The sequence below is a fragment of the Hetaerina americana genome, unplaced genomic scaffold (genome assembly GCF_022747635.1).
Source record: "Hetaerina americana unplaced genomic scaffold, ioHetAmer1.1.p SCAF_9, whole genome shotgun sequence".
Taxonomy (NCBI): domain Eukaryota; kingdom Metazoa; phylum Arthropoda; class Insecta; order Odonata; family Calopterygidae; genus Hetaerina; species Hetaerina americana.
Window position 1 is genome coordinate 56,958,014 of NW_027287538.1, and position 72,089 is coordinate 57,030,102.

Here is a 72,089-nt window from a genome sequence, read left to right on the forward strand (position 1 = left end):
CATGCAGAAATATTAGGTCATGCATTGATTTGAATATATATTGCCTATATTGTTTTTTGAGCAAATGTATTCGGATGCTTGTGTTAGAATTGGTTATGCTTTCATTTTCTGCGAGGAAAGAACGGGTACCTAAATCTGTCTGAAGAGATGTCTGTCTCTCTTATTGTTCCGTACACTGGAGGTAAAATGCCCTGATATTATTTAGCTTCATAATATTTACCCCCGCGTCATGGGAAAACTGAGGGTCTGGACTTATCTAATAGTCCAAGTCCTGCCCGCTCTCGTCGAGAATTAAGGGTCTTCCGACCATCGCAATTCTATCGCGAGATTAATCGTTAGAAATTATATATATAAATATATGTATATATATATATATATATATATATATATATATATATATATATATATATGTATATGTATATGTATATGTATATATATATATATATATATATATACATACACACACACGTATAACATAGTATGGAATTTCCACTAACAAAAGGGGCCTACTGATATCCTCCTCTACCATTAATTCTTCACAAATTTTTATCTTGTGGTTACTAAAAATTTAAATTTAAAAAATGGTGTCATGCAATGATTAAACTTTATCTAGATACTGAAAACATTCCAATTTTCCAAAAAATTGTTTCAGCACATTTACAAATGTGGCAATTTCTTTGCTGTAGAGGGATTTTTATTTAGATTAATCAAGAAAATGTGTTAACCTGTTTTTATTTAATACTATGGATCCATACATATATGTACTTCAGAAGTAATGCTGAAATATTTGGCCATTTACATTTAGCAGTGCCCAAAACCTTGAAAATGGAATATTAATCCTTGAAAATCAGGAATGAGAAACCATTTAAATGTTGGCGACCCAGAACTTCCTGTTATATTCTCCAATTTGGCAAATTGTTGTTCTTACATTTTCCATCTTGGTATGTCTTATGGTTATTTACACGTTAGACCTATAAGAGCAGGAGGACGTGTTACTCAAAGTTGAACTGAGTGATATGTACCTCAGAATGTTGCTTATCCATAACTTTACTAGAAATTTGGCCGGAAATAGCCACAAAAAATCCCTTTAATGATTAAGCCCAATATTGAACTATATTCTTGGTACTCGTGTATTTATTCCACATGCGCCGTTTTTCACAGTTATCGTCCGAAAAGAAAAGTTACTGATTAAGTATAACGACTTTGTGAATTAACTTGATTTCAAACTTGCCACAAAGTGTATTTGTATCTGTGAGAAAATCACAAATGCCAATATAATCGATGGGTCATGAAAGAGACCCGCCTCTTGACACTATAGACGATGTGAATGAAACTCAGAATGAAGGACATTCCTCGCACCATATAATAACACCGTAAGCAGATGGAGTTTGGACTCCGTTTCATCTTCCGGAAGAGGGAGATCAAAAGCACCGGTCCTTCAAAGACCAGCTGACATCTGAGCTGTCGCACTCCATGAAGGACAGTCCAAAAATATCATGTTATTGTTTACTCCATTGCTTCAGTTGGCTCTTAAGTGCTTATATATTGCACAAAAACATTTTCTGGTAAGATAAGCTAGGTTTCTGGAGTTTGTCATTCCACAACTTACTGAGTTTATTGATAAAGCATGGTAGCACTGCACCGGCACCATCACGATTTTGTCGCAAGTTATTTAGTCATTTTTGTAACAATGAAATGGCGATTAGAATGGAGGTGGAGATATTTTTTACATTTAAAAACCTCTTTTGTTTTAATCATCTTATTCGTACTTTTCCGAACCAGATGTCCAGATGTTCACACATATGACTGACTAAATTTCCAAAATATTAAGACAAGCTAAGATAACCTATCAATTTTCTTGTTTTCTAAAACCACATCCAGAAAGATATGGACCAAGGGTTAATAATTTGCAACAACGTATAAGAAATTGTGAGCTTAGCAAACATTATACTATAATACGTGATAGTTTTTCTCTTAGAGAGCACATAGACACCCTCCTGATGGTCTTAACCAAGGGATGTAAATTAACGAAGAAGAAAAGGTAGAATCCTTCTCTGCTCTGTTAATTTTCATTAAGTCAAGACGATTGTTCTGAGATAATAAAACATTTTACACCGATTGTTGCAACCATGATCTTCCATTATGGACCTGAAATATGATATAAGGAGCTACAAATCTTGATTTCAGCAGGAATATAGTCTGAAAGCTTTGTAAAATATATTGTATATCTCACTTCTTTTATAAGGTTATAAGGAGAGAGTCGGAAGTTATGAATCCCTAACTCTACATATCTATTGTAAAATTCATCTCTTTATTATTGTAAATATGTGTTGCCCAGTGAAAGAATTACTTGGAATTAACTAATTCATCACACTTCTTAGTTAAATATAATCATGGTTTCCGTTGCAATAACTTCAGTACATTCTTTTATTCTGAAATTATTTTTTTTACACATTCTCCCAAAACTAATTGTGATGACTTATTAAAATATGTCCGTAGCAAAGACTTCATTCAGTGAATTGTCGACTTTCATTTTAAATAATCTTGATATTTACCTTATGTTAAAAATCGCCATATGCGAGAATGAAATAAATCTTTTTCAATTGATAACTTGGGAGATTGAAATTTTATATGGTGTCCTTCCCTCCCCATTGACTAAAACTTTACGTGGTTGATGGGCATATGTGTTCTGATGATCCCTGTGCTGACGGCAATAATAATAAGTATTCCCAATAAGATCACTCATGCCAGATAGGTCAAAGGATAGGATACAGAGGAAAGGTAGTCCGCGGAGCGTCTGTTCCTTAGTGACACAAAGGCGTCAGACCCTAATGGGGATATTTAACGATGGTGTCACGTTTAAAGCACTTTTAAGGAAGGCAACGGAAAATACCTCGATTATTAATCACATGATTTTCATGATTGAAAATGAGTCCTAACAACAATAGGAATCGGCTCAAGCGGCCGTGGGACGTGCCCGGTAGCGGGGGGGGCAAGGAATCCATGGTCGTCATCTCACGGAATTCTAGCCAATCGAAAGCGGCAGTAGCAGCACAGAAGACAAAGAAAACGACCGCATTAGTTAGAATTGGAACTTGAAATATTTGGGTAATGATAAGGATAGTAAAATTGTAGAGAAACAATAGGCGGTAAAATAAAGCATAGATGTTTAAGGTTTGCGCGAGGAGATGGAAGGATAGCATGGATTACTAAAGTGACATTTATTGGGTAGTATACGAGTAAAACCCCTATCTGGGAGTGAGAAAGAAAAATCTTGGCAAACAATCACAGATAAGTCAGGGAATATATCAGTTTAAGCATAAAAATCCAAAAGATTATGTTGTAATAAAGGAATGTTATAGAGGACCCGTATGGAGAAGAAATCACACCAGTGGGATGAGACAATCAGAGAATATGACGCACGTACATGGGGATAGTTTAATTCCTAGTTTACTCGATGGTGAGGTAGAAAGGAAAAGAGGAAATTGAAATCAAATCAGACCTTGGGGGTAGAAATATTCCTACTTTAAACATTAGGAAAATATTTGAGGGAGAGCTCTCATGGACTAATTCGTGTTATTTCTTGAAAATAAATTGACTGGAAGACTTCGTCAGATCTCTGCTATTTCCCATCCCAAAACGTTTAAGGCTACATTATGTGAGGACTAAAAGCATAAGTTTGATTTTGCACGCAGCCAGAGTGGTTCTCAAGACCTCTCACAAGGAAATGGAGAGCAGGTAATTGAATACTTAAGAAATGATCAGTTTATTTTCAAAAAAGGGACATGCACGCGTGATGCCATTGCAGTAATGAGGTCCATAATAGATTGTAACAGATAATACAATCAGGATGTATATGTCTGTTTTGTTCATTTCGAAAAAGCGCTTTAAAGAGAAATTGGTTAGGAATAGTAAATTTATTGCAGAAAAAAGGAGTAGATTGGTGGAATATGAGTCTTATCCGCAACTTTTGCATGTTCAGTTACGAGTGGTGGATAGAGAGTCAGGAGGAAAGATGTTAGGAGGAGGAGTTAAACAGGAGTTCCCTTCGTCACCAGTTCTGTTCAAATTATATGTAAAGGAACTGGTTGAAGAGGCATGGGAAGAACTGGAGATAGGAGTGAGAGCCAGCGGAGAATTCATAAAAATGGTTAGGTTTGCTGATGATTTAAGCTTTAGTTTGCCAGTCAGACAAGGGGCGGCAAACATTACTGAGTGAATGGAAATTGATTGCGAAATGAATGGGATAGGAATAAGTGTAAACAAAGCAAAGGTTAAGTGTTTTTTGGGAAGAAGAAAGCTAAGCTTATTGCTAAAATAAGAGGACAAATGGAAAAGTTTACCAATTATGGAAGTATTTTGGACCAACGTGCTCAAAGTAATACAGACATAAGGAGACAAATTCCATTGCGCAAAAAAAACTTTCACAAAGAGAAGTGAGTTGAAGACAGGGACTTTGAGCAAGGATATTAAGAAAAAACTTGTACAAACCTTAGTATACAGCGCGGTTTTGCTTGGCGCGAAAACGTAGTCATTGATGCAGGATGGTAGGTATTGACTATAGATTTTTCAAATGTGGGTACGGAGAAAAACGGAGAAGATGGACCGAAACAGAAACAAACAAGGAAGTGCTAGGTTTGGTGATGGGAGTAGAGATGAGTGTTGGGGAAAATGAAAATGAGACTGAAAATGATGGATGCAGTGCGTTTTGATGGGCAATTTTATGTTGAAATTCCTGGCAGAGGGAAGACTGCTAGGGAAGCGAGGAAGCGGCAGACGTAGAAATGGGACGTCGGACGCAATTACGGCGGAGGAAGGAGTTATACGAAATTGAAGAGCGGTTTATTGTAGCGTATGATGCTGAGTTGTGCTCAATTAAGATACAAGAGAATTGTCGCAATACCATGTGGTAGCTTGTGTCCATCCAAAACCTACCGAAAACGGTACATAACCGATAATAATAATGGTGTTTTAACGCCATCCAGTCATGAAATGTGAAAAGTATCAAGTATTCTAAGTAAGCCGTTAGCACCCAAATATTTAAAATTATTTACGTTCATTAAATTGCAGAGTGAGGATAGGTACACGAAATGGGACATTCTTTGTTGCTTCGTGCGCGTCCCCACTGCGATGACGTAAAGTAGTTGATAGGAGAGGAAAGAGCGAGAGAGATAGAGAAAGATCACCCTTCTTTCCGGTTACAACTCAGCTTCGGTCACTTTTGCGCATTTACGACGCCCCTACTCTTGAATATATGAGTGTTTATTTACTCCTTCTCTGTTCTTGTTCTTTTCCCCCTCCATTCTTTGGAAAACCTCCGCGTTAGCTCACCCTCCGTCGCTCTACTAACAGCCTGGTCCGCGGACGCAAAAACGTCTAGCGCTAGGCCCTGCTGAAAGCCATTCGTTTACTCTGGTGTCCGCCTTCTCAGGTCGACCGTGGTGCCTGTTGGAGGGTGGGTTGGGGTCACAAACATGGACGCCTCTTTCCACTTGGACACACAAAATTGCCGCGAGGACGGCCGGCAAGACAAACTCGGTCTCCCTGCGCGTGTTATCTCTGCGCGAGCTACGGGTTGTCATATCGTCCTGTTCCATGTAATAATCTTGAAATTCTACATTTCCCTTCAGCTCCGTCCTCCTTGTCTTCATTCTAAGATACGAATGCTTTCCTGGGCATTAATTATTAGGTTGAAATCAATGGTGTTATTTTGGAAAACTTTTTTACCACCCTAAGGACAAATGGAGGTTTCTTAAAGCTATTATTGAGTTCAATGTAATGTTTTTATTGCAAATTTGGCAAATTGAATGTGTTCCGAGGAAATAGAACCAAGCGGAGATGGATGTATATTGATTACCATGCAAAAACTTTGTAGCCATACCTTATGCTACCTTGTGGTCATTTTCGTTGAACCAAGTGTATTTTCTGTTGATAAAACACTGCTTTATCCTTTGCGCACGTAGCCGGCTATTTCCTAACCATTAATATTAGTAATTTGAAAAGTGAGAAATATTATCCGTTACGTAAAATAAATGTTTAGCTAATATTCAAGATGATTTTATAAGAAAGTAATGTTATTAACATATAAGAAGTGAATTTACATTTCTTTATTCTTTAATATTCATTACCAATGAATCACATAAATTATAAATTCATAACTTTATCTGTAGATTCGAATATTACTTGGCTTAATTGTAAAATATATTTTTTTCTTGGAAGAAATGAGGATACCAACACTTAAATGTAAATAAATCATTCGAATGTTATACTGAATTATGTCTCTCTTACCTTGTGGCGGAGCATAATAGTCCAACGGACTGAATATCCTGAGAAATCTAAAATTGTAGACAACATCAGCAACAAGAATGCATGTTAACTATTAATTTATTGTATATGGTGAATGTTATTGCTTTGTGCATGATGTGTGAACGTCATTAAGGTCAGTAGTTATCACTGTCTTCGTTATATATTATTATCATGCTTATTATATTTTCTCCTTTAAGAAACGAGTGAGATCAGTATATCATTGTTTGTTTCGTAGATTTTGGGAAGGCGTTTGAGAGAGTAAACTTGGCTTTCTAAGGCTCGGAAAATTGTTTGTTGAAACAAGAGTGTTGATGCTGATTGGAGGGTTTCGATAGGTGAAGGTAGAGAAGGCTAGAAAAGGTAAAATGGACCGTTGGAAACTGATAAAACTAGCATGGTGGGAGGGAAGAGAGTGCTTTTTAGAGGAATTAAAACTTTTTACAAACTAGCTGGAGTTGACCTAGAAGTAGTTGACGCGGTAAAATACCGAGGCGTTGCTATAACTAACAACTCAACTTGGGGAACCCACATGCGTAAAATCTTCGGGCAGGCATATAAAAACCAGATATTTATCAGACGCATTGTTGGCAGGAGTGACTACAAGGTAATTGAACGTTGTAACCATGCTCTTGTATGGCCACACTTAGAATATGCATGTAGTGTTTGGGATCAAACATGAAAAGGCCTAATTATGGAAATAAAGAAGATTCAGCGCATGGCAGCCCATTGCGTTAAATACTATATTGATAAAACGAAAAGCATCGAAGAAATGCTTCTGTATTTGGGTTTGGAATCAGTAGAAGCAAGACGATTCAATGCTGAGCTGAACTTACTAAATAAATTCAGAGCCGTATTTTTTAGCGCCGTGGTCTCGAAAATTATTCGCACTCCAAAATACATTGGTCGCTTTGATCATGAATATAAAATTCGGGAAGTAGATGCCAAAAATAGTAGTATCAAAGGCTCTTCCTTCCCACGGATAATACGAAATATAGCAACTGAAAGGGTTAGAGATAGCAAAAATTCCACTTGCCGACCACAGCGTCTAAGGAATATTTATCTTTGGCCGAATGCCTCCACTTTCACCAATCTAGTGTATTTCGTCGTCAAACTCCTTTCCGCATGACAGCATTGAACTGCCACTTAATGGCTGTCGTACTCGGCATAATGCTGCCTGTCTTCCTTTGTTCTTTGAAAGCGACTCCCTCCATCCCTCTCCTCTCTGTGGGGAAGGGAACGTCGAACGCCGTCCGCAGCCTACAGCGGTGTGTCACATTACCTACCTGTGACTTTAAGGGTGGAGAACATGAATTGCATGTGAATGTGACAGCAGAATTTCACCTCTTACTTCTCAATTCTGCATGACCAGTCCCGTTATGGTAAAGACCTGTCATATCAATGGTTGTGGTTATTTTTTTATTCCCTCTTTTCGTCTAACAAATAACTAATTTATTTGGTGAATAAACCATTTTTTAAATTGAGTCTTCCTCCAGCATGTATAGAAATGTGCACGTTATTTGATAGATATATCCTAAATATATAAAAAATATTTTTCCTTTTTCCCTTCCTCTCCCTTATCACCTACCCTTCACCCTGGTGCTTCTACCCCCGCCAGGTACATTTTTGGTTGATCGTGGGGTATTTATGTCGATGTCGCGATTTCAAAGCTCACACGTTAGTAGTAGCAATCTCAGGTTATTTGCTGATGACATGGTGGTATACAGGGAAGTAAGGGGCCCATCAGATTGCGAGGTACTATCTAGAGACTTAGACATAATATCGGATTGCTGTAAGGAATGGGGATTAGTACCAACATAGGCAAATGCGCAGCTTTGAAATTTTATTATTATTACGAAATGGATTCAGTACTAACTACGGCTGATCAAGTTAAATATTTGGGGGTAGTTCTAACACCACGCCTTTCATGGGGAGCACATATTAGGACAATATTTCGATCTGCTTTGAAGACTCTCGGCTTTAAATAGCGGGTGGTGGGGAAATGCAATGAGAAAGTAAAAAATAGGTGTTATTTAACTCTAGCTAGTCCTCATTTGGAATATTTTGTAAATATTTGGGATCCTTGGGAGAAAATTTGGCAAAATGAATTAGATGGTGTCCAGGGAAAATCCGCCAAATTTGCAAAAAAGTGTGATGATAAATGTGGTGATATGATGCGAGTGTGGCAGGCCTTTTAGTGGAGTTAGGCTTGGACCCACTGGAGATGCAAAGAAAACAAGCGAGGCTGAGACTTTAAGAAAGATTCAGAACAAACGGGTTTAAAAATGGCACTAAAGGAATTAATAAACTTAAAAAAGTGCGTAGGGATACATTTTTGGAAAAAGAGCAATTCCCACCCGAACGCCTACTGCATTGGGAACACCGGGGAACACCGAAACGGAATGTTTAGACTCAATTAATTACCTAGGCATTGCCCTCACTCATGATCTCTCCCCTGGGTGAAGCACATACGGGAAATATGTGGACAAGCTAATAAAACATTAGGATTTATTAGAAGAGTACTAGTTAAATGTGATGAAAAGGTCAACTTTAAATTTTATCTGTCGTTGGTTAGGCCTCATTTAGATTATGCTACAAGTATATAGGATCCTCACGAAGTTGGATTAATTACCGAATTGGGTCGCATGCAGCGTAGAGGAGCTTGATTTGTAAAACGATGCAATAATAAACTAAGTAGCGAATCACGTAAGTGTAGCTGTATCGAAAATATTAGAACAGCTAGGCTGGGAATCACTCACGGGGTGGAGGTTAAATTAAAGATTGAGACTCTTATTGAAGCTCTTGCATGCATTGGATTTGCGTTTCTTTTTGCAGTGATGTCGAAAATATTTAATACCTCCATCGCACTATGGTACCAGAGATCGTGTCAATTAAATTAGAGAGATAAAGTATAGAACAATTAGATATGAGATGCCATTTTTTTCACAGACGATAAGAAATCAGATTAATTGTGTCCCCCCGCGGTAGGGTCATTTACGGGTAAAAATTAGTCCATTATATATTCACCCCCTGCCACACACCCTAGTGGTGGCCTGCAGGGTACATAAATAAATTTAAAAAAATTTGCCCAAGCTATTTAGGCAGGTTATACCACTAGGATATGATAAGGCAGGCAATATTCCAGTTCAAATAGATACAAATACTCGTTATTTCCCAGGACAATCAGAAATAATAATAGCAAGAAACCAAATTCACTATAGAAATACTAAACATATTTAACTTACAAGTCAGGACAAGATGAAACGCTTCGTATACATAAGGTACACCCATGGGTGCATGTGTATGTTAGTTGATAGCATATAATTTGCATGCATATACGTTTTAAAGGTGTTTGCATGACGCACGTACATAACGTACAATTGTACGTACAAGACGCATATGCAGTTGGACTTTCTAGGTGTAATTAGCATGAATTCGTTGGTTTTGAATGCAGTTTTATTCTCTATTACGGATGGTGGCCTAACACTCCCGCCACACGTCCTTGCGCGGCTTGGGCTAAAATGTAGTTCAATTCCAGCGAAAGAAAGTGAGTGGAATGAATGCGTAAATCCGGAGGAAGAAAACTCAAATTATATTCAAGTTTTCTTTCAGAAAATAATATGATACAGCAAAAATGGGGAATATAAGCATTTGGGAACATTTCGTTAATTATATTTCCAAAATGTACCACTTTACATTGAATTACACATTATAATGTTTGTGAATTGAGTTATATTGCATAAAAATCTTTCCCATTGTAGATAGAATGGGCTCTATGTTCCTATGAAAAAATATTTCGGAATGATTTCCCCTTCTCTCAATATTCTATGCGCTTACATTTCGAGTCACCCTCTAACGTCAAGATAATACAGTTGAAACATCAATTAAAATAATTTTGCACCATCATGATATGCATAAAGATTAACAATAATAATTAAAAAATTACAGAAAAAAATTTGCTGGTTGAAATTTTTAGAATATGGTGAGTAATACGAATATGTACCATTGTGTTTTCATCGCATGGTTGACGTATCAGTCTACAAATAAAAACAGTATAAAGATTGGATCGTCGACAACCCACACTTAATACTTTGGCAACCGTGAATTCTTTGCATTAATTTCCCTATTACAATGCGTCTTTTATTCAGTAACCTTGAAGGAAGAGTATACATTTTAACGGTTGAGTCATGACTAAATGCAGGGGTTCGAAAGAATTTTTATTAATGATGATTATAGTTTACAGTGGTATTTTAGTCGATTGAGATGTGTTATTATGACAAACTATGGTTATGGTTAATTAAACTTATGCTGATTTTTTTTGTATATCAATTATAAATCTTTTAAAAATAATATAAATCATGTTTGCCAATTTCGTAAATGTGGTTACGTCGAAGAAATATTTAAATTGCTAATTAATTTTATTGCTTCTGCTTATTATTTTTACACGCATATTAGCTATCAATGGATAGCTAATACGCGTGTAAATTTCGAGCTTTGTTGTCAACCATTTAAGTTAAGAGGCAACCTTGACACGCGCCGCCGCTTGTTTTGGCGCGTGTGTCGACATGCAGAGAGATCACTTTAAGGCACATGGTTGCCTTCGATCGCCCTACGCCTAAATGCCTCGCTGACCCAATCCCATTCTCACTTCATCTCTCTGGGTGAAGGGAAAGTGGGAGAAACGGGGATGGGAGGCTTCATCATCTTAAAGGTCGGTTGACGGGGATGAGGTACGAAAGCAGGGTCTCATTTATACATTGACTTTCAAATCACCCTCTCAACTCCTTTGAAGGCGTGGCGTGAAAGAGGAGGGAAAGGCGCTAATTAACAATGTCACACAGCTAACAAACATAAAGTGGTGATCACAGGTACGCATCCGTTCTCGCACGCTCACGTACAGCGACTCAGAGAGCAAAGGAAGAGGAGAAAGCCCCCCCCCCAGCGACCCCCAAGGGAATGAGAGACAATCAATTCATGGCCACCCTTGGCATCCCCTTCCCAGAAAACCCTTTCCCACCCGCATCAAGCCAAAGCCTTCCGCCCCTCCCCCTGTCCTTCCCTATTAAAAATCTTTGGGTCGGCGGAAAAAGAATGCCATTTCCACCCCGCCACACAAACTTCTCCTTCTCGTGTATTTTTTTCCGCTCCTTTTTCTCCTCTCTCTCTCTCTCTCTCTCTCTCTCTCTCTCTCTCTCTCTCTCTCTCTCTCTCTCCCACTCCATCGTCCTGGGCCCAAAACCTGACTCGTTCTCTTCGCCAAGACTTTATCATCCCACCCAACACAACTCCCCTCACACCAGAGTCATCCCTCTTCTTCCTCCTTTTTCAAAAATAATCCTTCCACCATGGGGATGAGGAAGGGGAGTTTAGGGTTTGGAGGGGAATAAAAAAAGGCTCGTGTTCACTCCGGCCCGAAAAACTCCCTTTTCACCCAATCCTCCTCTCCCACACTCGTCTTCATACCCCTCTCCCCAACGCTCTCACCAACGCCAAGGAGTCTGCTACAACACCGTCTTCATCCTCTCTCCCGGAGCCACTTCCATCTTTCATCTTCCCTTTCCTCCTCCGCCCCGCCTCTTCCAAGCCGCATCTCCCCCTACCCCGACTTCACCCTCCCCACACCCCAGGCAGCCCCGACGCCGTCCGCCCGCCCCGTCTCCCGCCAACACTTATAATCAAATCGCCCCGAACAAACTTAAAAACCTTCCTTCACTTTCTCTACCCCTCCACCGGATTTGGACCCCGAATCCCTTTCCCTTTTCTCCGAGGTTTTCCTCCGCCCCATTCCTTCCCCCGCCCCCCTCCCCTCTCATTCCCAAAATCCCCTTCTTTGCTGTTCATCTTCCGTCCCATCCCCTCGCTATCCCCTTCTCTTTTTTGTTTCCCTCGAAATTGTTACTTTTCTTACTTTCTACCTCTTGGCATCATTGAGGATTCAATTGTGGTTTTAGAAGGCACCGCGATGTGGGCGTATTTTTTTTTCTCCGTTTCGCGAAAGAAACCCCTTTAAAATATGGAATGGTATTTCGCGTAAGTTTGAAAAACGGATTTCATGAACAATTCACTGAAATTAATCATATCCTATCAAGCTTTATATGTTGATCTGTGCAAAAGAATCGTTGCAATAGAATGCTAGTTAATTGGTAATTAAAGTAATAAAAATTTGAACGCAGCTGCGTAATGATCTAGGTTAAGGTATTTGAGTGTTTCCATTATTCTATTTGGTATTTACTTTAGAAGAGTATAATATTTATTCATTATGAATAAAACAACGCGCATATTATTTTAAACCATTGTATAATTTAAATAGAAAATTGAAGCTTAGATCAGGTTATTCGACATATTAATTGCTAGATATCTTGCATTAAATTGAGTCTATATTGGTGAAAATAATTACTCTAATCTTTGTGGCATTTTGCATTTTATATTTAGTTAAATTTAATGATTTTCAGAAGAAATCAAAAGGAGGTAATATCTTTAATTCTTCTTTTTAAGTGAATTCTTATGTCTAAGAATCCACCACTATCACGACGCGCAAACTTTATGGTGTGAAATAGGAATCAAGCGACCGTATTACTTATGGCTAGAATTTCAATTCTCTCTTTCATTTTATGCAATTTCTTCAAAATTATCGATATCATTTGCATTAAACATAAGGTATTTTATATATAAATTCTTATAATAAGCCACAGTGTATATACCTTCAAATATTGAAGATGCACGATAAGGAAGAAAGTTAAGCAAATAAGGAAGTGGTGGAGAAAAATAGGCGTTGCATGGAATTAAAGCAGGAATGGAGTACGAAAAATTAAACAACCGTTTCTTTTTTTCCGTAGATATAAATTGGTGTTTTGTTAGTAGAGCTGGTAGAGTGAATAGTTTATATATTTGTTATATTACTGTGTAGCTCCATTTCAAGCAAACCCTGCCTTAAACGTTAGAATAGGAATAATAATTATGACAAACTATTTTTATTTCATTTTGCTCTATTTGACAGTTATGAAATATGCTTTTATCTGAATTTTTCTAGAAATAGATAGAAATGCATAGTATTCATGTCCATCAAGGTTGACCTAACCCCTTTATACGCATGTATTACCTGATTTGTAATTAATTTAATGCTATCCAAAGGTATTGGTTTATTTTAAATAGTACATTCGTATAAAATATGAACAAATGCGGTAGCATTTGTTAGGTAGGATTGCTTTAGATAGTTAGCACCTACGTAATCGGTGATTGGTTAGTGCAACGAGGGTTTCAACTAATGGGAGCAATTTAATCCGAGGAGGTGGGGGTGGCAGGATTTTAAAAGCCAGATACAAGCTAATTAGCTCTGAAGTCCTCGATTGGATTGGTGTTGCTTTTGGCGGGAGAAAGGTATTAATGGATACTTAGTAGCAATTGTCGATATTTTCGCTGTCGGTATCAGCATGTCTAGGAAGGGAGGTGGATGGGGAGGATGAGCTACCGGATTTTCTCTGAATATTGATTCTAATGTCGAGGGGCGTGATTCATTGACCGCTATTTAAGCTGGAATAGTGTACATTATTGAAGGTAGATGATATTTTAAGAAATGCAGGAAGGCGTCGGAAGGGACGGGAGAAATTTGAGCAGGTGTTGTTGCGGAAAGTAATATGTGACAAGGGTGGAGCAGGTTTTGCATTTAGCACAATTGCATGGATTTGGAGTGGTTTTGGGATTTTAAATGGATTTAGAAGGAGGCCCGATAGATTAAAGAATATTTTAAGGATTTGCTGAACGTTTAAATCTTACAGAGAGACATTTGGAAAGTGAATTAGTGGAAATTTTGTTGCTGAAGAGGATAGGATAAAGATCTTCAAGAAAAATTTTTAGGGATCGCACGGGAAGGAAGTAGGTTGTTCAAATGAACAGAGTGTCAGCATCCAGAGCTATGCATTTATCCCAGCATTTCTTGACTTTCGAAGGCCGTCATTTTAGGACTCAGCAGATTGCGTAGAAAACCATTGTTTCACCTCTTGAATGGCGTCTTTTGTGTCGCCCAATCTCCAGCCCCGCAATGGTTTTTGATTTAAAGATAATTTTTGAGTTAAAGATAAGGGAAAAGTCGCGTGGGGCTGGATCGGGAGAGTAGGGCGGTTATAGCAAATTTTCAAAGCCACATCGCTTTGATTCCTCACCTGCTATTCGAGATTAGTGAGCAGGTGCATTGCCGGCAAGAAGACTAATGGATTCGGCGAGCTTACAGTACCGTTTATTTTCTGAACAAATCGCAATTCGTTAAGCAATGTGCGCTGTTAGGCATCAGTGTTCTACAGATAGTCCGTTAAGATGACTCCACGACAGCCCAAAAAAAAAGGCAGCATAATCTTCCCTGCAGATTTCAGGGCCTTATTTTTCTTAGGAGAGGTTAGTCTTTGTGCTTCCGCTCTTTGTTTCTCTTTGGTCTCTGGATTGCATAAAAAGAGTCAATATTCATCCCTTGTTACCAGGTAACCAAAAGAAGCCTTACTCTAATAGATTCAGCATCTCCCTAGACAGGTCGCGCTGTGTTTACTTCTGAAAGGAGTCAGTAGTCGAGGATTCTAGCGTGCCGACACCTTGATGTGCGGGATTCTTCGTAGATAGCTTTCCCTACATTGCTGTAGCTAAGATAAGTCTCAATTATAATGAGTTGAATGATCGGTCTTCGGCCTAGCAGGATAAAAACTTCTTCACTGCGGCAGCATCCGTGAGTGACGGTCTTCCATTTCTTGAATTACCTTTCAGGGACAAGTGACCAGTCTCCTTATCCATTAATTCCTTTTCCACTACACAACTGTGTTATATAAGTGGCTGGCTTTAGTTTCCTTAACAGACTCATTTCATCGTGATTTAACACTGCAAGCCTTTATCTTCTCCATTTTGCGAGCTGCTTTAATCAATGACTCCTGAAACTAAATGTTAGTTCACCGATAAAATTTCGTCTTTAAAGAAATAGTCCGAAATTATTGAATTTTGCAAAAACTATTTAAAATGTACCAATCGCCTGTTCATCTGTTGGTACAAATTTAAACGTACGTTTGCAATTGATAAATTAGCTAGAGAAAAATGCGACAGGTTAATTGTCATTCCTTAGTTAAGTGATTGAATTGAAATCATAATTCCGATCAAACATGTGCTAAATTATTTTAAAATAATTATTCAAATGCTTTAACTGCAATGTTTTTCGATTCCATGTATTACAATTATAAAAACATTTAAAACGCTAAATTTACTTATCAAATTTGTCAAATATGTTGGTAACACAAATGAATGTATTCGCAACATATTCTATTTTTAAAAAGCATATAGTTGATGATCTTCTTACTCAGACTATTTTGCAATAATAGGATTTAAAAAATTTTATTTTGAGAGACTCAAAAACTGTATATTTCTTCATTAATTTAGTTAGTCCAGTGATTTTTAACTACTTTTTCCAAGGAAATTTAATAGATAATGATTATAATTTAAAGTTTTGGATTGTTGTAACAACTGTTAGAGATAAAGATAATACCCGTACTAAGAATTAGTTAGCTGATACTATTGTGGTAGCCTGGAGTTTTTCGCAAAATATTATTTTGTTAATTTTCGTACTGCCTTCTCAGTGCAATGAAAATGTTTCCCCTTTACATTTCACCGAGAGGGGTGAATTTATTGCTTTCCAAGGGACCTCGAAATAAATATTTATTTCTAGCCCAGCGCTTCATTATGTAAATTTGATTGATGCTTAATAGTGAAAAGTATAAAACCAATAAAATCCAAAATATCGAGAAAAGCTTTGAATTTTGCGATTAAATTCCTCCTGATTTTATTATTCAACTAGAAAAAACAAAATACCACCATTCAATTGTGGTTAATGTGCAAAGTACAAACATATAAATAATTTAGTCAGTTTTCTCGCCCGGAATAACCCTCAGTGTTTCCTTTAACATTTTTGGTGGCTTATTTAATGGCTTTGTAAGAGTATCTTTTTAAAATAATGCAAGGCTTTCTATGCCGATGTTTTCCTCTGCCTCTTATAGTAATGCATAATTTTAGAATTATTTTTCATATTGTTTTTGAATTCTCAATCTCGTGATATGTTACGAGATATTTTTATTGAGCAATATATTAAATATTTTCTGTGGAATGATGTCTATTCGTATCGGGTTATTGAAAGTGACTGTCAAAACTTTGTGATGCTTCAAAGTTGCTCGTAGCATCTTTTTCGAAATTTTTCTCTTCTACGTTGCACACAGTCACAATTCGGCAATCACATACACTTCGCGAGAACTCAATTCACCTACAAGCAGCTAATTCTTTGAGTGACCTAATAATATATTATTGCTGTCAAACCTTTTCGCCACATTTTCTTAATATTCTTTTTATAAATCCTTTTTTCTGTTGACTGGACCGCGTGTATCCCAGATATATTTATTTTATGAAATAATCAATCATAAAATATTATGTATACTTGAGATTTTGGTATTTTTACGAAATAATCATTCAAAGAATATTAACTCTTTTCCCAAAAATTTATTACAACACAGTTCTTAAGCTATAACTCCACTTTTCAAGTGTCGCATCAGCATTTTATTTGGCCAACGCTACTCGAGAATACAACTCTATTTTGTGCCACGAATACTGTAAAGCACTTATGTGAAAATACGTCAGCAATGTTTAAGATGAAATACGGCGTTAAAATCATTTCTGTATGTTTGAAATAACAGAGAACTTTTGAAATTTCCCTTGAAAATATGTGACGTGGCTCTATTATTGCGGAAAGCAACTATGACTCTTCCTGCTATTTGATCACTGAAAATTGTCTATAGAGCATTGCATATAAAATTGTTACTTTTTTATGAGAGCCATGATTAGACATAGATTACCTTAATCTTTTTGAAGGTATGCGAAAGTCGTTTTAACTGCAAAAATCATTTTTACCGGGTCGTTTTGTCACTTTGTCCATTGAAAAATATGCTTAGATAATTTAACAACCACATCTTGGTCATTTTCCAGCGTTTTCTACTTAGTTTACCATAACGTCTTAAAATCACTTCCAGAATCAGCAATAATTCATGCGCCATTTTCTTACATCACTAAACTCTTAAGGCTAAACGAAATTTTAATGGCATGCTTGGGAAACGGCTAGGTAAATTATCGATAATATTCTATAAGTCCTGGATGAAGAGTTAGAAAAACGGAGTCTGACGTATTTTCCTCTGCTATATAATCTGCTGTTTTGTAACCACGTTGAATCAAAATGATAAAACGATAATAAGTTTGAACTTTGTCTATTTTTTAATCTAGAAATATTTGTACACTTTCAAAATGATTTGCTTGGCAGCGACATGAGATTTTCTTTAATCTAATCATTGCGCTAATATTCGGTCTAACTTGACATATCCTTTCCTGTCCAAAAGGTATCCGAATTAGAGTGCAGTATAACGAAGGCAATTTGAAAAGTTCTTGGACTTGAATAGAACTTAACGACTATCCTCAGTTACATGTTTTTATTGTTCAATGTAGCCTCCTTATACAGTAATGCACTTTGACCAGCGATGTTCCAATGCTTTGACCCCATCTCCAAAATTAGATTTCTTCAGGGCTTCAAAATACCGGACTACTTAATCGGTGACTAGCTCTTTGTTTAAAATGAATCTTCATCCATCGAGAAATATTTTGAGCTTAGAGAAGAGATGGAAATCTAATGGAGCAAAATCAGGCATGAAGGGCTAGTGTGGCAATAATTTCTATCTCAGTACACGCGTTTTTGCCATGGCGAAGACACTTATTTGGGCGTGCATTGTCTTGATGAAACATGACTTTCTTCCTTGCTAAGCCTTGCCTTTTTTCCGGTACCTTTTGTCATGGTTGGTCTAGGAGGTTAGCATAGTATTTTCCAGTCATTTTTTGATCAGAGAGAAGATAATCTTTCACTAAATCCCTTTCATATCCCAGAAAACTAAAGCCATCACCTTTCGGTGGACCGTATTGATTTAGCTTGCTTTGGGGGTGGTGAGTTTTTACGTTTTTTTTACTTCTTTGACTGCTATTTTTTTTGGGGTATAGTAGTGGACCCAAGTTTAATTTGTGAACAAAAACTGGCCCAGAAAATCTTGTTGATTGCTCTTAAAACGGGTAAAACATTGTTTGGATATTTCCATTCTGATGCTTTTTACATCCTTCATCAAGTGTCGCGGCTCCCATTCAGCAAGATAATTTTCTAATATCCAATTTTACTGTTTTATTATGATATGCCCGTTCAGTTGTAATCCCTACAGCTTCAGCATTTTCTGGTAATTTCATTCGGCGATCCTCCATGATCATTCTATGCACTTTTGCAATAATTTCTTGTGTAGTGGCACATTTTGGCCGACCACTACGCGGATCATCATCGAAGCTGTGCCGACCAAACTTTGACTAGTTTCTTCACTTGGAAAATTTTAATATGAAGAAGCACAGTCCTCCAAAATGCTCTGAAAGCCGTCATGCATTTCCTTTGATTTCATACCTTTCTTCACAAAGTATTTAATCAATGCTCAAATTGCAATTTGTTCAATCTTCACGAATCACGATATGGGACCACAACATGATGTAGTCCATGGCGTAGCTAACTTTCCTCACCACTGACGCGTTGCGTCTTTGCTCATAAACTTTACCTAAAACTACGTGGGAAACTCTTTACGCTAGCGCTGATATCTGGTGGTGATTCTTAGAACCTTTCTAACTACCCCCGTATGTTTCTTGTTCCCATTTATAAATGTTCCTGATATAAACTCGTTGACTGCCGCGTGGATGACTTTAAGGAAATTATTTGATGCAGTTTGAGCATTTACGTGTTGTTGTTTACTAGCTGTTAACATTCAAATATTAAGTCTGAAACTCTCGTTCTAAATCAAAGTATCTTCCTTGCTAAACAAGTGAGATATTTTATTTTGGTATATTTAAAGATACTTTAGAAAAGTTAAGCGCTCACTACTACCGGCCGAATAATTCCTTGAATAGTTTCTATATTCAGCTCAATTACATGTATTCAGTGCATTACATGCGCTATGCCTAGAATAATGTCTTACATCGTGGTAAGCAGACTATGATATTAGATGTTCAACGTAATATTATGCAAATGATATTTCAGAGATATTTTTTCTTATTTTAAATTTTAAAACTGTAATAATTTCATTCAAAAATGTTGAATGAGGAATTTTGATTATTACTGCATAACGAAGGTTTTCTTGAGAAGAGAAGTTTTACATACTATATGTGCGTTTTGTTAATATTTTTTAATAAACTCCAGTATTTAATAAATAATTAGATGCGTTGCTCGTATATTTTACTATGAAAAACTCTTCTAAAATTTCATCTAAAATTACATTCACTCTTATCTCAAATCTGTCTTAAAATATATGGAACAGGTTACCCGCGATTTCACTTGCTCAGTCATTTCCATAAACAAAGAATTTTGACTATGTTTTCTTCCAACGATATCAGCGGATAACCAACATTAAGTCTACTAATAAGTATTTCGCGATCTTTTCTTCTGAAGATGATGTGAAATTCAACTATTTTATATATGAAACTTCATCAGTCATTTGTTCCTAGAGGTAAGGATAACAAGTCTTCGGAACGTAAGGAATAACTGATCGTAGCACTTTTCCACTTGATAAGATTTTTTATTTTACGACCAGGTTTCGTTATATTACATCATCATCAAGTGATATATCCGATGATGATGTAATACGTTGAAACCAAGGCGCAAAATAAAAAAAAAATATCAAGTGGAAAAGTGCTACGAACAGTTATTTATTAAGTTCGACTTCAACCACATCACGCCTGAAGCTACTCAATTTGTTATTCTGAACGTGCTGCACTTACTTGTTTTCGTAGTTTAATATTTATTTAAACATGTATTGTTTTAAACAATAACACTAAATAAATTTGCTTCCGAAGAATTACTATTATTATCAATGTTATAAAGTTATAGCATCGAAGAATTTGCATTCCGTTACGAAAGAATATTGAATCAACGAGGATATTGACGGTCTGTTAATTGGCTTACCTTCTGATTGGGACTTATTCTAAAAATAGTTAATGTTATTGAATATTACAATAGTTGAGAGTTTTCCTTCGCGACTATATTGCTGGGTAAAGGTCAACAAAGGGGGCCCCGATATCCGTGCATTATTGGCGGGTTCTCTGATTTATGTCTTCCACCTGGCTCCATTAGGATCGAATAACTCCAGGTGGAGTTATTCGATCGATCCTTGGAACAGGATTGCAAATCTTCAGCGTCACTTTGACCTCTTGTTGCCACCCACCCGTTCCACTGTGTATTTCGATTCCCTGAAGGAAAGGAGAAATTCTCCGGATCCATGGCCTATTCTATGGTTGATGCTCGACTAATCCTGGAAGAGATCCTGTCTTCAGACACCGCACGGACCGCAGTCACCACCTGAGAATGCTACGATTCCCAATGCACAGGGTCGTCAAGCTCTGGTTCACACCCTCAGGGTCTGACCTATCCCAAAGCTAAATCATCCCTAGCATGATATCACTCCTGCCTAGTACTAACACCTCTCCTTCCCAATGTGAGGGTTCATTCTCTACGGTGCATTCAAGGATATGAGGTAGTGGATATATGTAGATACCTCTGAGCTATAGTCTGATTGTCCTGTTTATCTTTAATCTGTTAATTAGATTTATATTTACATCTACCACCCCAAGCCACAAAATTCCACCTATAGATACTGCAAGGGATAAACTTTCTACCTTGCTCTTTTCGAATTGGGACCAACACCTCAAAATACTGAACCCAGGGCAATTTTTCGACTACCTTGCCTCTCAGGCGTGATGTCGGTTTCAGATTGTTATATAAGTTACTCAAGATAAACCATCATGTAGGAATAAGTTAAAATAAGTGTTTGCACGCCTTCATTAAGCATCCAAAATATATTTCACCCGAAAGGACAATGAAACTTTACGCTTACAATGTAATGGAATTCAATTATATACGTTTTAAAAAACTATATAGATTTAACTAAAGTTCATAATAAGGGAGGAAATGTATAGATTGTAGCTTCGCAAGTTGTGATTAATAAAATTACAAAATGCATACCCTTTATGTATAAAGGCACTCCTAATTCTCAATAAGCTGAAGATGTTTGATTTTAAGGTCTCTGTTGGGGATGAATTTGTGTGGAGTTATTATAATTCAATGATAACGAGAAATTGAACAATCTCTGAAAGTAAATAAGCGCTTCGGGGCATTATATTTACAGATTATCATGCTTCAGTTAATCAGTCAGTCAGAGAATTGCATTCGTTACCGAGTGCATTAAAACACAGACAAATGTGGCAAATCGTCTACTATTTCAATAGACAAATAGTGGTTTTTATTAACTTAATTACCTGCATTGAATAAGGTAAAATATGGATTTTATTTGGAGTTGTTGATTTAATATAATTGTGAATTCCAATTCTGTGCTAACAGGGTCGAGCCGGAAATGCAATTCTGGAAATCTTATATTAAAATGCGGTGTAAATAATTACCGTCGATTGACATTACATTGACAAGTGAGGGAAATTGGTTGTCTCCTGACACAAATAAGGAACATTTTTGGCTCTATTTGTGCGTTACAGCATTATTAATGAGAAATGTTCTATCATTATGAGCGCAACGAATTATTTTAAAATGGTAGTTAAAGTTCAGAGCAAATCGTAAGTTTCCCTTAATATCTTTTCACGTAGATACACCTGTCTAACGGCCGTACAGGCGAGGTTGCGGCTTTCAGCAACGTATGCTGAGGTAACGATAATGTTTTCACTGTATCGTTTCAATTTGTGTATCCTTTACTATTTTCGTTAGGAGTAAATAATATTCCCCCCTTAATGGCTTTGTTATATTTTCTTTTCTCTTAGGCAGTCGTTACATCACTTTGCAGCTACCACCTTCCACAAAAAAGTGCATTAGCTTACCATTCAAAATGTTTTCGAGAATCCTCTTTCAGAATAGTTGTATAAACGCCTCAAGGGAACTGAAGTAAACTCTCAGCAGAGATAAAACAATGAAAATAGGGTAATTTATTAGCATTTTGACCCAAAGGATCTGATTTTATAAAGTGGAGATTTACAAGCAACACTAATAAACCCTGCACATCGGGCAATTATACACTGTGTAAGAATCTTTGAATTCAATTCTGTCAAACAATTGGTAAGCAGTTGACAAGACAGTATGCATACTCCGGTTAACAGTTGTTTTTTTAATTCTTTACACAATATGATCACCATAATAATATTTTGAATTGGCAAGGTGCAATAATATGTGACACGACTTTGCCAATCGCTACCGAAGATAGCATATTCTTTCCGAATTGGAAAAGAAACAATCCACTGAAAACAATAGCTTGAACCAATGATCTTCTTTTGTTAGTTCAAATCTATATATATATATATATATATATATATATATATATATATATATATATATATATATATATATATATATATATATATATAAGTTGAAAATCAATAGCTAAGTCTGATGATTTTCCGTGTTATTAAAGTGTTCTTCCATATAGGTTTCATCTTGTTGTTACCGTTTCTTGCCTGTTTATTTGGACCTCATGACGATAATTCCAACTGCGCGAAAACCTTTCCGTTAGGATTGTGAAATAAAGGGCAAGAAAATCCAGATGATTGGTAACTTGAACAACAGCACACCACTATGGCTCTCAAAAGAAATCCCACTAGCCTGAATTTGGAGATTTTCGTAATGTCAGTGGCATTTTTCGCGCTTGATATACCATATTTGAAAATAACTCCTATATGTATTTATCAAATGTAATTTATCTGAATCATCATAATAAAATACAGTATCGTGATTTATGATGATTGAGATAAATTATCTCAATCATCATAAATCACGATAAAAAACAAATTCGCACTTTTCACAGGTTTATTCCACAATTCGTGTACCTAGAGATGTTTCTGTGAATCGAAACGCTTTGCACGTTACCAATAAATCTGTGGAAAATTGCATATTTGTTTTTTCTCATAATGACAAACCACCACTATATCTCGTCTGAATCTGTTGAATCAATTCATGAATACAATAATCCAATTTTTTGCAAGAATTTAATAGCGTGATAACATTTTAATCTTTTTAATATGAAAAACTGCTTTCATTGGTTGTGTGCTCCGGGGTACAACTAATTCGCTTCCTTTCCTCACCCTCCATATTTGGACCGATAAAGAAAAAAATTGGGTTAGTAGATGGTGAGAATTCCTGCAGTATGTATGAAATGTAGGGAAAATCTTCTCTAATTCTTAATTACAAAATAAAATTCTTGTCGATCTCTTTCTCAAAAATAAACAGAAAATACACGAAAGGGAAAAGATATTCCGAATATTATTGAAACTGAATGAATAGATTGTGAAAGAGGAGTCCTTTTCTTGTTTCAATGGTGGGAGAAAAAGGGAGCATGAGGATTACATAGGTGGAGAGTAATGGATTAAGGCACCCGCGAGTGGAAGAAAGGAGACGCCGAGAAGTGAAGAAAGAGATAGCCGTATGTCGGCGCCGAAACTTAGATGAAGTGGATAGGAGGGCAAATGGTTGACGTACAAAAGACCGAGGATAATAAACTAAAAAAAGATTTGCAGGGGGAGAAAGCAGGGTGGGAGAAAACGGAGAAGAGGCAAAAGGTATTGGAGAGGAGAGTGAAGGAACAAAGACGGAAGAAAAGTATGGGTGGGAGAGAGAGAGAGAGACCGAGAAAATGAGATAGAGACCCGGTCTGCGGAGAGAGAAGACTTCTTGGAATTGATGCTTTCAAAAAGGAGGGGTGCCCGTTCATTTGACTTTGATGAGGGAACAGCGAAGGGCCTGGCTGGGGGGGGGGGGGTGGATTGGAGAGGTTACTGCTGGATATAGTAGGGGAGGTTTGATGTGGGCTTCACAGGAATGAGCCAACTGACTCCATAGGGCGGGTAAAGGGGCGCAGTTGGGGCGGGCGGGGGTAACTGAAGGACCCTCTGACGCAACCCCCTTTTCCTCCTCCAAGAGATTATCACCAGGGAGATGGAAAGTTGGCCAACTCGAACCGTTTCTCATTCCCTGTCCGGCCGGTTTTTTTTTTCGCCTCACCCCCGTAAAAACCCATTTCTCCCCACTTCTCTCGTGCCATATCCATTCTCTTCTTTCCGGTCTCTGTCTTTCACTTTCTTTTTAGCAATTCGGTATATTTCTCGTTTTATTCTCCACTTTTTCCAATAGTTCTTGGTAGCATTTTCATTAGATCCTTTCATAGCGTTTTAGTGATTGTTCATTTTGCCATGCATCTTAATGACAACTGCTTCATTTATCGATTTGTTTAAAGTTTACTCAACAGTTCACCTAAGAAGATACGATCTTTCCCTTTTCTATTTAATAGCATTTCAACCTTATGATTCCTTTAGGTCCCTCATGGAAACCAATTTGTTAATTCTTTTAATATGCTCATTCTGATATTCTGATTCTCCTTCTCTACAGACTACAACAAGATGCGGTCGGGGATATTTTGTGTTCTTTTGAAACCTAGAGCTGTGACTGTGGGAGAAATGATAATTATTTCTAAAAGGATCAACTATGCCATTAAGGTCCCAACTTAAACACGATACCCCCGCGTACAGCGGTTGGGGAGATACCTCCTCCTCAGGATAAGGATGGTAATATGACTGAAAAAGAAGGTAGGAAGAAAGGTAGTAAACATAGAGCAAGCAATTAATTATTTTTGTTGCTAGGTTACTACTGAATATTATTCGTCAAAGTTAAAGCTGAAAAAAAGAACTTTCTCATGCTTTGGAAAATCACGTGACGGCAACAAGCTATTTTAAGGAGAAAAGAGTACGCAGCGCATGCGATGATAAGAGTAAACAATAACTGGTTTCCAGGAAGGTGACATTTAAATTTGACGAATTCCAGTATTCAAATGAGAATTGGAGCGCGACGATGAGGAGTAGTAGTAGTTTTAAGGGGAGGCGACCGACAGCTAAGGTCATTTGCGCCATAGGGGATGGACAGGAAAGGATGAAGGGTGGAGAGAAACCCGGCGTCGGCATTAGCCTGCTCTTTACGAAAGGCGCCAAGGGGTCCGCAGTTTAACGTCCCATCCGACGGACGGCGTACTCACTCAAAGTGCCCTCCACAAAGCACCTCAAGTAGGGATCGAGATACCTCTGAAAAATATTCAACACCGCCGGGATTTGAACCCGCGCCCTCAGGGTGGGAAGCCAGTACGTTAGCCCCCGCACCATCTCGATCCCCGCGACGATGAGGAGTGGATTGGTAGTGACCTAAGGGTTTAGGATTTTGGAACAAGATTTAGGTTCAATCATAACGAACATCTCGTTTTAGCAAAACAACCCGTGTACGTTTGTATAAAAAATTCATCGGAAATACAAGAAATTTGAGTTTAGTTCATAGAAGTTTGAGAAACTATTTATTGGTGAGTTAAATGTTCTGGAGCTAGGAGGAATTATTGAATTAAGGATTATTTCAGTTTCCAATTAGCCTATATAGATACATATAGTATCACAATTCAGTACCAATGCAGAGTAACGTCAGATTCAAGAAGATAAAAGAAAGAAGAGAGTGAAGGAAATGGAAGAAGAAGCATTAAACAGGAATGAAAATAATTGAAAACCAGCAAAGGAGAGAAAATTATCGGTAGGAAAGCTAGACTCATGAAAGTACATGAACATAGCAAAAAAGGTAACAAAAGATGCAAGTTTAGAGTCCAGGAAGTGGTAAAAGTGGAAAGCACAAGATATTATTAATTATGGAAAAAATGATTAGAATGATGGATGAAAGAAGGATGTAAATAAATGCAAACTAAGAATGAGTGAAAAGATACTAAGAGAGAAAAATAACTGGAATGGGAAAAAAATGCAAAAAAGAGATAATGTTGGAAGCATTGCGATGAACAGAAATGTTTCCACAGGAGTGTAATGCGTGGGTGGTAAAGGATGATAAACGGCCTACCAGGAGGTAGAAAGGAAAAATTCATCTAAACAATCGAGTTTAAGTCAGGAACATTAATAATTGAACTAGGAAAGTTTCAAGACAGACGAAAGGAATATATAGAGAAACTGTTTAGTAAACACATAGGCAAGTCGGCTTGGACAGAAAGAGAATACAACGTAAAAGAGGATAGCTTAGGTCCAGGCTTATTCAATGGCAAGGAAAAGGTATTTTGAATCAGATAACGAACGCCTTAGAGTTTGATAATATTCCCTTAGAACTACCTTAAAGTGTGGGAAACCGTATGAGGTAGAGTTTACAAATAATAAATGGTAGCATTTATGATGGAAGACAATGGCCGGTAGATTTGGTCAGATCAGTGTTCCTATTCCAAATAAGTGAAAAGCAACCATATACGCGGCTTATGATAAAGAACAATAGGGTTGATTTTAAAGTTGTTCACTGGATCATCATCAAGAAGATGGAGAGCGGGGCAATTTATTACTTTGGAATTGATCGGTTTGGGTTCAGGGAGAGTATGAGCACGCGTAATGTCATAGCAGTAATGAGGTTACGTATACAAAGAAACATGCGTAGAATAAAGTCAGGATGCACTGGATAAAAATTCTAAAAGTAAAATGGGTTAGATCTGATTTAGATGTATTTTTCTGGAATTTTTTAGATTGGAAAAACCATTTATTAGTGAAACAATTTCATGTTTTTCTCACAGATAGCTGCACAAGTTTCACTTGGGATAAAAATTCCAATTATTCACTTTGACGAGATCCCATACTGATGCTGCTTGAGCTGCCCTGATAGCTATCCGCTCCCCCGGTGGTCTTTCTCTGTTCCCCTTTCCCTTCCACTTACACAGACACACAAACATCTTCTACTCCAAAAACCGGAGAAGAAGAAATGACCATGTTACAATCATACGTAAGAAATGCTACGCACCTTTCTTTGTCTAAATTTATCGGCTGAACAACTTCGATGATGAGGTAAAGTTCACGAAGTGCCATATTTTTTTATTCCTTTTATAATTTTAGATTTGAAGTCGATTATATACGCAGGAACGGACAAGAATTTGGTATCACTTATAATCTTTGTTGATAGTTTATATAAAGCACGATTCTTAGCCGCATCAATAGTGAATGTCTGAGCTGGCAAAAAAATTGGATATCTTATCAACCGAAACAATGGAATCTAGATTAACTACTAAAATTTGATTTAATACTTTCACTCTCATCAACAACTTCTTTTAAACTTATCCTGTAAATATATTTATGCCTACATTGTCGTGACCATTTATTTTCTCAAATGTATATAACATGAGCATTGCAATTTAAAAGAATACACGGTTTATTTGCCATTGTTTTATCAATTACAAATTTTACAGCTATAAACCATTGTAAATGTAAAAAGTACGAGTAAAAATTTCAGGTATTTTTTTACGGTACAATGGTTTAATATCATCCAAAAATTAGTCTTTTACTAATTACTACAATTACATTTATCAACCGGTGAGTATAGGTGTTTGATGATCTAGGTCATGGATGGCGAAACTTTTGGTTATTGAGTGCCAACGTTTATGTATGTAATAAGAGAACACTCCTGACTTCATGGGAAAACTCAAGTAGTCACCATATAATTTTCCGTAGCACCCTCCCACTTAAGCTAGCCAAAATAGTTGCTCTGCGTGACTCTTTGGGCACTCGTGCCATAGGTTCGCTTAACCCGGTCTAGGGACTTAGTAGATTCAGTACCTATTTCCGCAAAACGCGAGATTACTGCAACCCCCTCCGGTTAGTTGATAATCTATATTTTTGCCACCTATTCTTTACGGCACATAAATTTTATTATTAACGACCTTCAGATATCTTCCAGCGAAGAAGATCCTTCTTTGTACCTCCAGCGAAGAAGAATCTCGAGAACCGATTTCGCCAAATATTAAAAAAAAAGAATTTTTAACAATAAATAAACACTAGAGCCATGAAGTATTTTGACCAATTATTCATTTCGTGAAGGTTTCCGAAAACTGAAAAGAAAAAAAAATTAGGGAGGGCACAAGCATTTTTACCTTATCTTTATTTTTACCTTTACGTGGCTGACCTAACATAGAGAGCACACGATGCGGCTTAGCTCCCCCTTTTTCAATTACATCAAACATTCCCCATACCCACCCTTTCTCTTCAACTTTATTGTTCCCTCAAACCCTTTTCCCATCGTCCGGTCCCCCTTACCTCACTCCACCACACCTCCCCCCTCTGCAGCCGGGCGCTCCCGAATTCATTCTTATCTCCGTCCCCCTTTCGCTGCCTTCATCCACTCCTCCTCATGCCTTCCCCCTTCTGCTCCATATCTCTCTCCCATCCCCTGAAGAATCACCCGAAAAGCAAACAAAGTTTTTCTCCCTCCTCTGTCTACCTCCCCCACCTCCCCTCGTCAAGAGCATCTTCTTCAAACTCTGTGGATTGGTCCCCCAACAATCTCCTAAGCCCCCGCCCCTTTCATCTCGCCTCCCTGCCTCGGCAAAAAAGTTCCGCATTATCATTCCTCGGGCGACATCTCGGGCAGTGGTCAGCATTAATAGGGACAACTACTCTAACTCCCATATTAATTGTGTCACGCAGAGAATAATATTAATATTGGTATGACACTTAATAAAGCATAAGGATATAAACTTCACTTTCGCTTTAAACGATAGCCTTTTTCTCCAAAATTCTCGAATAATTGATGAACAATTTATTTCCTCTATTTGTCGCAAAATAGTAAGGACTCTACTTACGTAAACGCTCGTCTTGGAGAATCAAGAATCATATCTCAGGCAGCGAGGTTTATATTTACATTATACTTGATAAGAATACTGCATTTATCATTTTATGGAAAATTTCTTGGTCTTAAGTATTTCCCTGCGGTAAGAACATTAGCACGTAATTAATGAACACGAGCATACTGTATGAGTGCAATAGCAAATAGGGGAGCACAAATATGGGACGCTGTGCCTTTGCGGCTCCCTCTTCAGTTCCTGATTTTTAAGTTTTGCTATTTCATTAAACTCTATGATAACTATCTACTCACTCTCGTCTTAGTCTGTTAGTTCTTATCTCTTACATTTGTCTTTAATTAGTCAAGTGATATTTCTATTACATATTCCGTTATTTATCACCGTCAACTCTTCATTAATCATCAATCCAGAATTTTTACACCTATTGCCAGAGTATTTACTTATTGGATAAATCTACAGTTTATTTTTCTGTCCCTTTCTATTCTCTTGGTTCGAAGGCATTATTACGGATCTCACGTTTCCATTCATCAAATCTAATTTGGGTAAGGTTACTCACCAATTTAACACGTAGAAAATCAACTGGAGGCAATTGTATCTAAACAGTTTTTGGAAGATAGGTACATCATCGCATTATACTGCGATTACCAAGTGGTATGGCTTTTTGGTAGGTCAAAGTATTGGTATATTTTTCCCATCGCATTGGTTAGGCAGTGAATCAATCAATAATTCAATCAAATATCCAGCAGATGGTTGTAGATATTTGATCTATAGGTTATCTAGATCACTATCAGTGGTTTCTGGTAAAACTACCTCCTGTTATCAATAATGATGCGTATCTTTCTTATAGGAACCATATACCCTGCTACTTTTTCCCACTAAAAATATAATTTTTTTGTTGAAATAATGAAGTAAGTGTTCGATTGTGGTACCTCATCTCATGAGTTTGTATTGCTTCCACTACCTTTTCTACTGCAATATCAATGGTTATATTCATTTCGGTCCTAAACTGATCAGACACACGAAGCCGTAAAAGTCACCCAATCTAAAGACGCGCCTAATATATCAAATAATCTACACTTAAAACTTCATGATACTCTTCCATCAGCTACAAAGGTGTATAACAGGTCATGCAGGATACTGTCTTATATAATTTAAATTAAAGATAATTGCTAGTTTTCATAATATGGATTCGGAAGTGAGCCGTATTCTAAACCTGTTTTTAACTTTCAAAAATATGGCATTGCTTTTATTTCATTCAATTTTCCTCATTATCCATAAGAGTTTTTGGGCTGCATCTGTACTACTTCCTAATTTGATTTATTACAAGTTGAAGGTTAAAAATAATGCAAAGTTAATTCTCATAATAAAAGGTATGCCATTAATCGACTCTCGTTCGCTTTTTTTCTTTATTCATGTATCCCATCTCTTTTTCCCTAAAATGTTATTCCATGTTTCCTCATATTGAATTGTTATCTCCATCCCTTTCACTAATCCAAAATCATCAATAGTACAATTACTTTGACTAATCCAGAATCATATTAATTTTTGGAACCATATAACAGTGAATATTATTATCCGTAGGAGCATATTAGCTATCAATTATGGCATGGAAAAAAATATTCTCTCTTGCCTACCTGGAAACTGTACCCTAAATGGAAGTAACATGTTATATTTCACTTGATGCTCCCGATGTTACATATTTTAGCAAGTATTTTTTATGTCTTCTTATTTAAATATAATGTTGACAGCCTGCACATTTGGGGTTAATTTGTTATAAATTGGTAAAAATGTTTTAAACTTTCATCAATTTTTTAGTTAATTTTTGTAGCTATTTATTTAATCCAGTTCAATGAGTTTCATTGAAAGGGTCCGTTTTCCATTGTTTTGTGCTGTTTATTTCTGGTAAATATTTCAACGCAAGTCAGTAATGAGAACATTGCTTTTAGAAAAATGGAATCTGATGGTCACATTATTGCAGTGATCTCAACTGAGCATGGTTAAAGAAATTATTATACTCACCGTAAATCAAAACCCTATGTGCTAAAATATGTACGAACTCGTATATTTATTTGCATGATTTTTAAGGTATAATATGACAAGACCATGCGCCGCACTTTTGGAGGGAGGGAGGAATTCCTTTTACGAGAACTTTAAGGGCCTGCAAACGAAAACGCCATTCAGCATCAAACGGTCTCATTGAAGTACGAGTGGCTATATGCCTAGTGATCACGAAATCACGCCTTTAGAACATGCAAAGGGAAAAATTACGCTGTGTATCATAAAAACGAACTGAAAGCATTACTCAGCCCCAAACAATAGAATGGAAGAGCAAGAAGGGATTGTGTTGGGGGAGGTACTACAATGCCTCACCTGTGTGGAACGCCGCCGTTCTTGCTGTAATTCATTCCAGTGATGATCCGGAAGCAGGGGCAATTCAGGCAAAGAGTAGGCAGTCCTTCGGGGATTCATTTTGTATACGGACCGGTTTCGGAAACGAGTTAAAAAAAACAAGAAACAAGAGAGCAATGTCTCCACCACGCCATAGATTAGCATTTCGTGCACATCTCTGAAAAAATAATATTTATCACGTATCGCTACCGTTTCCTTCGCGAGTCACGACTATGTTCTCTTGTACAACGCCGCCGTGCGTCCGAGTAATGATCCCTCCGCGAAACGGACAGAGCAACGGAGATCTTTTTTAATTCCTTCAATTTGCATCAGAGTCACATTATCTGTCGCGGAACCCCTCACGTTTTGGACCTGTGATACACCTGCATGTACATATTTCTAAATGCAATCCCTATCCCTCCGTCATTCCATTCTTTTCCTCTCACAATCCTCGACGGAAGCAGTGTCAGCATTCGCCACGGAGGATGAGGATGGCGGTACGTCATGCGTGCTAATGGTAGGCTAGTCCGTCTCTCGTTGGAACCATAATAAAAAAAATAGAATAAATCGTATAAACTCGAGGATGCCCGAGAGAACGGAGAGGATTTTGCTGCAATAATCCTAGCTCGTCCGTAAGGAGGGAAGGAGGCAGAAATTTCACTTGCTATTCATTTCATAGGTCGCGTGACTTTTACATCACCACCGTAATTTTTATGATTTATTCTTGGGCTCCTTATTAGGTGCAGTCACTTATTATTCCAGCGCTTCTACTAAAATATTGCAAAATAAAATGAGCTGCATAAAACTTCACCTCATTTTATCTAGATAAGGATTGAATTGTGCCTGAGTCGGTGCCATTATTCGATTTCAGTAAAATCCTATCGAATTCATGAACTGGAAAACTCGAATTAAATCCCTCTATGGACCTATTAAAGCTCAAAATCTAGGCTGAGAGACGTGACTGCCTGTTAACTTCTTATAAATGATGGGAATGTCGCGAAGGTGAAATATATTCTTTGCAGTGTCTATAGTTTCAAGCTAAGTGCAGATTTTGTAGCTTATACTGCAGTTCTGCCATTTAAAATTAAAATAATTATTTTGAGCAGGCATTATAAGAGAAAAATAATGATTCACGTCCAAATAGCATGATCGAAGTCGGATCAGTAAAAAAAATTCATTTTCGGAATGCTTGAGAAGCGCGCGGTATTTCTCGATAGTCTCTCATAAAGTTTAGAAAATTTATTCTTAAAAATCGGGAGAGGAGATTTTAGACTCAAACGAGTGAACGACTCATACTTTTAAAAATATTTTGTTCGTTTTTCCGGATTCATTACGAATATGCTAAATAATATGTCCTAAATTTCGACACGCCGACCGCGTATTTTAATGAAGGATTCAGGTATAAGTGACACATAAAATTATTAAAAGGTAATCCACCGGTTAAAGTAGGTTTTGGATGTATACATAATACTAAGTAATTTTCTTGCCTCTCCTAACAAAATATAACCCAACATCCTACAGTACAACATACCCCTCTTGATCTCCGTATATTACTGTCCTTCTAAAAAAAGAAAAAAAATTAAAACAAAATATTACACTGGTACATTCTTTATGCTTTCCAAATTACACTACCAAAGCCAATTTAGCAATATATCTAATTCATAGAATCCAAATTCTATAAAAATCACATTGAGTACACAGACATATATAAAATGATAAATTAAATGAAAGTATAGAACTCGGATGCAGGTTATTTATTCTTTAAAATATCATACTTTGTCGTACATTTATATTAAACTTGTTTTAATTTTCCCTAATGAAACAAAAGAAACAGTTTTAAAGGACTACAAATTGAAAGAAATAAGTTCATCTAAAATTCTCGCTGCAGCAGAGAACTGATGTATTAATAGGAGAACCAACTGGCAACTTATGTAATTGGCTCAGTTAGAGGACTTAGTCAGCAAGCCAGCTCAGAGGACTTAGAAGGAATAAGTTAAGAGCTAGGAGAGCGTTGATCTACTATTAACTGTTGGCACAGAGGGGTCTACAATTTAATTTTTCATCAGTCGGACGAGGTATAATATTTATTATAATAGGCCAGGACATTTATGTCTCTAAAAAGCGATGCATTCCGAGACATGAGTAAGCTGCAAGATCGGTCTCTATAAAAATTGATAATTCCCATACCCTGAAAAAATTATTTAAATAACTGAAAAATATAATTAATGTGCGGTGACTGGTTTTTTCTTGGAAGATAAAGTTAAGAATTTTGCGATTCAATTTCCATCAAAAATTTTCCTTGAATAGTGCACTACCAAATAATAATAAAACTTTGAAACACAAATGGCAAATTCATTCAAATGCCTCCATAAAAAAATATTATCAATTAAGTTTAAGATGTAGTCCTGCACTTCATCATTTACTGGCCGAGCTTAAAACTACTTTCATTAGGCAATTAGATCGCTGAGAGAATTCTTTTTATTTTAAATGTCAAGGAAATTTAGTAAAATATTTTAAATTCTGATAAATACTCTTCCCGTTCCATCTCTTGGCAAGCCCTTGCCTCCGGGTAATATCAACATTATTTTACTACTTCAGTGGTTAATTTTCATTTACTTTGAAATTATTGCTGTTTTCTTTCAGCTAAAGAAAGGTGTTTGCTAATTCGATTATTGCCAATGTTCATTTCTAACTCAAAACTCTGAATTTTTTTTCATCTCTCACATCTCAGTAGGCATGCGTATCAATTGTAATGTAACAGCTCACTTTATTATCAGTTATTTTTATACTATCAATTGGGCATCATGTGAAGGACCATGGGGATCAAAATTATTCGGAAGGGGAAGAAATGTAGTCCTAGGGATAAAAAGAAAATTTAGTTGTATTATAGTGAAAAATTCAGTGATAAAAAAATCAATGAATTCAGAAAAAATGTTCGATACTTTTAATGTACTATACTACCAAGTCGTTTAATTTCATTTTTCATCCTAACTCATCAAAACGTTTAGTATTTGGCATGGAAAATCTCAGTTTGTCAGAAAAATATCGTTACTGCCGCTGAAATATAACTTTATAAAAGTGGTGTTTGGATAATACTGCAATGCTCTCTAATTTTCAGAAAAAAGTATAGATGGTGACGAGTAACCAAATGTCTAAAATTATCTGTCATTATTACCCTCCCGACTCCTGCAACAACGAGAGTGGCCGTTTATACTTGCTCCACTGGTGTAGGAATGAGAGGGAGAATTGTCGAAGAAAACGGCGCAATGAAAGTCGGTCGAGTGTACGACGAAAATTCAGAGTTGAGCGCTTTTCGGTAGATGAATGTGGCATAAGGGCCCGCGCGGACAAACGGAGGAGGCAATCCAGTCAACGGGGGGAAGAGTTGGGAAGGGAAGTCTGAGGAGTCGGATAGGCGTGGTGGTAAGGGGCCGTGGATGGAGTGAGGAGTCAAAGAGGGTTGGTGGGGCAAACGGTGGTGGGCTGGACGTTATCTGGGTCTTCGGGCAGCGCAGAGGGCGGGCGTCATCTTCCTGGACCGGGTCCAGCATTAATGGCCGGCCCGTTGGAATCGGTCTGGAAGCAGGAAGAGGAAGGGGGAGTCATTGCAGGAAAGAGAGTCATGGGTTGGGGAGGGCGAGGCAAGAAGACGAGGCCCGGGGCAGCAACGACCCCGGACATCCCGTCCCGTTCCCAGCTTAATACCTTTTTAAAAAAATTTGCAGAGGGTTGAAGGGCTGCGGATGAGAGGGAGTTTTAGGGAATGGAATCCTCGGGAGGAGAGAGAGGTGGAATGGGGTGGGAAAGGCGAGAGAGAAAGAGAGATAGAAACGGTTCGTTTTATTAATGGGGCGTGCGTGATTGCGTGAGTGATGCTCCCTTGCGGTTGCGGGTGCAATCCGGCGAAGTGGAAGGCGTGGATAATAAGAACGGACGCCCTTAATAATTACAGAGTCTTCGCAGACGACTGAATCTGGGCGGAAAGTCTCCCTCGCCCACACCCCATTCCCTTGATGAAGCAGGACCGATGCCCAATTTTCCCACCGATCTCAATTAAAAATGCATAGGAAAAGGTGTATAATATTCTTGAGCAGGCTACGTCCATTTTTGAAAAGTTAGCGTTACATTACATTTAGTAAGTCACTATCGCTCCCACTCCCTAACCTTATCACATATAATATTCTAAAGGAATTAATAAAATTTAAACGCATAAGATTCCGGACATTAGATCAAAACCGTAATTTTCCTTTACCTTTTTAAAAGGCGGCTGGAAATCAGGACATTGAATAATTATCATTCAATTTTTGCAATTTTTCGTCTTTTTCCAGATTTTAAAAATTTCCATCTGCCTTCCTCTAGGATGTCAAAACCCCAATTTTCCCTACCTTTATTTTGCAGAATACCGTATTTTATTAGTGCATGTGTCATGTGCCTCTCTCCAATCAGGAAAATATTCAAAGTAGTTATATTACTGCTTTTATTTTAAAATAAGTGCGTCATGATTATGATAACTACACGTATATACGTGCCTTCAATATTCTTTTCATCCCTAGGACTACATATCTTCCTCTTCCAAATAATTTTGATCCTAATTGTCCTTCACATGCTGTCTAATTGATAGTACAAAAATAACTGATAATAAAGTGGGCTATTCCATTACAATTGATACGTATGCTTGCTGAGATGTGCGAGATAAATGCGTGTACAGAAATTTCCTGTTATTTGAGTTAGAGTTATATTGAATATTAGCAATAATCAAATTGGCAAAAACCTTTCTATAGCAGAAACGATTACAAAGCTCCAATCATTTGATAGGAAATAAAGATTAACTATTGAAGTAGTGAAACAAAGGTAATGTTACCCGGGGAAAAGGGCTTTTCAAGAGATGGCACGGGAAGAATATTAAAGAGAATTTAAAATATTTCACTAAGTACACGACTTTCACTGAATAAAATGTAAGTTTACGTGGATGAAAAATAATACTAAGCGACTTACGAATGGAATGTAAGTTCTGTATTCATTGACTAATTTTTGCATTGAATATTTTTAGTCCATTATTAGGTTTCAGTCTATGAGCTGTGATCCCTAATAGTTCAACTTCATGCTGTGTATAATGCAGTATGTTCTTTCAGTCGGTCACGAGACCAAATGTAAGCTAGTTTATCATTGGCTGAAACTAATCTAGATGTTGACCCATTCCCCAACTAAATATATTCCATTATAATGAAATGGTCCAATAGGTGGAACGACAAGCCGCAGACCGAATGAACAGAGATCGATTCCGGGTGACACATCTGGGCACTTTCAGCTTCACCCAAGCTGTGTGCAATATTTTGGTAACAGGGCTTCCTGTTAAACCCCAGGGAATGAAATTTTGGACGTAGACGGGGTTTCAGGTGTAGCAGTTGCGCCCCCTTAATTTACTAAGTAATTGAAACTATTTACCAAAAAAAAATGAAAAGTATACAGAGAAACTTTACTTAGGTCATTATTGGTTTCGGAATCCCTTAAATATGACAATAAAATCCAACCAAATGCATGGCTAGTTGTACAGGGTAGCTCGGTTCGGGAACTTTCTAATAGTTTTCTCTTAAGTGCTCGAACCTGCAGTGCCTGTCTAGAAATGACTGGAAGTTTTACATAAGCAAAATGTTATCAAGCCCCAGTCGATGATATAGTTCAGTATATTCAAGTTTATGATTTGACTATCGTTCGATTCATATTCAAGGTTACTTCAACATATTCAGCCAACCTAGGATGAACCAATTGTTTCAAAATGATTTTCAGAAAATATTTCAAAAGTGAACCCATTTATATTTTAAAGCTTTCCTGAGAGTAAAAATATCCATGGGCTTTTTTTTATTTTCCTAACTTTTAAAAGTCAGCCAAGTTAATTAAAATATTTTAGCAAAATATCTTGGGGAGTGGGTCAGTCTCGAGTATTCATGTTTCAAAACATTATGTTGAAACTTTCAAGAGATGTTAAAATAATTAATATTTATGGTGCGGGCTGCATATTTTTACTTAACTTATTATTTATTTACATTTTTTTGGCAGAAAGGAAAGGGCATTGTACTAGAGCGATAAACGTAAGACCTAAGAGAAGAAGACTAAAACCTCTACCGAACTTTTCCCTGTTGAGCCTCAACCAGGGCTTTCTTTTGCTTACACGTGTAGCGAGTCGGCGGTGTTTCTAGTTTAGGAATGCTAAGAGAAAGATCTGAGTCAATGATTGTATTCTCAGATAACAGTGGCAGAAAAAATAAGTTATTGAGACATTGTAGGGCTGCACCTGACCCCTATGACATCGCTAAATATACGTTCCGTCAAATAATAATATTAACTACATTTTGGATGTGTAATGGGTCCCCTTCAGTACCGTATTCGTAAGATTCGACCCATATGCAGTTCTATGAATTTGTTAACACTCTGCTAATTGCGTCCTGGACACGTTCATTGTGAGACATTTCACGCATTACAACATAAACACATTTCAAGGAATATTTCAAAGATAGCTGGCCACTAGTACAAAGCTGGATTTAGTATTTCCAAAGACTTACCAGAAGAGGTGCATTTCGATGTTCAGATGGTATCCCGTTACGGGAATGTATTATTCAGAGTGCCCTCCAAAAGTAATGTAATTGTTTCTTTTGGAGTAATCAATTGAACAGATTTGAACAAACACAAAATTCGTCAAAGTACTATCCTTGGGCCTCTACAAACTTTCTCCAGCGACTCTGCCATGACCGGTACGCGCCCTGAAAGGCTCTCCGGGGACATCTCGCCAGGTCTTCTCCATGGCTGATTGGATCTCTTCCATGGACGAAAAACTGGTTCCTTTCAGGGCTGCCTTAATCCAAATAAACAAAAAGAAGTCTGCTGCGGCGACTTCAGGACTATAGGGGATTGAGGCAGCGTTGGCACCTGGTGTTTGGCCAGGAACTCAAAGACTAGTAGCGCGTTGTCGTGATGGAGTCGCCAGGTAGCGGATATCTTTTCTCGTGCTTGGCGCAGACTTTCCTCATCGCTAAATATTCGGTAACAGTGCGAAACACAATAGTAGTCGACCAGTTCAGTTCGTTGTGAACCCATCTTGATGTTCAATTGACAGATTGGCAGTTGGTCAGAGTCCAACAATAGTCGAACACGAGCCACATTGATGTCGGTTTTGCTGATTGACGGCCACCCAGAGCGTTGTTCGTCATGAACCTCATCCTGGTCCTCCTTAAAGACCTTTAAACACCTCGAAACTTGTTTGTAGGACTGAGCAGAGTCCCCGTAAGCCTCACGAGTAATTTTATTTGTCTCCTAGAGATATTTTTCAGTTTAGCACAAAACTTAACAATCGCGTAACTTTGCTCGCTCGTCAATTTTTTCGTGATACAGTCAGCGCGCAGAGATTTACAATGACTGGCGTCCCGCCACTTGTAGAGCTTGGAGAGCACTGATACCGGTTTCGCGGCAAAGCTAAACGTCCCCCCAACTACTCCAGGTGGTTTGATCCCACTCTGACTAATAGGAGCGGCGCGGAAAATTAATTGCATTAATTTCGGAACGCACCCTGTAAAGGAACAAAAGCATATTGCTCTTTACAATAAGTTGCTCATTGGCTTGCACTTCTTTCATGTTAGGAAAATGGGGAGGATGTCGTGGGTTTTGGTGGAAACCTTTAAGGTTGTAACGCCATATATAAATATTTATGGAAAGAGGATTTGACCGAGTGGAATCTGTGGGCTTTGTCACAATATTATTTTGATAAATATCTGTAAACTACCCTGCAAACCACCACTAGTGTGTATGGCAGGGAGTGAATACACAAAACACTAATTTTCACCCGAATATGACTCCTACCGCTATCGCACAATTTTATTCTGGATGATGGGGGTTTCACAATCGCCGGCAGGGAGGTTGGTTTACAAGCATTAGTAAAGGAATAATGTTCTAGCCGATGCCTATTGCTAGATACTCAAAAGGTATCCGTTTTAGTTCCTCGTAGGAAGTTGCTCCAAAAGTTAGAAAGCTACGGGCCTAATAAGTATGAGATAGACTGGATTAATCGATTTCTAACAAGCCGCGAACGGTGTCCTTATAGGTATATCATGTGAGTCACTAAGCATCTCATTGGGTGTCTCACATAGTTCCTCTTATGCGTTAATTTTATCACTTCTCATTTTTCTAGTAAACCTCCTCTCTTTGCTGGCGTTAGAATGATATAAAATGTGCAGTCATGCTATCAGGGGTCATTATCAAAGGGCCAAAATGCGACACAAAACTGGTCCCATGTATGGGAAATGGAATAAAAGCTGAATAAATGTGTTTCAATGAATTCTCGGAGGACGATTATTTCACCCAAGAACATTTACTCAACACAGGACACAAAAGCAAAAAACGTAGAATCTGTTAAATACTTGGGTACTACGATATCTAAGGACGTATCCTGGGGAAAAACTATTCGTGAAATTAACGGGTGAGCAAATTAAAACTGAGGAGATTACACATGGATACCTAGGACAGGTAATTATAGAGCAAAAGAGCGCCAATACTTCACATTAGTTAGGCTTCACCTAGCGTGTTCTTCGAGTGTTTGGGATCCTCACGAAGCAGGCTTAGTTTTGGAGCTAGATACCGGTATAGGTAAGGATATGGCAACACGACGAATAGATACTCTAGCTACCTTACGCTGCCAACAAAGCTTAATTAATCATTTATGTATCTCTGATACACAAGTGTTTTATTGCTTACATTAAATGCTCCGGAGTCTGAAATCATGTATAAGCCCAAATGATCGGAGACTCTATATATATATATATATATATATATATATATATATATATATATATATATATATATATATATATAATATACTTGGGAGGAAATTGACAAAAGATGCCTTCCCACCAGCCCACCAAATTACTGGATTAAAAACCTTACAGATTTTAAGTAAAATAGTTATAGAATAATGAAGGCTATTTTTGAAAAGAAATTACGGCAAGAGCGAAGGAAATAAATTTTTAAGGAGATGCCCAATAATGGATGATATTTTAAATTGGAAAACATGAACACATAAGGAATTAATGTAACGTTACAAATATTTATTTTTTTAATCACCAAATGCTTCAAAAATATCATTACCATAACAGGAAAATTATCACAATAGAAAACATCTTAATACATCTATTTTATCCAAATAAATGATTTAGAGGCAGCTACGTTTAAATGCAAAAACACTTTGAAATATTGTTTATGTTTATATGATAATGAGGTGCTGATGGAATAACAATTGTCGAGGAAGAAAAATGAAACGCAGGTAAAGGAACAATATTTCCACACATTCCCATGAAAAAACCCGAGGGAGGACATTGCAAATAATAAATAAGAATTTAAAAAATCATATTCTGTGAAAAACTGTAGGTCTTCAGTAAATGAAAGTTGACATGACGAAAAATATTTTTTCTGGAGATAATGGAAGATATCTAAATGTATAGGAAATGATATTAAATATGTTTGAGAATTTCAATATTTGGGAATAATATAATCAAGGAGGTTAAAAAATTACAGGGATACAATATATTCGTATAGAATGAATATCTACAGCAAGAAAGTTTCATAAAAAGTATTTTTAGCCTAAACTTTTAACAAATAATAACAAACAGAGTTTTTGAGCAACAAGTTATCGTAGTATAATATAAACGAGGACGTACCTGTATGTTTCGAGAATATGATAGCTAAAAAAACTAGGAAGAGATTACAAGCGGGATGATCCAATTTAAACGACGAACGTGTGAGATCTATACTCTTAAATATGCAAGAAACGAAGAATTTTAGAAAAACAATTAAAATCGAAAGGAAAACAAACCGAATCGATTACAAAAATGTTAATGAAATACAGACAGAAATTTAATAGCATGTGCGTGTTTTAGCATATGCATGCGCTTGTGTCTACGCATATTTAAAAATTCATATTGATGCAATGTAGTACTATAAATTATTGCATGCACTGCTGGTGCCCTAATACTCTTCACAGCACCTCCTAGCGGGAAATAGTGGGGTAGTGCGTGGGTGTTGAACATGAACTTATTGAAGGAACACGCCTGGCCCAAAAGCAACTGGGACTGGAAAATAACGAAACAATAAGAGACAAAGTAGATGAAGAAAAAGTTTATTTTAGATTCATGATAATGGCTGGGAATCAAAATTTTTACTTGCGTTTATGAAATGAAAGACGACAGTCAAGTTGTTAAATATCACCAGTTCAAGAAATATAGTACTTACATGATTTGAATTCACGTTTTGTAACTCTCATTCTGAGAAAATGTTAGCTTGCCTAAGTCATCCAGGTATTCGATTAGAGTCATTATATGACGTTACCTACTAATTCAAATTTCACGCCTTGGTCTTTAAATTCGTGGATGAACAATTTATTTCATTTTCAATGCCCTTATTTACATTTTCACTGCCCAGGAGAAATCGGCTTTAAGAAGTTTTATCAATACGTTCTGACTTGATGCACAAGACTTGATATTCAGTGTTGCATGCGAATGAATTTATTTATAATTGCAGCTATTCAAGTTATCTATCATTTTTCCTATTAAATTTCCTATGAAAATATTGATTCTCAAAACCTTGGGTAACTTTCATGTTTTTCTCTGATGCGGGTAATTAAATTAATGTTTTTTTTTAATTCTACTATGTCAATTGGGAATATGTAAAATATTCTGTAATGTGATAATTTGAAAAAATTTTCAAGATTTTCGTGAAACTTGGTCCTAAGAAACATTGTTTCCTTTAACTCTCGGAAATATAATTTTAATACAAACCACAGTTCAACACTTCAGAATCATCGCAGAAAATGACACAATAGAAACAACATTGTATGGGTCTTGTAGGTAGTGGCCACAAAAAAAGCAAAAGGAGTATTAAAGTGAAAGATACGTATACCGAAACTACTTCGACAATGACAGAAAACGGAATGCATGGTACAATTGATGAGAATATATTCCGGATAACAAGGTATTTCTCATATTTCTGCTTTTCTAGCGATAGACATATAATGGATAATGCATGATGTGAATTATTCTAATAGGCATATAATATCATTAATTGTGTTTACATGTATATAAAAATATTGAAATAATAGGAACACATATTGATAATAAATGTGTACTTTAATGCTTAAGTCGAGATCTAGTTTTGGAGCTTAGCTTAAGATCCACTGACAACATATTTTTGCCTTTCAATGTCACTTTTAATTGCATATTTATTCTTCTAAAATTAGTTAGTATTGGCCACTGCTTCATGGAAAAAAAATCCTTAACTCCTGTTACTGCTTGACCTGAGGTAAAAATCAACCTATTTGACTGGTGGACACTTCTATATATGTGCACCACTTTCCAAAGCTAGGCTGTTACTTTAAGAGTGGTTAGCATTTCAAGATTGCAATAAGAAGAAGAAATAAAATTGTGATTTTTCTAACTAAAAAATTGTGGCCGTGATAAAATTTCAGCATTCGGAGTCATCTTAAAAGTACATCGAATATACTTGCAAAAAGAGATGAGTTCTTCAAAAAAAAATGAATCCAATAAAATTTTAACAAGCAAAAACCATGTATACTCATATCATAAAAAGTAAAAGTACTTAATAAAGTTTTTGCAATGTCCACCACATTTCATAGAGTAAAGAAATTTAGCAATGGGACAGTAATGATTGGGAAGGAGATACCGTCTCCATTCAATGTTTTCGTCTCGTCGGACCGGTTGCCAACTGTATAAATCCCTCCCTTCGCCGAGGCGTTAGGGAAGAGGTTTGGATCGGGGCCCCGGGCAGCAGAGGCGGGCCACACTCCGGGGAGACCGCATACAGCTTCCACATATCTTCCATCAACTCAAAGGGGCGCGGAGATGGGGTGAGGAGGGCTCCCTCCCAAAGCTTCCCTCCTTCCACTCTCCCATTCTCTATCAACCAACCCCTCGCACCCTACTAGCAGCCCCCGTTAACCCGAAGGCTTCCCTTTCCCAACGAGGGGGTGAGAGGAGGTGACGCGAAGTCCACCTGACCACGACCGCAAGAACCCTTCTCCACCTCCCTTCCCAACCCTCCCTTTTCGTTCAGCCAACCCACGATGAAGAACGCCCCGAGCGGACTCACCCAGGCTAGGCCGACGCACAGCCCACGCGGATAACCCCGGACCATGTCAACCCCCTGCGCCCACACCGGCCGCTTTTCACCCACACCCCTCCCCAGCTCCGCCCGCAGAGTTGCACTCGGACCACTCGGGCCACCGTCCTCTGTTCTCTCCTCCCTGCCGTCCCGCCAACACCCTCCCGACACTTTATATCGCCTGCCCCCTTCGGACCCGTGCTCTTCTGGATGACCTTCCCAACTTGCCTAGTTCACGCATTCTGACTTCAACGATGTACCTAAATCAAACTGATAAAAATTTAATAATTTAACGTGTAATTTGTACAGTTGCACGTTTAACTGCAATAATAGATACGAATGTTTTTATGAAATGGAGAGGATTTAGATCATTTCCCATTCCATTTTTTGGGTAGAGTATCCCTGTAAAGTATGATACAGGGTTGAATAAATGAAGAAAATATGAAATATCAATTATATCGCTCGATATTCTGCTCAGCAGATAATTACTTCGCAGGTACGTTCTAGGTAATAGGTACGTACACATATATTAAATTATCTTCAGATTTGTTACCCTTTAGTTTTCATCAGGCTTCAAATACTCGTATGCAGACTGACACACTTCGGAATTTACTTTAACCATGCTAAAAATACTTTATACTTTTCGACAGATTTATATTAAAGGCACCGGAAAGTACAGTCTCTTCAGTATACGTAATTAATACTTCCACGAAGTGAATCCTGAAACAGTTCAATAATTTCGTTTAAATTTAAATAATCACTTACTGTGCTACCAGTGATTTACTATCCCTTGAGATACCAGGGATAAAAGAAGGATCTGATAAAATGGGACAAGGATACAAGGACAAAGGAACGACCTTCCTTCGATCACCTAAACGCCTACCAGATTTATTAAATGCTATGTTACTTCTATGTGACATCCAATATTACCAGTATAACTGTCGTTTGCAAGAATATTATAAGAAATAACATAAAGAGTGATATCAATGTGCATTCCTCTTCTTCCGAAATATACTCGTCCAACTGCACGATTAAATGCTTTGATTATTCATGATTATCCGAGTTGTTCGAGTCCTGGAGAAAGCAGATATTATTCAGTCGTATCCCGATCTCTACTTGAGGTGCCTTGTGAAGAGCACTTAAATGAGTATGCCGCCCATCGTATTGGACGTCAAACTGCGGACCCTTTGGCGCCTTTCGATAGGAGCAGGCTGAAGCCGACGCCGGGTTTCTCTCAACACTTCCTCCCTTCCCATCCATATGTAATGGCGCAAATGACCTCGGCTGTCGGTTGCCTCCCCTAAATCTTCTTCATTTCACATACTTCCATTATCCGAGCAGTGCCTGCCTCTTATCTTGCTTTGATAACATCAAAGCAGCGGTAAGAAAAACACAAGCGCTCGAGAGACATAGAAATAATTTTGTGGATTCAGGCGAGATGTTGTGGAAGGTGAACATGATCGATTCGTAGCAAATTATAATGCACTATTTCACTGTTAATATAGTATATTTCGACTAAGGTTAAACGAAGTAACGTAACGCGATTATTATTATCTTAAAATCAGGCGTAGGATTATTTAGATATTGTTAGTGGCTCGGAACTGTGCTTTTATTAATAGCCACAAGTAATTCCCATGAATAAATTGCGGGTAACTTTCACGAATTATATAGATACGCCTGAAATCTCTCGCATTTAATAATGTTTAACACATTTTTTGGATTCAAAAGGCCCCCGGGAGTATGCTATTTTCTCTTAGCAAATGGTGAACAAACCAAATTGAGGTACCTTGACAGATCCCATTGCAATATGGTTACGCTCAGCCGGGAGTAACATTGTAAACCTATCCTTGTGTGCTGTTGACGCTTATCGAATTTTTAAAATGGACTTCAATAAACTGTGGTCGATATCCTTTGGGGGTAAAAATTTTTCCTTAGGCATAGGCGTCTTCTTTAGGTGTGTACGTTTTCTCCACATATACCTTATAAATATATTTATTTTATACACAAAGAATGGATCATATAATTTTGCCTGTATACGACCCTTCCACTCCTACCCCGGCAACCGCTATCCATCCTTCGGCAAAACCCACAGCTACCGCCCCTTCGTGTCATTTCCTCAGCCTCGGCAATTTCTCTCCTTTCCATTCCATTTCTCCGCACCTCAATATCCCACTTGCCATCATACCCTACTCCATTTCGCCTCTCCAAACTATTTCATTGCGTTCCTGCTAACCGTGACATCCTTCAAGAAATTCCTCAAAGACTTCAAGCCATCTATACTCTGTTCCAAATTTGAAGTATGTATTTGTGAGATCAGTTTTTCAACAACGTATAATCTCTTCAATAAACCGGCTGGTTCCGTAATTTTATTTTTTATGTATCATAATTCAAATATTTCACCGTAAATGATTCTTACACCAGATTTGTCAGGTAATTTTACAATTAAGAATTGCAGTTAAAATTATTTCCATTATCAAAGCCATCAGTTCTCGTTATGCAATTCATGCAAATTTCAAATTCAACAAACCTAAAAATCCCAACGAATACGTCTTTAATTGAAAAGTCATTTCCCAAAGTATACCATATTATATTTATTAGACGACCAAATTATTTTCTGCTGATATGAACGAACCCTAAAAAATTTACTAGGAAAAATTCTTCGTTCATGGCAGCATTAAAAACTGTGTTACTATTCGAATTAATTGAAAAGTAAACGTACCATATTTCAATGACGTTGAGGCAACCATTAAAATAATTACGTTTATTTGCTTTTACGTGCTCTTTGTGTATGCCGATATTTCGAAGATCCTCAAAATGAAAATATGCATTTCAAAAACTCGTTATTTTCCAAAAATAATTTGAACATTTATGCCTTCACATCTATGTACTGCCTCTGGTGCTCAATATAATAATTATTCCAGAATGAAATAATTTGATTCATTACGATGATAAATGGTCTTTAGTAAACGAAATTAACTCTCTGTGTAGACGCACTTGAGGATCCTACTTTTTGAGGAAATTTTTGTTCATATTTGTGAAAATTTGGAAAATGATAATCACTTTAGAAAAACCGACGCACCCCAGCTGATAATACAATAAAATGTTTCAACCAGCCGGATTCATATGTAAGTGTTTTGTAGCTGATAATATTTACCTTCCTCGGATCTGACTTAGAAAACCTCCGCTTTTTGATAATTTCTTACATTTTTCTTCTCTGTTGCCTCCGTTTTTCCCCTTCTGCAAACCTCTTCATCTACTACTTCTTTCCTCTTCTGAAAATACCGAAATTTCCAGGAATTCCACCACTGACGTCTTTCCATCTCCTCCCCGCAGACGTTGGAATTGAAGCGTTTTATGGCTTTAGGCCTTTTCCCACCAAAAACTGGTGGAAAAGGAAGGCCCTCGTCGTCCAATGTGGATATAGAAAGTGTGGTTCGCGAGGGACAAGAGGTTTAAGAGGGATAGCAGACGGGAAGGAAGGGGAGTGAGTGGGCCCGTGTGAACTTGTGTGCTTACATGTGTTTGTGACTGCGTGTGTCTGAATGTGAGCGTGGTTTGGACCGCGCCAGGATATTGGGAGGATCCTCCATGCGGTAGAATAGTCGGAGGGAAAGGGTAAAGCGGGAGGTGAGGCGACGGATGGCGGGTCAATTGATGAGTCCAGGGGGGCGAATCCGTAGACGGAGGAGGGGAGATTTATTATTGTGAGGACGATCACTGCTTTGCGGCCAAAATTCACTGAATAGGATTTATGCTCGTTCATAGTCTGGGGGTCATGAGTAACTTGGCATCGGCCCTGCGGAATTGATAGCAAACGGAAATTTGCAAGTTGTGCCAGTTCAATGCGTGGAAACGAGGAAAAGGTTTTTCGCATGAAATATGTTTGATTGCGACTTTATTGACAAAGAAACGCTGAAGTAATGTCAATGTTACCATAATTTAAACGAATGGTGGTTTTAACCTATGAGTTAATGTCAGTAATTTTATTTTCGTGCCTTCACTTTCACACTACAAAACGTTACTCTTTCTTATTTATCGTATTAATTCAATGAATTGGATCCACCTCAATCTGACGTTACAAGAATATTTTTAAGGCATGTTGTTCCATACTCCATTTGTTCTAGCATTAATGTCGATCATCAGTGAGATTACGCATGTATACTCATTTCTATACATTTCAACATTGCTCACACCTACGCTTTAGGCTTTATTTATATTGTGTAACTGAATCACCGAGCCGACTTCATGAAAAGGAAAAAAAAATGATGCTTCGAAATTTTGTAATTCTAAGGTAAACATCAACTGGAACATAAACGGATGGGAAGAATCAGTGGTGAAATTATCCGCCGTCAAATATATTCATCAATGGGAGCCTCGATTTCAAGTTCTGTGAGAGGGTTGACTCAGATGCAGTGTGCGCTATCATACAATTTTTATAAATTAATGATACAATTTTTTTCAAATTTGATCAGAAGAGCAATATTTATCTCAACCTTTTCTATGAATGGTGAATAAAACCTGGAAATATTAAAATTAAATGAAAAAAAGAAAAGAGATTCTAAAATGATAGACCTGTTAATGACATTCCTTATTCATGAAATTGAAAAAGAAATTTAGACGATATAACGAGCCTTCTTTTGCATGTATTCTTATTTGTAATTTTTTTTAATTACCCGTGAATAAGCCTTGTGGCCAAGTTTGAATAAGTAAAATTTTTTAATTGAAGTGAAATTCTAATGTTCTAGTTGGAAGTATTTGGGGATAGATGCTGCGAAAACGAGATAACCGTCAATAAACAGGGGTTTTTTTCCTGATCCAGTTAAGATAGTGTACGTATTAAAGTGAGGAGGATCTCTAAGCATAAATATATTAATTATAGTAATGCAAGATATGTTAAATGAATTATAAATGCATATGTGCCTGTGTGACCTTAAGACGGCCTCAGAGAAGGCCAAAAACTTAAACTTTCTTAGATGTGAATGAACTTTTACGTGTTATCTTTTTATTTTTCTGCTCTATTGTGAGTCAGCAACATGGGAAACAATTACTTACGAGGTGGTAAAAAGTAAATTCCGTATAAAGGGGTTATTAGACCACCGTGGCATTATTCATGAAAAAAAACATAATGAAGCAAAGTGGGTCGTGGTAGTCCAGGGGGTAGGCTGACCGGAGGGTCCCGGGTTCGAGTCCCGGGCGAGGCACTCTGGGCACCTGCAGCTCCACCCAAGCTAAAGTGATTTTTCGGGTACCAGGTCTTCCTGGGAAACCATAACCGGCACAGGGAAAGGAACTGGCCCCCCTACCCTGATGTGTGAATTTCACACGCCGCATAGGGCTTAGTACTGGGTGAACTCTACCATCACCTACTAAACCGACCTTTGGGTTGATTACTGTGTTATGTTGTTGATGAAGCAAAATGAAAATTTAATCTACAGAAACGAATGTAATAAGAAAAGTTGTAGAAAAGACTATATGACCTGATTTTAGAAGCGAGAAAATTGCAGAATAACTTAATAGATCAGTGTGAGGGAATATAATTGGAATGGCCATGTCAAAATGTTGGAAGTACTAGATAGATTTTTTAAAGATAGAAAGATAAAAAATCTACAGGAAAAATACGCAAAGGTGGACCACGCACGATATGACCAGATGATCTCGTAAGATTTAGTGGAGTGTGAGGAAAACAGAGCTCAAAGACTTTCTTAGAAGAAGACGTTCAGTAAATAACTACAGGCATTGATAAATGTCTTTACTGAGAAAAAGATAAATAGTATATCAAAGCCCGGAGCCATTCTATCCTTTTCCGGACATGATATTGATTTGCTGAGGTATTTTTTGTCGAACGAGATTGAGTGAATTTAATGTAGATATGATCAATGAAAAATGTTTGAGCTATGGATTTCACAACTATTTGTATTAAATTATAATTTAATTTGCCTCTACTTATTGAATATAATCGAAAGAATATATATGAAAAATACCAGTGAAGTTTTAAAGGAATTCTGTACTCATTAAAGCATACTAGCTTAAAGTAGTTATCTCTAAGTGAGAGCAAAATCACGAGATAAAAATCATTTCATTAAGTTAATTAGGGCCAGGTGTTTCCAATGCCTAGTTAGTTTCCAGTTTCGAAACCAAGCCATGGTACGTAATCGATTTCGTACCGCTAATCCTCAGATTTCGTTCACCCCGCCCCGCCCCGTCGAAAATTTGTCTAAGATTAAGATGGCCTTATTAGGCAGAAATGCAATTCAATGGCAAATCGGACAATTCATAGATCTGGGTTCAAATTACAGCCATCTCAAGCGCTTTTATCGCATTGATATTTCAACATCGAATACAAAAGCGCCTCTATTTCCGAAATAACTTTAAGGAATCATTTTTTTGGAAAGTTTTGGAATGTATCAGTTTAATTACTTAAAAAATGTCAAATGTTTAAACGTAAGTAAATGGATTATAACATTTTCTACGATCGCTATCAAGGAATAGCCTAGGAAACGAAATAATTAAAGGCACATTGCGAGATGACGAGGAAGCAGTTCGCGGAAAAAGATCGGCGGGCATCACGGTGCTGGGAGAGCCCCTTCCTCTGTCTCCCCACATCTGGCCGCCCACCTATCTAATGCCGACGGTCAAATCCAAACCCCGCGCTCCGTCTCAAGCACTCGTACACAAAAATCCCCAGAAGAAGATCCAAGGTTTTTTGAATCCTCCCTCATCCCAATAACCACCGCAACACACACTCTTTCACCAATCATCCTCGAATGACGCTCCTATTAATAATATTTTCTTTGTTTATTTCTTCAAGTTTGTTCGAAAATATTCTCTATTTCTAGCAGTCTTGTGATTACTCTTGAGTTCTCCTTGAGCGTCTTATATATCGCCTCTCTCTTGTCCTTAAACATTCAACATGCAATTTTTGAATTCCCCCCCTCTAGATTCTTCCCCTCTCTTTTGCTCTCTATCACTCTTCCTTTTCTGGGTTTGCAATATTTGCTCCTCTAGTATTCTCTTTGATTCCTCATTTTCCTTTTAGTGCACGTCTACAAACATCTTGGAGACCTCTTCATTTCCCTGGATTCTCTCTCCCATTCCGCCAACCTCCTCCTTACTCCATCCTTCCCCTCTCGAACCCTTCAACCCACCGCCATCCGTCCTCCATTATTTATCCTCTTCTATCCGTCCTCCTCACACATGTGTTCCTCTAACTTTTTCCTGCCTCTACTTATTCGCCCGGCTCCGTCCTCTGCATTCCTAAATCTTCTTATGAATACATTCAAAGACCCTCGCTGAAGAAATTTCCCCGGGTTAGCTTTGGCAATGCATTGCCTCGTTCGCGTACCAAGCCTTTGAAATATATGGATACGCTTTTTCTTCTTTTCTCATTTTCCTCAAGTACTTTTGTTGACATGAAATTTCACCGTCATTTCTGATTCCTATGAACTTTTCTTGGCTATGTAGTCGTTAAAAATATTTGCTTCAACAGAGATTCATGGATCCGTCGAAATTCATTAGATTTTTTCTTTAAATTATTCCTCAATATTTAACCAGAACTGGTTTCAATGGGTGATCTTATTGAATAAGGGTATTAGAAATTGCGCTGCTATTTTACTGGACGTGCTTCGGTATTAATACTTTTCTTTTGATAATCAGCTAATATGAAAACGAGTGGAATATGAATAGCTATCAGCTATTCTCTCTTAATAATGGTTGAGATGAGTATACGACGAGCAAAAATAGAACAATGGGGAAATAAAAGTTAGCAATGTGAGCAGTCCTGTAAAAGGGCAGCATTGATGAACAGCTAGAAAATCTAATGCGGAAAAAGGCGTGGCTAATTCTATTCATGCTGTGTGGCGCCAATATTCGTTCCGTGGAATTCACGAAAACATCATTGAGCATGTGTTAAAAATGTTGTGGATTGTATCAATATATAAGCTTTATTGTGCGGTATGATTTTTAACTAGCAATTAATTGGTAGCTAAATATTACAGTTTACTACTTACAAATATCTATTTACTTATCATGACGCAGACGCAAATCTACTTCCTACCTCCGTGTACCACTCATAATTACATCTTTTTAACGAGTGGTCCTAATTTTGTGGTTATGCATACGTCATCGAATAACAATCAGTTTTCTAGGCGAAAATTAAAATTCTTCAAAATTTAATGCAAAATTTGATCTTTGTTTGAAATAGTAATTATATTTGAAAGTATGAAGGAATAAAATATCAATATACTTAATATAGTTTATAAATTCTCCCCAGCATAAAATGCATTTTCAATTATTCAGTGAAATAATGAAAATATCTCTTGTTACATTTTAGTGTTAAGGCGGGCAAAATATTATCCGTTATATAGTTTTAGCACCATTATTTTGTACTCCATCCTAATTCTTCTTTTTACTTAGTTTTTTTTTTCAAGTTGGTCCTTCTGTGGGCCAAGCGATTTACCAAACATTCAAATCGGAGACATAATGGCTATTGGTAATTTGACTATGTTAACTATTTCATAACTAGAGTACTCCCTGCTCTGGCGTTTATTTACCGTTTTTTTAATTAATACGAGAATTTAACTTCGTAATCTCTGTGTATTTCCTATAATTTGGAAGAACATTAGTTTTTTTGACCTCTTTTCTGTTATTAAAGTACGAGTATTGGCGGTCGGGCTAATTGGGTGGGATATGCCTTTGTCTTACAATGAAAATTCTTGGGTTTGTGTCCCGTCTCGGGCAAAGGTTCTGTGTCAACTCTGGTCTTTCGGGTTTTGAGAAGCCATTATAAGTCAAAGACTTATCGGGATCTCAAGGGGACCAACAGTCTTGTCCAGAGAAAAGAAAACGTAATGAATTTCAGATAAAGTTTGTATAGATAACCATAATAGCGTCAACAAAATTGCACATAGTCCACATGAACTGAATGCCTGAAATACTTAGGCCTAAATTGCCACCACTGGCGGCATTTCAGCTTGATTGTTCTCGAGGAGGTTTGGGAATAAGAGTTAATTTTCCTAATCGACCAAGTGAGCTATACACTCTTCTTGCTTAGCCGAAGGGTGGTAATCTCATTTTATCACAGCTGTCGCTGGCTTTCTTTTCAAGGAAAACACCGCATCAGGTAGACATTAATGCACTTCAGGGAAACTGGGTTGGGGTCCGGTCATAGAATTAAGTGTCCCGCCAATCACCTATTTCAAGCACCCGCTTTGCGCGTATACGTTACTACCCGCAGGCAGAATACACCGTTCAGGCGAACGTGGTCATCTTCGCCAGACCACTCTAATTATGCCGCAAAACATCCCTCCGTGCACATGTTTATCGATCGATTATCTGGTAGAGTGAACTAACGGGAATTAAACGTTCCTGGGTGTGCACACTTGATTTATTTTCGACGCTTGAGATAACCAATCCCCTATCGAAGGAGTATTTTGCAATTCCTAGTGAACCAAAATGGCTTCAGAACTGTGGAAGAGTTAAACAGTTGATTGAGTGGAAAGGCACAATTTAAGGATGGGAAGTCTTAGCAGTTTTTACTAAAGGAAAACTAAACACTTCCATACTGAAATTATCGGGGGAAACCACCCGCATTGCATTTGATATTGTTCTGGGGCCATTGCTCTTCCTAGTTTTAGTAAAAGATCTACCAAATAATTTATATTCCCAAGTAAGACTCTTTGCTGATTATTGCATTATATACAGACGGGTTGAGCATGTAAATGACAGAGTAATACTATAAAATGACATCAATCGCCTTGGTGACTGGGTTACAAATAATAAAATTAGCATTAATGTTAGTAGGAGTTGGCATATAAATTTTTCGAATGAAAGAACACAGAAAAGAATATACTATATACACCCTCTTTGGAGAAAGAATCCCATTTAGCAGTCATTGCAAATATTTAGGCGTTAACCGAACTAGGGATCTTGGGTGCTAAGGAAGTAGATAATGTGACACGGAAGGCATTTAAAGTACTTCATTTGGTACTGAAAAATTTAAAGGGATGTGACGTAGCCACAAAAGAAAAAACATATAAGGTGCTGGTTGGCCCTATCCTAGAATACTCGTCCATTGAATTGGATCCATATGATGTGGGAAATTTTAACAAGATAGAAAAAGTTCAAAGATAATCGGCAAGATATGTATTTGGAAGGTACAAAGGGACAGAAAGTGTCTCGGAAATGTTGGATAAACTGAAATGGGAGGGTATGAAAAATAGAAGAAAAAGGAGTAAGTTAAGCGCAATGCATAGAGTTGTTAAAAATGACGAAGCGTGGAAAATTTTATGGAAAGAGATAGAAAAACCAAAATTACACGGGAAAAACAGCCATAGTATTAAAATAACAATAATAAACATAAAAATACGAAAAATACTCCTTTTTACATAGAATTGTTGTTGAATAGAACAAGCTCCCAGGTTGTACTTATTTAAATATTGTTCGCTTGCGATGTGGAGGACGTGACAAGCTGTATGGCAAAAGTGAATGATGGGTTAACAGTGCGTGATTTTGAGGGGTATAGGAAACTAAAGAGTGCTTGATTATGGACGGGGTGCGGCGATGGACGGAGCGTTGTAGGTATGATGTAAACCTAGCCCTTGTGTGATGGTAAAGGTGCAGTTGGTAATCTTAAATTTGGTAATCTAAGTCATAAAGGGGAGAGACACGCGTAATGCCATTGCAGTAATGATATCACTAATCGAGAGGAATATACGATAGAATACAATAAGGACGTAAATGGCTTTTTAGTAAAATTCAAAAAGGCGTTTGATAGAGGTAATTGGGAAAAATGTTTGGGTATATAGCAGAAAGTAAGAATAGTTTAGAGGGACAGGAGGTTCTCTTGTATGGGACCCTCATGAAGAAGGTCATATTAAAAAACTGGAAAAGGTGCAAAGAAAGGCTGCTCGATATGTACTGGGGAAACATAGGAGGATGGAGAGTGTGTCTGACATGCTAGAAACGCTGGGCTGGGAACCTCTAGAAACAAGAAGGAAAGTAAGCAGACTTTGTGGAATATTCCATGTTTTGAAGGGAGAGAAAGCTTGGGCAGATCTTAGGAAAGAGGCGAGGAACCCAAATTTTATAGGCAGAAATGATCACAAATTTAAGGTAAAATGCCGGGCACCGAGAGCAAATAAAAAAAACTTTTCTTTTCTAAATAGAACAATTGTATCTAACAGAGTGTATACTTTTAAGAATAGATGTAAGGTATATATGTAATAATTTGATTGATGTGTGGTGTACTGTATTATATGTAATAGCTTAATTTATTTAATTTATCTTTTTGTCTTGCTGATTAATGGTTGTAAATGGGATGGGGATTCGCTTGTTTTGTTAAAGAGATTTGTGGTTTGACGTCTGATTTCATCTATTATCTTTTGCAATTATTTGGGACACTTGTGCCACATGACACTGTCTATCAGCACATGTGTATTTTTAATAATAATAATAATCCGCAACCTGTATATGTCTCGGAATGCTCAGGTGCGAGTGGGGAGCGTAGAGTCCAGATGGGCATTGTTAGGAAGAGGTTTAAGGCAGGGTTGCCCATTATCACCGTTGCTGGGATGAGAATCAATATTAATAAAACAAAGGTTATGCGATTTTCTAGAAAGAAAAAGGCTAAGCTAAACATTAAAATAGGAGGGCAAAAAATAGATCAGGTAGAACAGTTTACGTATCTCGGAAGTGTTTTGGACCAACTCAATCAAAGTAGTAGGGACGTAGGGAGAAGAATTTCACTAGGTGAAGAGACTTTCGCAAAAGGAGGAGTTGATGACATGGACGTTGGGGGAAGATGTTAAGGAAAGGCTCGTCAAAACTTTGATATGGGGCGTAGTAATGTACTGGGCGGAAACATGGTCCCTGAAGCAGGATGATAGACGTAGATTGGAGGCTTTTGAAATGTACGTAGAGAAGGATGGAGAACTTAAAATGGACGGAAAGGGAAACAAATGAGGAACAGCTAGGCTAGGCTGCTAGGTAAGCAAGGAGAACGGATGGTGTGGAAAAATAGTGAGAATGCAGGAAAAATGGTTGAAGGTCCTATCGATTGACTGTGGGATATAGAAAAATGTCGTAGAGGGGATAATGTTAGGCAAACGAGAAATGAGCAAGAATAGGATAGGGATGTTTGATATGTTGAAGGGTGGAAGACAATACACAGAGCTGAAGAGGGACTTGTATTGCAGGATTCTGGGTTGTATTTTTGTGAGATACCAAATATTTATTTGGCAGTTGCGTCCATCAAAGAAGTACCTTAACCAGTAGAATACTTAAAAAATATATATATATATATATTTTTATTACTTAGGTTAATTTAATTTAACGATCAATGATTTTACAAGAGGTATGAGTTGTGAAATAAGGTGAAGTTGGGAAGATAAAAACTTGGTAGGTACAGCTAGGGGGATTAAAATATAATTGCAATTTGATGAATTTTAGACTTGTATTTTTCGTTGTCCATCATATCTTTCATTTGAATGTAGATTTCTGAAGATGACCCAAAGCTTATTAGAGCTTGTATTTTTATGCAATGAATTGGTAGTATTCAATGACCAATGGAAGCGTTAATTCAATACATAAGAAACAAATGTATTTGGTGAGATTACTTTTAGGTAAATAGAAAGGTTATTTTAAAATATAACTTATAGCCAAACATGAATGCTATTTATATATGAGTACAACAGGCTAGTGAGAAATATATTGGAAGATTACATTAAGTTCTGCTCTTTTTCCGCACTTCTTTCAGCCCACAGCTACATGTTACACTAATTCACACTTATCTCTGTATGATTTCTTTCCTATATTTATTCTAGCCTTACTTGTTATCTTTGTCATCTATAAAATTTCGAAATTAAATTAAAAACTTAATTTATCGTATATTTCCTTCATACGTTCACTGATTAATTCCATTTCCTCGATTAGTTTTCTGTTTTCCGTTGTCGCATCAAAAATTCTTTTTTTTCCTTCATCTAGCTATAATTATTGTATTTATGATTGGTGACCAAATTCACCAAATCCTTACTAACACCAAATTTCGTTTCTCGGAGGAAAAAAATGGTATCTACTCTACATGTATTTTAACATATTTTCATTTGTCTCCACACTGAATATGAAGATGGCAGTATCGGAAAGGAATGCTTTTAATAAATCTCACATCTTGCTAGACTGCTAATAACACTACAACTACAATATCTACATTACGTGGTTCCATTTCCATAGCCGATTGAATGACAAACTTTTGGTTCTTTAGAAAAAGGAAAGGAAATACTATTGTGCGGTGATTAAACTCTTCTATTTAAAAGGGTCAATACCGAAAGAGAATAAACTCGTGTTTGCCGAAATCCAAGGTATATCTGCTCGTATGTTTTCGACTGTTTACAATGGGGTCAATGAGTTTTAGCGAGGTCGTGCATCCACAAATATCGAACTTGTTCGGGATGTCCAGTGGAAGTGACTTCGTCCGAAATGATTGACAAAACCCACCATATGGGTTTGAGTGATCCACGGATCAAAGTTCGCGAAATAAGAGATCACACTCATACGCATCACAAGGTACAGTGTTTTTAATGTTGCCTTAAAAATTGGGTGTAAAAAAAACCTCGGCAGTTTGAGTACTGCGCTTGTTCTCATTGGTGAATAATCGCAATCGTGAGTTCGATTTGGAGGCTAGTTCAGCTCTTTTTTGCTTGTCTTAACGGGTTCCTGATTCGATACATAACTTCGGACGAAACACTAGATACACTACACTTCACACTAGGCATAGGTATACTACCACACTCCAGAGACAAATTAGAAGGCGAGGCATTGGATTTCGAAGGGCGATCGCCTTCACCTTCCTGGGGTTCAAAGGCGGCCGATTGTGATGGAAGTGATAGCCATGTTTTTATGGAATTAACGCGGAATCATATAAATTGATTACTTGCAAAGAAGGAAAACGATAAATGGAGAGTATCATGCGACTTTATACCACTGGTTGCATAAAAAATCAAGAAAAAATCTCCTAATTTTAATATAATTTTATGGGAATTTTTGTGAACAAAAGACACAATTTTTTTAGTTAAAATGTCTATTTTCGCACAAAGATGGCTGTACAGGTTTTAATGGTAAAGTTATGTAATGAAGGATCAAATGGCTACAATATCCGCAATAACCCCGTATTCAACGGTAACCTTGAAAACACTTGAAAACATTGCTAAGCAGAAAACGATCGCCAACGCCTGCAATAATACCTTTTTTGAAAACTTACCGAAATCTTACTTTTTGGACGGCTAAAAAAAGTTGGATAAACGCTGGGAATAGTGAAACTAGTTGAAGGAAATAATATTGAAAAATTAAAAAAAATGAAATTTTTGCAAGCATAGTGTAAAATATTCGACAATAACTTAGGTTAGGTCCGATTTTAATATAATTTTATGGAAGTTTTCGTGAACAAAAGACACAACTTTTTTAATTAAAATGTCTTTTTTCGCACAGAGATGGCTGCACAGGTTTCACTCACAATTAATATTTCAATTCATTCCCTCCGATTAGGACCTATAATAATGCTACCTGAGCTTTCCTGATAGCTATTTGCATTTGGTTTTCCTCTTGGAATGCGTGCCACTGGCATCCGCTCACGCACAAATTGTAATCCAAACATTGGGGAATAATAATCGTCTTTTTATAATCAATAAGTAAGAACAAAAATGGGCTTTCCTTTGCCTAACCTTATATGTTGACCATCATTTGCGCTGATGAGGAAAGGCACACGGTGCGTTAAATTCTTTCTTCACTTTGTAAGTTTTGATTCGTAGTCGAATTATATGCGTGGCATCGGACCATAACATAGTTATCAATTATAATCTTCGTCCACAGCCTAGCTAAAGCAGGATTCTTAGCAGTCTCAGCAATGAATGTATGAGCTGTTTCTATCGTCAGGACCGTTTATTTTCTGAGTATTTTCCATTAGCATTGGGATTTAAATTATTATAGCGTTTAATTGCTATGGTTTTATCTACTAAAACTGTTACAATGTCTAACATTGCTACAATCATAAGACTTTGTAAATAGAAAGTATATCACTATGAAATTCCCAAATTTCTCACTCTATTGATTGTTAAATTTTATTGTAATTTTAAGTCTACTATCAACAAAGGAAAATTCTCTAAAATATGTATTATACTTTAACCTATTACTTTTATGACGTTTATTCACCGGTAAGTATAGGTATTTGATGGTCTAGTGCAGGGATAGCGAAAATTTAGGCGATTGAATGCCAATGTTTATGTACGTAATATGAGTATACTCTTGACTTGCATGCCAAGCCATCGAGGGATGACCGTGGAATTGTCTGTAGTACTCTCCCATCTGTATGTGCCACTTAGGGCGTGCGTGCCATAGATTCGCCACCCCCTAGGCACTAAGTAGATGAATTGCCATGTTCCGCAAAACGTGAGATTACTGCAACACACTCCTGTAGCTAAATAATTTTTACCTCTGCTGCCTTTAATTCATAACACTATTATTTTATTGTAAATGACTGTAAGATATCTTCCAGCAAAGAAAAAGCTTTGAAGTTAAACATTAAGACAGATTAATGCAAATCAAAAGCAGATGCATAAAAAAGTTATCTCATGAAGTTTTTTTTACATTTTTGGTTATTTCGAGATTCGATCTTTATATTCGATTCTGTTTTTCATATTCAACAATTATTAACGCTATCAATCAATTTACTTCATACTTTTAATGTTGGCGGCTATGGTTCCATGCTCTGGAAAGAAAATAACTTATAAATACTCTGATTATACTGTGATGACGAAGATTCTGGGTACCCTTAGATACGAGGTAAGGGAAGGAACAGGATAGGGATGTCGGACGGAATGAAGGGAGGAAGAAAGTACTCAGAGATGAAGAAGGACCTGATGTAGAGTAGGATGTTGTGTTTTGCTAGGAGTCACAAAATATTTATTTAGCAGCTGTTTCCATCCAAAAACCTACCTTAACCGGTACATTACCTAATAATAATTTTGTCTTGCGCATTACACATAATAAGTATAGCAAGGTGATAAGCGTAAATTTGAGGTTTTTGAAATGTTGGTGCGGAGAAAAATTGAAAAAGTTATTCGCACAGAAAATAAAATAAGCGGGGAAGATGTAGGCATGGAGGAGGAGGAGAGGGGTCTACCAGGAGAAATCCATAGGATACAGGACAGATGAATCAAAGCTCTTTGTAATAAAATCGAATTTGTTTAAAGAATCAGCAAAATCATATGCTCACAGGCGACACCGTGGCAAAGAAACTACCTAAGCACTACGAAAAGTCTATAATACAAATTATAGTATATATTGGTCTGGGAATGTTAGGCATACCCGATAATGGAAATGCGTTTGTGATGGTACAAAACGTTAGGAATGAATAATCAACCAAGGTTATAAATCCTAACGTAGTGTTTGTTAGGATAGACCTCACCTAGCACTAAACGTTACGGCCTGTAAAATTGACAAATCAGGTTAACGGTGTCAGTTTCTTTCCAATCGCCAACCAAGGTTTTCCCGAAAGATTTGATCTGGTCTTAAAATTAAAACACTGATTTAGCAAAGCTCAGGATGTTTAAACGTCTCGGTAATCGATTTCGAACCTTCTTGCTATTAACACAGCGGATATTCTCTAGACCACCGCGCCCTTCACATAGAGCAGAATGTTGACAAATAATTTCCGTTTTTTCAAATAAATTTTATTTTAAACATCCGTTGTTTTGTATCGAAGCCCCTTAGATCCAATCTCATGTTTCAATTTTTCTAAAATTTGCGTTTTATCTCACAACTGAGGCCTGACCTCGTTGTAAGTCGCTCCAGCAGATAATAATTTAAATTGAATAATCCTGATATGAGAAGTTCTAAGTTGATTTTTTCAGGTGCCAACACAAAGGACGCGAATTGCCGTGTATGAAGGAATGAAAATAGCAAAGCACAAAGAAAATTTCCGCAGAGTATTGTCCTTAACCATCTTTCGAAATAACAACAGCATTTATGCATCCTATTTTGACAAATGGCAGGGTTATTTTGGTGAATTACGTAACGAACTAATATGTCCGCGAGATGCAATAAGAAACAAAATACTAGTTAAATATTTTGTCTAACGAATTATCTAAATCGTATATTATTCTCTGTTGAAGAATTTTAATGAAGACCCTGCAGTTATTTTTGTAATATAATTGATAGTTATATTAATAATTATTAATACAAATATTCCATCAAATGAGCGGATTACTGTACAAAAAAGTAGTATTTACATATCATATCAGGGTCCAATTAAATCTCACCAAAACTTTTCTTGAAAATGGTGAAGAGCCCATGGAACACTAGGATTTTAAGTCTGCACTTCATTCAATCGTCAGTCTAAAGGATATTTGTAGAAGTACTTATGAGGAATAAATAGCTTATTGATGCCATAGTCCTGTTATCATTATCATGCTGCAATGATTCTAATCGCATACAATGCTCTTTGAAATCACTTTTAATTTACTTTTCTTTGTTACACTTCGTGGATACAAATCTCATCACATAGCTCTTTATAGTTTTATAATATTGTTAACCATATATCCGCCTAGTAATTTAGTTTCATACAGTATCATACTTTGATCATTCACTTTTGAAGTTTATAACTGACCGAAGTTATTATTTCAAATTCAAATGTATGTTGTTACACTGTGTCACTAATATTAATGAATAGTATATAACATCCATCCGAATACTGAATTTTGTTCGCAGTATAAATGAATAAAATTTGGTGGCAGTTTCCTACGAAGATATCGCTTTAGCTGAATTAATATTATCCACAAATTCATGAGTAGAAAAGTAGAAGTTGTTGGCTATAAAATACTTTGTCCAGATAAAAGAAAATAGTTTTTGTTGTTAAATTTAAAAACCCTATTCTTTTATCTCTCGCTATTGAAAAACGAATCACTTCTAAGTAAACATCAATATATAAATAGTTCAAACATTGCTAATGATTAAGTTGTAACTGAAACTGTTGTAAAAGAAAATAAATGAGCAACTAGAACTAATATAAGATCAAAAATTTATTTTTAACCAAACGACATTATCACCCAATTTTTTTACTATATCAGTAAGATTTGTTCACTCCCATGTGAGTACTGTTGAAACTAACGAAATGAGATTTCTCTAAATATGGACCGTCAAGATTAAATGGAGATAGAATCTTGAAGGAAAAATGTAGAGAAATGTTGATAATTTCAAGGAAGAATGTAATCAGAGCCTACATTTAAATGCAAATACCTATATGATTTGTTTTTACTGTTCTGCTTATACTGCAGTATTGCGTGACGATATAAGCTCCTTTCAAAAAGTCATGGTAAACAAAGAGCAAATACTCATTTTCCTACATCATCGCATAGTAAATTTAAACTCCCAACATGCTTAAAACACCGAACGTTCTATAACTAAATTACATCAACCGACAGTTTCATAGAATTATTTTTTTGACAAATTCAATAAAGTGTGCATAATTTCCAAGCGTTTGTTTTTATATTTGCTGACATGTGTGCATTCGAATTGCCAGTCATTCTTAGGAACTCTCAAAGACTGAGCAAGTTGTCAAAATACGAGTTATCATCCCCTCCCTCGCAAGAGAGAAGAAATTTAAAAAAAAAACATTTTCCCATGAGAGGAGCTAAAGCTCCCTCCCTCCCTTCTCACGAAGACCAGATTGACTTGCCCAAAAATATTGCGATGCATTTTTAAGCTCGCCCTTCGGGATTTTCAAAGGGAATTTTACTCTAGCTAACCATAGAACCCAGGCTGTCATACCCCCGCGGTCACTAACTCATTTTGCTCGGGACCGTGCGGTGGTCGGGGGCAGGCGGGATCCTAGGTTTAGATTGCCGAGGAACAGGGAACATGGGGTGAGCGAGGAGGGGAGCGATGTGGAAACGGGCACCTTCCAGATTGAAGGGGTTGAGCGTGGGTATCGGGAAGCAAAGGCGGGGGCTGCCGGTTGATGCTTCCTCCCTCATCCTCCCCCGTCCAGTCGAGGGAAGAGTGCGCGTAATTGGGCGTGAAGGATGAAAAATTCCGGGAGCATGGCTAAGGGGAGAATGATGGAGAGGCTCCATAGGGATCCAAATGGGCGGGGATGGGATTGGGGATGGGGGAATGGGTGGGAAGTTGAGATGAAGTAGAGGGGGCAAGGGTTTTAAAAAGGGTTTTTAAGGGTGCGGCGGGGAAAGGCGAAGGGTGAAAGGGAATGAAGGATATGCGTCCATTGGTCCGAAAAACAAATAAATTGTCTTAATTAAATCGGCGTGCGTCAGATTGAAAATTGGACCTTTTCCCCGCTCTGCATCTACGCTTCCTAAAAAAATAAAGAGAATTTTGATTCTGAGGGGGAAGAGTAGAAAATCAATCCAATCCTTGATTTCTTTTTCGATTGCTATAAATATAAAGTTTTTATGTTTCTCTCTTGCTATACACGGGGAGCGCTATATCACAATTTGGCACTCTATTCCCGTTCAGTTAATTTTGGTCTAATTCAATTGTTTCAGGGATGTATTAAAGGAAAACCAGATATCAGCCATAGGATTTAATGATAGAATATTAAAAGATACTGCATGCAACTAGTAACGCAAAGAAATTTTCAAAATTGTGGTAGCAACAACTAAAGTGCTCTGATATTAGAAGCAAACACGGAAGAAGTGATGATTGAAGCTGTTTGATAGTGGTTCAATGTAGTTAATCTGGAGTCCTTGCGGCTATAGGTAGTTTAGGGAGGTTTATTTGAAATTAAAAGCGGAATTTAAAAATAACAATTCTCGTGCAGTGCTGTCGTAAAAATTTCAATTTTATTTTCAAAAAGATCCATCGATCATTTTTTTAATTATTACTTAATTTTAGTGGAACAGACTTAGTTTGATGTAGTATAAAGATCAAGAGAATATGTTCCTTCAATAATTTAGTCCTTTTTAAAATAAGTTACAGCTTTTGAGGAATTAAGAATTAAAAGTTAAGCGTCCGCTGGAATTATAAGTTTAGCTCTACTAGTTATTGTTGAGGTAGTAATAAGCCCAACCTCCCACTTTTCGTCTCCATTATTACGGAACGGTTATTGATCATAGTCTTTGAAAAATTATTCGTGGATATTCAAAAACATGTGCAAAAACGACGTGTTACTATTTTCCTTGAAAGCCTTCTGATAAATGAAATAATTTAGGCAACAATATAAGTAGCTCGCCTAAGACTGAAATAGAGTGTAGGTGTACGGAAACTTAAAAGTAAGTTAATGTATCGTTCATGCTCCAAAGATACGTTAATAATGCTATAAAATTAAAATTTTATCCTAAAATACTGGTCGAAAAAAAGGACCTGTAATTTACGATCAACTACGACATTTTAATTTGTTTCTTTTGAGAATAATTTTAATTTCAGCCAGATTTTAAATAATACCTATTCTCCTGTAAGCCTTTAATTCTATTTGGAGCCTAATTATTTCTTTTAAAAATAAAAAAACAAAGGAACTTTGATTTCCATCAAATATTTCCATACGGCTTCATCCCATAACATGTAAACGCCATGGCTTTACGCAGAAGAAAAGTGACGATATCGTAGTTTACACTCTCCTTGCGTCACAATATAGAGGTAGACGCGTATTAAATTAAATATCAGCAGTACGAAAGCATTATGTTATTCGTCTGCATCCATCTAGCATATTCTCTCTCTATATTTTATTTGATCGTGGCTCTTCGTCAATGTCTTTTCATCACATGCTATCACTATATAGGTGGTAGCGTAAATATCACCTTTATAAACTCATCATTAGCTCCTTATGCGAAAGGAAACCATATCTTTTAATGTCTTACGATTATAAATAATCTTAAAGTTAGGTGTATGCCGTGTCGCCAACGTTAACAACGAGTTGTAATTGGAGTAAGGTATATCTAAAATTTTCATTGGCTAGACTTAGAGTCTTCATTGACTGAAATACATAATTACTTATTTAAGTGAAAAGGACTGTTAAGAGATTATTATATTCCACCATGCCAATAAACTAAATCGATAATTTTCGTTTAAACAGAATAAATATCGGCATATGTATTTGAGATAGTCCCAGCCTTGCATTTAGCATTGTCATTGGATGTCGATTCTTTCATTTCTCACTCTACTTCTAAATGCGAGATGCGAATTGGTTAACACTCGTCTCCAGGTAAAATCCAAACTATGACAACAAAAATTAAATAATTATTAGATCTTTGGTTATTTTTGCGATCTACCTATAGATGTTATAGAAAAGCAAGAATATAAATTTTATATCATTTCAGATGAACAAAAAATACAAGATCGGGTGCTTATTTAACGTAATCTTTAAATTATTAATATAATAAACGGAAGTGGAAAGGGGTGTTTCTACTGCATTTATAGTATAAAAATGAAAATTTGCATCAAAAGCGTAATCGCAATGCACTTTTGCAGGGGAGTTGTTACATTAAAGCACTTAAAAGAAACATTCCTTTTCACTGTTCGCCTGGATTAAACTTAAGAGATCTGTCTAGTGCCCCTGGAGGTGTCCAAATGCATCACTTAGACGAAAAGACGGTGATCCCGGCCCAGTAGCCAGATTTTATTCCCACTAGGCAACGACAAAACCTCAATTTCCGCTAAATTATGACTACATAAATAATACATATTTAGCAGGATATAAAATATTAACCTCAATAATTCATATGTAAAATATTTTATGACATGCGTTTTATTTTATTTATGTATTATAGTGTTGATATCAAGATATTTGTAAAAATTAAATATAAATGGGTCTCGCATAACGTAATAACAAGGAATAATGGGTTGGCATGTAATGATATCCACGCAATAGAACTCGGGGTGCCTCTATCCTTCTGTCTTACACCAACTATCACACTGATTTTTTTATCATAACACTGCATATTATTTTAAATTAAATATATTAATTACAATAAAACATTGAATATATCGAGAGGGATAATATGTCATGTATCTTATATATTTTATAGAAACTGGTTTTAAACAAGAAAAATGAAATGGCATGGATGGAGAAAGAATATAATAAATCGTGGAACAAAGTACGTGGTATTTATACTTTACCAAAAAACTCGGGGATTGGTATTGAGCGGTGGCTACTCTCACAGAGTCCCAAGTTCAAATCCCCACAGTGATGAAATGTTTCAGGGGCTTTTCCGATCCCTACGCGGAGCGCAATACGGAGAGCACTTATTACGCTGACCGTCAATTTGGACGTTAATCTGCGAATCCCTAGGTACCTTTCATTATGATTAGACTCTTACCAACGCCGAATATCTCTTTACACTTCCTTCTTTCATGCCCTAAAAATCCCACTAAATCCTACCAAATTATCCGTTTCCATCCAGCGAAAATTTATTTATTTATCGTTAATCTGAAAACAATCACCTTGTGCCCTATCCAACTGATTTGTAAACTTGAAACAACAGCAGAGAAAATTATAAACAATTAATTCTTTTGGTGGTGGGAAATGCACCTAGCTGGGAAACAAATCCGTGACCTCTGGGTTGCGAAGTGAAGACAGTACCCGGCCGCCCCCGGGGTGAATAAAAATTGACCTTACCTTTCGGTCGCCTCACCTAATAACTACTACCACGTAACTTTAACGAGCTGGATATGAACATGGCTTCATTCAATTTCAAATATTCAATACATGAATGAATAGCATGTAAGAGTAGACTTACAGAGAATGAACTCATCAAATATATATACAGCCTATATGTCTATAAGATGAAATTGTAATTACAATAGTGGTATTTTTTTTAAGGTAGTCTACCGGTTAAGGTAGGTTTTTCGATGGACACAACTACTAATTAAATAATTTGTGACTACTAACAAAACACAACCCTAAATTCTACTCTACACCAGGTCCCTCTTCATCTCTGAGTACTTTCTTCCGCCCTTCATCCCGTCCAACATCCCTATCCTGTTCCTTCCCTTTCCTCTTTTGCCCAACATTCTACCCTCTATCACAGTCTTCAACATCCCACTGCCGGTCAACACCCCCTTCATCCACTTTTCCTGCCTCCATAGGATTGCTCCCAACAAACCCCTCTCTTCGCCCACCATACCAAGTACTTCCTCATTTGTTTTCTTCTCTGTCCATTTCACCTTCTCCATTCTTCTCCACACCCACATTTCAAAAGCCTCCAGTCTACGTCTATCCTCCTGCTTCAATGACCACGTTTCCGCGCCGTACATAGCTACGCTCCATATCAAAGTTTTTACGAGTCTTTTCTTAACATCCTTACTCAAAGTCCCCGTCATCAACTCCCTCCTCCTCGTGAAAGCCTCTTTGCCTAGCGCAATTCTTCTCCTTACGTCCCTACTACTTTGACCGTGTTGGTCCAAAACACTACCGAGATACGTAAACTGTTCTACCTGCCCTAGTTTTTGCCCTCCTATTTTAATGTTAAGCTTGCCCTTTTTCTTTCTAGAAAATCGCATAACCTTTGTTTTATTAATATTGATTCTCATCCCATACCTGTCGCACTGAATTTCCAATTCACTCAGCAATGCTTGCAGCCCCTTGGCTGACTGACAAACTAAAGCTTGGTCATCAGCAAACCTAACTGATTTTACCAATTCCCCGCCCACTTTCATTCCTACCTCTAGTTCTTCCCATGCCTCTTTGATCATTTCCTCTGCATACAGGTTGAACAGCAACGGTGATAATGGGCAACCCTGCCTTACACCCCTTCCTAACACTGCCCATCCTGACTCCCCGTTTCCCACTCGTACCTGAGCAGTCTGAGACATGTACAGGTTGCGGATTAGCCTCCTTTCCCTCCAATCTATTCCTATTTTCTGCAGAATACTCATTAGTTTTTCCCAATTCACTCTATCAAACGCTTTTTCGAAATCTACGAAACAGGCAAATACCTCCTGGTTGTGTTCTATATTCCTCTCGATTAATAATCTCATTACTGCAATGGCATCACGCGTACCTCTCCCCTTCCTAAACCCAAACTGATCATCCCCTAAGTAATCATTTGCCCTACTCTCTATCCTTTTGTTTATGATCCTGAGAACAACTTTAGCTGCGTGGGATATCAAACTAATTGTCCTATAGTCCTCACATGACGTGGCCTTTACCTTTTTCGGAATCGGAACTAAAACTGCTCTCACAAAGTCTTCCGGCCAGATTCCCTCCTCATAAATGCTACGGATCAGCCCATATAGCCTCTTCCTCCCACATTTTCCTAAGCATTTTAAAAGTTCCACGGGAATGTTATCTACCCCCACGGCCTTATTTAGTTTCATCTCCCTTAATGCCCTTTCTATCTCATTGTCTAGTATGCCTGGACCTAAGCTGTCTTCCTCTACGTCATTTTCTTTTTCAATGTCTGTGTTGGTCTGAGTTCTTTACTATACAGTTCTTCTATATACTCCTTCCATCTCTCTTGGATCTTTCCTGCGTCAACTATTACCTTACCCGCCTTATCTCTAACTATTAGCATAGCTCTTCCTTTCTTACTTCCCGATAACGATTTAACTTTGCTGTACAGCGCACCGATTTCACCCTTCCTCTGGAGACTTTCCATATCCTCGCACTGCGTCTTCCACCATGCGAATTTTGCCTTATTTGTTGCCCGCCTCAATTTATTGTTCAATTCTTTGTACTTCATTTTGCCTGATTCTGTATTTATATTCTTCCATTTTCGCCGCTCATCCATCTTTGTAATCATCTCATCCGTGATCCATGGTTTCCTAGTCCTTTTAGCGTTAACGGTTCCAATAGTGTCTTTTGCGGCTTTAGACAACCCTTTTTTGATCATTTCCCATTCTTCTTCGATAGTAATAAGCCCTTTACCATCCTCCATTATTTTCTCTACCGCCTGTTTGTATTCCTTCCTTTTCAACCCATTTAATGCTTCTACATTCCATTTTCTAACTCGCCGCCCCTGCCTTATCTTTTTGAAACGTACGCTACATTTCATAACAACTAAATTGTGGTCTGAGTCCGCATCCGCTCCCGGGAAGCTGTGCGAATTTATCACACTGTTCCTAAACCTGTGTCTAACCAGGATATAATCTAGCTGATATCTTCCTGAGTCACCTGGCATTTTCCATGTATACCTGCGTCTTTTGTGGTGTCTAAACCAAGTGTTGGTGATAACTAAGCCCTGTCTCCTGCAGAACTCAACTGCTTTCTCTCCGCGGTCATTCCTCGTGCCCAAACCGTAGTCCCCCACCTCATCACCATCTCTTCCTTCGCCTACTGTCGCATTCCAATCCCCCATCACTATCAAATGTTTCCCTGCAGGAACACACGCGATCATGTCCTCTAACTGATCGTATATCTTATCGACCTCTTCTTCCTTATGGTTGCTCGGTGGCATGTATACCTGAATAATAACTAAGTTCGTCGGTTCTGCTTTTATCTCCACTAGTAGTATTCTATCCGTTACCTGCTCTATGTTGACTACGCTTCTTCCTACCTCTTCATTTAATACTATGGCGACCCCTCGTTGGCTCTCGTCCCCACCGCTGTATATTATTCTATACTTATCACTCCAGTAATCCCCGCTATCTTTCCATCTCACCTCGCATAGACCTAAAATATCTATATTTCCCCTTTCCATCTCTCGCTTAACATTCTCCAATTTCCCTGTCCTCATCATTGTCCTAACATTCCACGTTCCTATTCTAACTAATTTTGTCTTCTTCTCCTGCGTCTTCTGTCCTGCTGCTGCTGGTTTTCCCTTGCAAGGGTTTCGTGGGATGACGACCGCGGAAGCCTTGCCTCCCCCGCTGCCGGGCACGACACACGGCCGATTGGGCCGAGCCCCGTGGTTGCCAGGACTCAAAATATCTCTATTGTCCATCATATTTTTCTAGGGAATGATAATTGAGGTGGTTTCCCGTTGCCTTCCTCAATAGTGTTTTTAACGTGACACCATCACTTACTGGCCGCCCCACTGGGGTCAGACGCCATTGCAGCCGCCTCACTGAGGAACAGACGCTGCGTGGACTACCTTTCGTCTGGCTCCTAACCTTCGACCTATCTGGCATGGGTGACCCTACCAGGAGCAATAATTATTACTCCCGCCAGCACAGCTCTAGGGGTCATCGGAACGCACAAGCCCTTCCACCACGTCAAGGTTGTAGTCCGGGGAGGGAATAGTGGTATAGGAGTGAGCAAATAAAACCCCCGTAGAACACATCGGTTGAAGTGTGTGAATGAGGTAGTGCAAGATGAAAAAGCGATAACATATATGTAAGCGCGAAGATCGGAGAAGCGAAAGAAATTGTGAAATTTAGGCTTGATGTGTTAACTAATGAACGGATAGTCGTAAATACTTCCCAGATAACTTCTGATCAGTCGAATATCACTGATGAAAGTTTCAGGTGAGAATAGGTTATTTTGCACGTAATTTAGATAAATAGTTTTGGACCAAATGTTAGTGGTGACTGGCATTGAGAGAAGCTCAAAGAAAGAAGCTTGGTCAACTTCGTGAGAAGGAGAGAGTAAAGCAATGGATAATTGTGGGTCTGCGAAGCAGAAATGGTGCGTGCGGGAGAGGCGATTGGATTGCATGACGGCAGAGGCAAAGAGGGGATAGCTCTTCCGTTAGACGGGAGCTTGCTTCCTCCGACGGCGGCGGCAGGTTGATGGCTGTCGTGAGGGGGAAGCAATTAGAAAAAGAACAAGAAGCGAGGAGAGCATGATATGAAGCGGACTCCTCGAAAAAGCCAGGGCGAGTGATTGCTTCATTTCGGAAGTCACGGAGGGGAAAATCTATGTGGAGGAAAATTGGTGAGATAGGATGATTGAGGATAGAGAGATTATGGAAAGCCAGCGCTAGCTTGGCAAATAAGACTTGTCAAGAATGTTGAATCAGCAGCTAGTCAATAATTCTGTTGAATGCAGGTACATTCAACAGAATTCTGAATGCATGCATAAGTACTAATGGAGAAATCAAGTGTACCATAAATAAGGGCTTATTATTCTAAATATTTTTGAGTAACCTGTTGAACACTCAATCCAAATATCAATAAATATATGCCCATTCAATCAATGAAAAATTAAGTTTCCGAACATAATTCCGCTGCATATAAATATATTTTTATTAAACTTTAAATATGAGGTGGGAGTTCACCATACGCTGGAAAGTAACTTTAGGATTACAATTAATTTTAAACGGGCGCTTGCACAAAAAAACATAAATCTGACAAAGTAATATTTCAGCCATAGAAAACTGCTATTAATTAAGTAAAAAACCCCTTAAATTTATGTCCGATTTATGTAGCATAACTACATGCAGGGCGTCGTGTTGCTAATGTAAAAAAATTGGAGATTTTTTAAGAAGTGATAAGTGGAATTAGGGTTTTCCAATTACCAACATTTTGTAACCTCCGAGAATTGAGAATGGGAGATCGTATTTTCCAAGAATTCTCGAGAATTTCCAAAATAATCTTTTTCATTTAATATTCGTTCATTATCTGCAATAATGACTGTAACATTAAATGCCAACAAACAGAAAAGCCGTCGAGAAGGTGGGGCAACCTGGTTCCTGGCCCAAACGCAGTATTTCAGAGGTTTCTAGACACTTCCATATGCAACTAAAATGTAGGAAATGGACGTTGACCGGAATTTCATCACTAGTACATTTTTTGCCCCGATCGCTAAACAGGGGTTATTATAGTATCTATTTGATAGAATATAAACAATGTGATCAATACAAACTTTATTTAACCAAACAATGAGTTTTTACAGGTATTATACAATGTATTAAAATTCCCAATCTCATTTAAATATTTTATTTATTAACCTATGCATTACTGGACAACAAATACAAATGTTATTCCTTTGTAAATGATAAAAAATACTTCAAATAGTTTTTATTTGTCATTAGCATGGAAATTTAAGAAATATAAAGCATTTATTGCCTGAAAAGACAATCGTGATCTTTGCTTTGTAATAAAATTACTTGATCTGGAAACATTTCTTTCATTAGTAGACGTTAGTCAAATTGTTATCATATCGTCTAAAAGGATCTTCAAGTTAGGAATAAGGGAATTCGTTTCTTCATATAAGCTCATTTCCTTCCTTAGAAAAGCAAATATTATGTCTACGTGCATAGGGCTAGGCTTTGATGTCGAAATTGATATTGCTTTAGTCAATTCACGCTTTAGATTAATTTCTGATTTAATGTCAGAACTCCCTGTAAGAGCATCCTTTATTTCTTTTCCTGGAAATTGCTCTCGTAAATGTTTCTTTAGAAAGTCTTCCCATTAATGACTTCGCTAGTCGTACAATTTCATTCTTACTTGACATGGGAAAAAATTCATTCACTCCAACTCACATAGACAACTAGCGTTCCTCAAGTATTTTGTAAGAGACAAGAGATCTCTATTTCTACATTTAATCAATTCAAATTTTATTTCCTTCAAAAGAATTAAGCTCATTTGAGAATTCTGTTT